Source organism: Phodopus roborovskii, unplaced genomic scaffold (genome assembly GCF_943737965.1).
Source record: "Phodopus roborovskii unplaced genomic scaffold, PHOROB, whole genome shotgun sequence".
Classification (NCBI taxonomy): Eukaryota; Metazoa; Chordata; class Mammalia; order Rodentia; family Cricetidae; genus Phodopus; species Phodopus roborovskii.
In genome coordinates, this window is record NW_026126755.1 from 1,475,069 (window position 1) to 1,547,157 (window position 72,089).

A 72,089-nucleotide genomic window follows, 5' to 3' on the forward strand; every position below is an offset into this window, starting at 1 on the left:
TCTCATACTGGTTAATGAATAAAGCACTGTTAGCCAATAGGAAAGGAAGATAGGAGGGACTAGGAGACAAGGAGGAAATAGGAAGTAGTAAGGAGAGCCAAGATGGAGAGTCTGGAGAGAGCAATACGTGGCAGCCGGCTCTGGGTAAGAAGACCACGTGGAAATACATAGATTAACACAAATGGGTTAATACTTAAGACAGAGCTAGCCGATAAGAAAGTAGTAACTGGACAACAGTATAATATCAAATACAGAGTCTCTGTGTGTTATTTGGGGCTGGCACAGCGATGGGACAAGACCAGTGGCAGCGGGCAGAAAAACCATACTCCTTACAAATGGCGCCCACGTGGCTAATAAGAACTTCCACTTAAAATTTAACAAAAGCTTAAAAAAGGGTTTTAAAAACAAAAGAACAGAGACAAGTAAGGTTTCTTGGTAGCAGCATTTTTCTTGGTTGGACTCTGCTTTGCGAGAGACAAGCAGATATTTGCGTCTCCTTTAAGGGAAGGTTCCTGACTCAGCATAAGCAGCATGGCTTTTAAGAAGCACTGCTAACAATTTATTGTTGTGTATGAGAGCTGGCAATGGCAGTGACCACATCATCAAGCCGGCAACCTGCTGCTTGCTGCCCGCAAACCAAGGCAGTGACCACAGCTCTCATTGCTGGCTGTAAAATAGCCGCGGCCATCTTTGGTAAACCAGGCAGGAACAACTATGACTTTCATTTCAGCAATGTTGTTCTTTACCAGATAAAACATTCGTGGCCAGAAAAAGATAAAGATTTACAGTAAAGACAGATTCATATTAAGAAAAACCTCTAAAGGTTTATAGTGTGTTTTAAAAAATATGTAGACTTGGGAGAGAAAAAAAATGGTTTTAAAAAGACAGAGAACAGCTGGGTGTGTTGGCACATGCCTTTAATCCCAGCACTTGACAGACAGAGGCAAGCAGATCTCTGTGATTGCAAGTAAACCTGGTATGCAGAGTGAATTCCAGGACAGATAAGAGTTACACAGTGAAACCCTGTCTCAAAAATGAAAAAATAGAAAAGAAACAGAATAATAAAAATCCACAGATGGAGAGAATCTGGATACTGTACAGAATTATATTGTGATTATATTGTTTGACGGCTAAGGAAACAACTGTTAAAACAAATGCTGCTGAATTAATTCAATTTATATATTTTAAAAATGCTTTGACTCAAAAATTTAAGTTCAAGGACAAGTTACTGGAGAAAAGGATTTCTATTTTTGTTTCCACAGAAAATAAAAAGCTGTGGATTCCTTCCAGACTAATGTGGTTTGATCAAGCCAGACCCCCTGAAACAGAGGACTAGGTGATCCTACATTCAAAACAGCTTGACCAAGACAGCCTTGCAGACTACAGCCAGGATTTCTTCATCCTCTTAGGATCCCCCCATGACAGAGCCCCTTACCAGCAGGAAGTAGTTTGGAAAGAACGATGTCCAAATTCCCAAATATTGTTTATAAATGTTTGTTTTCATTTAGATGGGGTTGGTTATAAATGGTTAATGACCACAACCAATCTTTTTAAAGGTAAAAAGGGGATTATGGTATAGAAATGAATACTTTGTTTTGGAATGGATTTTCATTTATTGATACAATTTAAGGTCAATTTTGTGATGTGTATATTCTCCTTTTGTTTAGGTATTGTGTTTATATAGCTCATTTAGAAATGTAATGTTTAATTTAGTACAGATTATAGATAATTACCTATGATAGTCAAAGCTTAGACTTAAGTTAGTTAGGTTTTTCAAGATACACAGAGATGTATTTGAGATAGATAGGCATTCTTCAAACCTTTCAAAAACCTACAGAATATGGCATTTAAAATGGTTTAGGGTTTTCTTTAAAATGAGACATAATTGTTCCTGGCAACACCTGTGTCAGAAAGGAAGATGGACATTGAAGAAACTCGTTATAGAGTTTGCTTCCAATATGGCAAGACTAGCCATTTGGACAAGGTACTGCTCTTGTCTGGACTGTTTGACTTTATGCTGTATAAAACTGGACATGCAGGACCCACAGAAAAGTGACTTCTGATTCAAAATGGACATTGCTACAGAGATCCTGCTTCATGGAAGAGTCTGCGAGACAGTATGCAGGACACAGATAAAAGTGACTGACAAACTGCCAATACAAGAAGACAGTTTAAAGTCTCCTGCTTTGCTGAAGAGTCTGCCAGACACATTATGGCCTATGGGCAGAAGATGGAAGATTACAAAAGAACTTAGGGCAGTGAGTTGTCTCTGTCATTTCTAGAGTTTATATATTAACCTTTTGTGGTCTTTGATAGAGTTGAAGACAAATAGTTATGGTTATAGTTTTCCTTAGTTAGGTTTAAAGATAAGTTACATATAGGAATTTAGATTCACAAATATAGGATATATGATAGAATAGTTTCTCTTAATCTTGCTAAATGTTGATGGACTAAATATTGTTAACTGTGATTCTTACTTCATAACTGTTGTGTGATATATTTTGCTATGTTAAGGTTAAAACCCTTCTTTTTATTTAGACAGAAAAGAGGAAATGATGGGAGATGTCATTCTGTAAATGTTTCTCATACTGGTTAATGAATAAAGCACTGTTGGCCAATAGGAAAGGAAGATAGGAGGGACTAGGAGACAAGGAGGAAATAGGAAGTAGTAAGGAGAGACAAGATGGAGAGTCTGGAGAGAGCAGTACGTGGCAGCGGGCTCCGGGTAAGAAGACCACGTGGAAATACATAGATTAACACAAATGGGTTAATACTTAAGACAGAGCTAGCCGATAAGAAAGTAGTAACTGGCCAACAGTATAATATCAAATACAGAGTCTCTGTGTGTTATTTGGGGCTGGCACGGCAGCGGGACAAGACCAGCGGCGGGAGGAAAAGCCTGTACTCCTTACAGCTCTTAATATTCTTTCTTTATTCTGTATGCTAGGTGTTTTGATCATATGTCGAGGGGTCTTTTTTCTTTGGTCCAGCCTATTTGGGGTTCGGTATGCTTCTTGTACTTTCATGGGCATGTCCTTCTTCAGATTTGGAATGTTTTCCTCGATGATTTAGTTGAATATGTTTTCAGCACCTTTGAGCTGGGCTTCCTCACCTTCCTCTATGCCTCTTATTCTTAGGTTTGGCCTTTTCATGGTGTCCCACATTTCCTGGATGTTTTGTGCTAGGAATTGTTGGATTTATGATTTTCTTTGGTCGATGAATCTATTTCTTCTAGTTTATCTTCCGCGCCTGAGATTCTCTCTTCCATCTCTTGAATTCTGTTGGTTATGCTTGTGTCTGTAGTTGCAGATTTTTTGCCCAGTTTTTCTATTTCCAGCATTCCTTCATTTTGTTTTGCCTTTACTTTCTCTATTTCAGTTTTCAAGTGTTGAACTGTTTCCTTCACCTGCTTAATTGTTTTTTTCTTGGCTTTCTGTATTTTCTGGTGGTGTCATGCTTGTCTTTCTGTTGTTAGGTGTTTTCTTGTATTGCTTTCTTCCCATAGCTTCTTCCAGTAGGTGTTGGTGGGGTCTCCTCCTCTCTCTATGGTACTTCCCCCGTGGGCTTATGTGGGTCTGAGATTCAATATCTGTAGCTCTGTGTGGTCCAAGCTCTCTAGGAGGTTTCTCCAAAGTCAGGGACCAGGGATGGGGTCAAGGATGAGGATCCAGTAGAAGATGCCAGCAGGTACTCACAGTGGTCCCGCAGAGATAGGCGGATCTCTGGGAGGGGCCTGGGACTCCAGCAGAGGATTGGATGTGGGGTCAGAGACCAAGCAGGTGGAAATTATGGGTGGTCCCGTGTGGATATTCAGGTCTCCTCTGTTCAGAGTTGCTTCGAGAAGTCTCCGAATTAGGGTGGACTGTTGGCTCAACCCTCTGTCGCAGTGCTCAACCAGAACAGCAGGACCGTGGGTAGGGCAGGGCACAAGGTAGGGGGGTAGGCTCACGGTGGGGATGCGTGGGGGTGTATCAGAGCTCCAAGGGTGCTCTTGATGGGGACAGGAGACAGGAGCAGCAGGATCAGGGGCTAACCCAGGGAGTTCAGGCAGGGGAAGGGGGAAGAGGTTTTAGGGGACAGGCAGCCCCGATTGGGCCCAGATTCACCTCTGGCCAATAGCTGGTGGAAGAGGACAAGGGCTAAGCTGGAACTTGGGAAGGTTTTGCAGGATAGTCGGATCTCACTGGAAACTGGAACTCTCCAGCTGAGGCCTCTTTCTTTAGCAGAGGCCGGGATTTAGGGGTCAAGGATCTTGCTCACAGGAACTCAGAGTCCCATTTTTATTTCCTTTCCTTTTCTTTTTCTTTTTTTTTTTTTTTCCTTTTTCTTTTTTTTTTTTTTTTTTTCTTTTACCCTCTTTCCTATCCATTCTCTTCCTCTCTTTTTGGGGGGCTGAGAGGCTGACCCTTTACTTTGATTCTTCCTTAGGACTTCCTTCAATTTAAGTCCCATTCTTGGCGAACTTGGAATGACACTCATTCCTCCAATGCCTTCCCTTTTTACTTCTTGGGCAAATGCCAAGAATCTTTTTAGGACTTCAACCCTGTCCATTATTACAGTCTTTTTTCATATGACCTGATTCTCCACAATTAAAATAAGTGGGGGCTGGATTCTTACCATAGCCTGTTTCACAAAAGCAGAGAATTTCTTCCCTTGCATAGCGACTGCTTAAGCCATCCCTTGCACAACAGCAGGTGAGGCATCTGCACATACTTTTATGTAATCCTGTATTGACCCTGTTTTCTTTATGGGCCTGATTAAATCTTTACACAATGTATTAGCATTTCCCCATGCTAATTATTTTAAGTAAAACTCTTTTGCGGTGGCATCAGACACTTTTAAAACTTTTTCTGCTAACATATGTTTCAATGATATGAACATTTTCTGTTCCTTTGAGCCCGAGCTTCCCATCTTAACTTCCCAGATTACTCACCCTTAACCAGCCTATCTTCATTGGCAGGACTGCAGTTCCCTTGGAGAGTGTCTATCCACTCCTTTAAAAGAAAGAGTTACCTGTCACACCTAGCACCCCTTCCAGACTGTCAGTTGGGCAATCACCGGCAGGGTCCTGCACCACTTTACCCCAGGAGGCGTATCCATGTGTGGTGCGAACCTCTGGACAGGTAGCCATTGAGATTTCTCTCAGCCATTGCTACACTGTCTCCACTGAGGCAGTGGTTTATGGCATACTTTAGAAATTCCATGTTTGCAAGTACATACTCTTGTATTAGCAATCCATTTGTTGTACCTTGTGCCCATCCTGCTGGCAACTGACACTTGTTTTCAAATGTTATTATTCCCATTTACTACAGACAATTGTGTTTATACCTTTGACTTACACATTCCAGTGTTCATAGATAACACGTGAGATATTGAATTTTCATTATTCCCACATTCTTATAAGGGATTTTATGTACACACACACACACACACACACACACACACACACCTACCTCAACTAATACATTCCAGTATCCATATATAACACACTGAACATAGACTTGTTTACATTTATGCACTCACACAAATGACTTTACTGAATGGTAGATGAGTGTATTTGTTTACCACCAACACAACATGGTTCTGCTCTTACTTTGTGACCTCACCAAAGCCAGGTATTAGCACACTTTCCACAGTATTTTGCCATGAAAGTGACATGGTGTCTCATTAAATCCTCCATTTTCCAATTAGCTAAGTGGTTGAGTACTTTTCTGAGTTAACATACTGTTCCTCATATGGAATATTCTGTTGATGAATTTCTACTATTCATTATAAAGCTTTTGTGACAATGTCTCACTTTGTAGCCCAGACTAGCGTGGAATTTCTGATCCCCTTTCTCCTGAATGCTGGGATCATAGGCATGCATTACCTTATCTGACTCACTGTGATGTACAAAATCTGGCCATTTGCTGGCCATGAGGTTAAGAAATTTATTCATGAGACAACATAAAGCAATTTGTATTTCATCATTTGAAATTCTATTTATCTCCATGCTCCACTTTTTAATTGAGTTGTTTCTTTTTTTTTTGAGTTCTGATGGGAGATGTAATTTTGTAAATATGATTCTCTTATTGATTAATGAAAAAACACTGTTGGCAAATAGGAAAGCAAGATAGGTGGGAATAGGAGACAAGGAGGATTTTGGGAGATGTAGTAGAGAGGAGTCAATATGTAGGCCATGGGAGAAGAGATCCAGACCCTTTCTCCAGTAAGGTAAGACAACATGGAAAAACTTAGATTGATAGAAATGGGCTAATATTTAAGACAGAACTAGCTGATAAGAAATGCTAGTAACAGGCCATCAGCTTTATAACTAATAGAGACTCTGTGTTATTTTAGGGCTGATGCAGTGGTGGGCCCAGGCCGGCCAAAAAGTGTTCGTAACGGAGTTCTTTGTATATTCTAGATACTAAACATCTGTCAAATGTGTCACCCATAGAGACTTTCTGATTCCTCCCTCAAATGATGTCTTTTGCTATATAAAAGCTTTTTAGTTTTAAGTCATTCCATTTGTCAATTGCTGGTCTTAATGCCTGTGCTGCCGGGGTCTGTTCAGAAAGTCCCTTCCTATAGCAATGAGTCCAAGCCTATTCCCTACCATGTCCTACTGTCTTTCAGAGTCAGAATAGCAGGTCTAATGTCAAGGTCCTGATCCACTTGGAGTAGACCTCTGTGCAAGACAAGAGAATGATCTACTTTGATTCTTCTACACACAGCTACCCAAGGTGGCCAGCATGAAGATGCTGTCTTTTCTCCTATGTATTTTCAGCTACTCTGTCAAAACCTCACATGGTTTACAGGTGTATGAAAAGTCTGTGTCCTCAATTCTACACTACTGAACAATATGTCTGTTTCTATTCCAGTACCCTGTTACCTTTATTATTATAGTTCTGTAGTATCACATAGTCAGGATTGTAGTATCTCTAGCAGTTCTTTTATTGCTCAGAATTGTTTTGGCTATCCTTAGTATTTTGGGTTTCCCCAAAATTTAAGATTAATTTTCAATTTTTGTAGTAACAAATCATATTTTAATAACTTTTGGTAGGACAGCCATTTTTACAATATTAATCCTACTAATTCATAAGCATGAGTCTTATCCTCAGACACCTTCTTCAGTTTCTTTCAATGTCTTCTTTTTAATTACTTTTATTTATTTTATTATTACTTTAACTTTTTATTATACATGTCTTTTGCTTGCTTAGTTAGATTTATCCCCACCACTCCCTTGTCCCACCAGTCCCCCCAACTATTAAGAATGGGATTGTTTCTCTGAGATAGACACAAAATCCTACCACTTGCGGAGCCACTAGCATTTGATAGTTGCTGGGAAAGAGAGCCATCTTTCTTAAATGACAGGATCTTGGAACACTGATCACACTCCAGGGCAGGGCTCACTCCAAGAGTAGTTGGGGTTTGTGCAATAAAGATGCAGGGATTAAAAGAGTACCACCACCAAATTCTCAACAGAAGAATCCCAACTGGCCAAGAGACACTTAACAGATTCAGCATCTTTAGCCATTGGGAAATAGAAATCAAATTGATCTCAGATTCCATCTTACACTTGTCAGAATGGCCAAGATAAAAAACAAGTCATGCAGGAGAGGATGTGGAACAAGGGAGAAATTCCTGCATTGCTGGTCAGAGAGCAAACTTGCACAGCTGCATTGGAAGTAAGTGTGGCAGTTACTCAGAAAACTGGAAATCAATCTTCCATAAGACCCAGCTATACCACTCCTGGGTATATACCCAAAGGATGCTCAATTATACCAGAAAGACACTTGCTAAACTATGTTCACAGGAGCATTATTCATAATAGCCAGAATCTGGAAATAAACAATTTAGATCCCTCAACCGAGGAATGGATGGATAAAGAATCTATCGTACATTTACACAATGGAGTATTACTTAGCTGTTGAAAACAAGGATCAGAAAATTAGAAGGCAATTTGATGGAGATATTTTTAAAAAATCATTTCATGAGTAGTTACCCAGATCAAGAAAGACAAATATGATATGTATTTACTTAAGAGTGGATATTAGCTGCAAAGTAAACAGACCCAGAGAGACTATGTAACATGGTAACTAGGTAGCTATGTTTATGGGGGATTCCCAGATCTCTCTGGGAAAGGGAAATAAGAGATTTGAGTAGACTGAGGGTGGGTGGGGATGGGTAACATGAGCATTCAGATTGGGATGTGGGCAGAGGGGATACTATTGAAAGAGACAACTAAAAAGGAGGGGCATTTCAGACTATGATAAAAATCTGGCACAAGGAAACCTCCCAGGAATCTATAAGGATGACCCCAGCTGATACTCCAAGCAAGGAGCCTGCATGATAGGCCCTCGGCATATATGTGACAGTTTTGTAGCTCGGTCTCCTTGTAAGACTCCTAACAATGGGAGCAGGATCTGTCTTTGGCTCTTTTACTGGCTGCTGCAACCCTATTTCTCTTACTGGATTGTCTGGTCCAGCTTTAATATAAGGGAATTTTCTTAGCCTTACTGCAACTTACTATGCCATGTTTTGTTGATATCAATGGGAGGCCTGCCCTTTTCTGAATAGAAATGAAAGATGAGTAGCTGGGGATGTGGTGGATAAGGGGAGGAAGATGCAAGAGGAGGGACGGAAAACTGGCCAGGATGTAAAATAAATAAGTAAATGATTAAATAAAATTATTCTTTAAAAAGAAGAAAATCCAAAGTTGTGTAGGTAAGTCTGGTGGTTATGGAAGGAAAATATAATGTATGAAATTCTTGAGAATTTATAAAAATATTATTTTAAATGGACAATGTCTTTCTATAAAGACCATCATCTTTGGTTAGATGCATTCCCAAGCAAATTAATTTTCTGGTTGCAACTGTAACAGATTTAATTTTCGTTCTCTTTAACATTCAATATGATAAACACAGTTTTTAAAAACAGAAAGTGTTAGGGATGTAGTTCAGTGATAGAACATGTGCCTAATATGCATAAGTTCCACGTTTCTGTCTGTTCTCAAGTACAATAACAGAAAAAAAAACTTAAAAATGAATACAATTCAGAAGCATTTACTTAAAAAAGAAGGTATTGGAAAGGTTGGGGGCATAACTAGTAGAGTGCTTGCCTACCATATATTAGGCCCTTGCTATGGTTCCCAGGAATATGATCACAAAAGACAACAAAAAATAAAAAGGTATCAGACAACCACTGACATAGCCAGGTTTCAAAACTTATTGTCTTGCACAAAAGTAAAAGTCCAGATCACGTCCATACTCACCTCTTCTCTTCCATCCTGCAGGTGTACTTATTTCAGTATGGCAAACCACACTGAGATGCAACAGGGACCTGGTGCTTGAGATACTGTTCCCTGGCAGGGGGAGATATCCTTCCCTATAAGAGTATGTGACTACCAAGAAAGCCAAGGTGAGAGGCTTGAGATCCCAATGAGGACAGGCCTGTAGAAAGGCCTGATGTATATGATGTCCCCAGAAGACACCTACAAGCTCCATCCTAGTACTTGTACTGCACTGGATGACAGGAAAGCAAAGAGAACATTTGGAAATTCTTGGGGCATTGGTAAAAGAAGACAGAGATTAAAAGATCGAGTGAATACTCCAAACTTCAGGTGTTGTTCCACAAGTGGAAAGACTGAGCCATGGGAATAAAGGGAAACTAAGGTAAACCACCTCTAATTAAAACAAAACTGAGCAACTACAGAGTCAAAGAACCTGCCTGGCAAATGAAAATCTTAAAAGATCACTTATGAAGTCACCTCTCCATGCTAATACCAAGAACAAGCCTGGCCACCTATGAAACTGTAACTGATAAATTATCCAGAGTTACAAATATAAAGAGATTTAAATTAGAATCGTAGAAAAGACAAGTTCTTCCTGGGAAAAAAAGAGGCCCAAGACTCTAGACTGAACCTGTGCAGGAGAAGTTCTCTGTGAGAAGGTGACGAGAACTAGCTAAACTGTCTATAGATTTTAAAGGTCAACTGGAGACTAGCCACAGAGTTTAGAATCCCAAGAGCCTCTACTTTCAATTCTACACTGACCAACTTCCTCCCATGGACCTTCCCTAAGTGCCTCTATCAAAAATAAGGGGGGAGCAGAGGCACAGGGTTAAAAGAGAGTCCCAAAGTCCCAGAGCATGTGACATCTCACAGTGAAGAACTAAGCCTCTGAAGCTTCACAGAGAGGAGCTACCATGAGAGTTAAAGGAAAAGGCTGAGTCCAATCCACTGCCCCTCTGTGCCCACAATGGTGGGGTAACTGTATATAACACACATGAAGCAGAGACAGTACAATTAACAGAGAGACCCTGAGCGGCTTGAACCCCAATGCACAGAAAGCCAGGACAGACTCAGTAAAAGAGACAAACACTGGCAAACCCTGGCAATGCACCAAGATGGCTGCAGTAGTGAAGCAGAGAACAGTGTCCCTGGGACTTAGATCCTCGTCCTGTTGAAGGGAAGGCCTGATCCCATCTCTGAAGAAGCAGCAGACATCAGTGTGAACTGATACTCAAATGCAGCAGAACTATCACATCACACCTGTGCTGAAAACCTTTTTATTAACTCTGCATTCTGTCCTTCATAAATACTACCTTCTGCTCTCCTTTCTGGACACAGGTCCTTATAACCTATGCAACTGTCTAAGTATAATACTAACAAAAAAGAAGTCCTACAAAAAGTATCAGTATAATTTAAAAACCATGGTAAAAGTCTGTACATAAATACTGAATATGAGCTTACTGAGCAAAACCTAATGAAAGAGGAAAGGAGAACAGAGTGAGGATGTGAAGTTATAACAGCAAATGAAAACATGCCCAGAGATAGGGAACAATCACAAAACAAAGGCTTTCAGAACAGACCACACAGCCACAACAAGCTGAGAAAGCAGATGAGCAGGATTTCTGCATTTGATTTTTTTCATATATCTACTTTAGTTGGGTTTTGTTACATGACAAAATTTCCCTTGTCATACTGTCAATCTCAAATGAATTAATTCATGTTTAAACACATAATCATCAGGACACAATGTATCTATTCTAAAGAAACTATGGCCACTGTGGTAAGATACCCACTTTTGTGGGTATCTTAATATCTGACATATAAACTAGGCACACCATAATTATCAAAATGACAATTTTTCAATATGAAAATTTCTGATATTTAAAAATGTATTTTAAAAATATTTTAAACATTAAAAAGAAATCTTTAGTCAAATACTCTACCACTTAGCTATACCCCCTAAAAGAAATGTATAGCCCAGGCTCACCTCAAACTCCTGATCTTCTTGCCTCTGCCTCCTTCAGCAAATCCTACAGTTGTGAGTGCAGGGATTGGGGGGGGGCGGTGAGTACATACATATTTTTTAAGGATCCATCAAAACATCTTAAAATAATAAAAAGCGAATGTAGACCTGAAGTCATCCAAAGTTTTTTGTATCATGTTCTTAAAGAAGGGGATTTGAAGAGAGGTCAAGGGTGCACTTGGCCAATTGTTCCCAATAGTACCAACTAATTTTTTTCGGAGAACTGATTACTCTAACACTGACAGAGGGAATTGAAGTTGAGGATCCATTGGATGAGGGTTCATGTATTAACTGAGCTTCAATTTCTTTTTTCTGGCTTTTCAAAATTTTCAAGATTTCTTGTTTGGCTAGATGATGGAGAGGGATTTAGAATTCCAGGTTTAGCACCAGAGGAGATCAACTTTGTAAATTTCATGTTTAAAAGAAACACTGACTTTAATATGTCATTATTTTTTCTTTTCTTTTTAAGCTTTTCCTTTTTTGTGGGGGAGGGAGGTTTGAGACAGAGCCTCTCTATATTGCTTTGGAGCCTGTCCTGGAACTAGCTGTGTAGACCAGGCTGGCCTCCATTTTTTTTTCTTTTCAAATTTTATTTGAAATTACTCTTCCCCACATGTATTTTAGGATTCTATACTATACAGTAACCCACAAAACCAATAACCCAATACCAAAATTTCTAACAGCAATTTATGCAGTTTTTCTAGGTAATAAATAAAGGTTGTCCTTCAGTGATTTAGGGAATACTTTAGTTTATGTAAATTTAAGACAAAAATCACACTTTATAAGGTTTAACATGTAACTTCCAATATAACATGTTTTATAGAAATCTATAAGCTTTTAATTCCTAAAAGGTGACTTAAATTTTTAGGTTCAAAGTTAGATTCTTCACACAGCTTCAAGCTTTCTACACTGAACTGTGACTGTTCCAGGCAAACTTGACATGACAGATCTAGAGTGTTATTTACCTTCCCCCAAAGAAGGTTAAAAAGCAGTGTATCTTAATTACAGGGTTCTAATAATAGGACATCTATTATGGTATACATCACAAAAGCTTTCAAAAGATCATTTCTTTCCTCCTAGTAGGGAGTTAATCCCCTGTAAAGGCAAAGAAGAACCACAAAGTGTAACAGTGCTCTCCTTCTTACTCAAATGTTGAATGACTTAAATGACAATTACACCTTTAAGAGTATAACAGGGTGGAAAACAGCAACACAACTGGCCACACTATAGATTAGATAAACCAGGGGTTTTTTGTTTTGTTTTGAAGACTAGGAAGCATTGGAAGCTCAAAAATTCAGAATTTCCCCCACAAAAATGGCAGGGGGTCCTTGATCATAACCACTTTATTACCAATAGTGTCGGGCTATAGGAGATCTTGACTGTGACCTGTAGCTACTGTAATAAGAAGGAAACCTACTTCTGTACTTGTAATCATAATCTTCATATCTATCATAGCCTTGCTCAAATCCCTATATCATTGTAAGAATCTCGTCATCACCAGGCAGTGTCACCACCATGGCCTTTAATCCCAGCACTTGGGAGGCAGAGGCAGATCTCTGAGTTTGAGATAAGTGTGGTCTACAAAAGCTAGTTCCAGGACAGCCTCCAAAGCCACTCAGAAATCCTCTCTTGAAAAAAGAAAATAAGCTCGTCATCTGCCACCACTGCTTTCTCCTCCATCACCATCATACATTGGTCTGCCCATGTAAGTCTCTGGTGTAGGCATGTGTGCTCTCTGGTGATATAACAATCCACATGAATTCTGCTTCCTTCCAGCTCCATCCCATTTGTCATTTCCATAACCTCCTTAGAGTCCTCTATCCTCTGAAAATACACAAAAGCAAATTCACATGTGTTGGGGACCATCACCATCCTCACAACCTCAGGTGTCTGCGATAGAAAATTACTGCCTCTTAAGAAATAAACAGAATGTTCAGCAGAACATTCCAAGGTACAAGCTTGAGGTTTTACAGCCAGCTAAAGAATAGCTCAGGGCTAATTCCCCTGCTGCAATTTACAGCCAATTATAGGTTAGCTAAACACCTTAGGGCATTCCTTCTACTGACCTTCTCTCTCACTCTGCCTATGTGCCAGTGCTCATGCCATGGCTATGTGCAAACCCTGCTCACATCCTGCGCACGGTCCTATATAAGCCTCCCCTGAGAAAATAAAATTTGTCAGCTTGATCAGAGGATATTGTCTTGCCATCCATTCTTTGTATCCCCTTGCTCCCCCATTACCTTCTAGGTGTTCCCAGGTTTATCATTGACTGTCCCACGGGTCAGGGCAAAATTGGTGCCCAACGTTGGCTGGCAGAGGATAGATGGGGGGGGGGGGGACACCACTCACAGAAAGAGGATTTTTCCACGGTGTCTACAGGGGATGGTGTTATTTTCTTTCTGGTGATCCATTGACAAGAAAGGACTATCACAGGCGGTAAGCATCGGTGCAGATCTTACAGTGAGGTAACTGATGGGACAAGCAATTTCTCAGAAACATCTGTTTCTTTTTGGGCTCAAGGAAGCTCTATGGATGTGAGGAATTCAGGTGTGACTGGACATAGAGGCCTGTAGCCTTAGGAACTGCTGCCATATAAAAAATTAATACATCCTGTCAGAAACTGCTTTAAGACCTTATTTTAAAAAGGGGGTCACATAGATGAATTTATTGGGGTTTGTTCAGATTTTGGATGCTCATAATTCAAGGGTTATCTACAGGAGCTGCATTACAAGATATTTCAAGTAAGGATATTTTATTTCAACAAACTAATTTGGCCTAGAGAAAAGGAGGGCTAAAAGATATATGTATATATGTATGTATCTATGTATGTATGTGTATATGAAATGGGGTTATGAATGTGTCAATCCTAAAGATACTATTGGAATTGCTCGGGATATAGTAAAAAGGGACACCATGTCAGTGTCTTAATTGAAAGGGTTGTCGTTCTGAGCTTCCCATGGCTGATCCCCCAGAACGTGTTGGCAGGAAATGTCTAAAGTCAACATGGCCTGAGAGCCATAAGAGCTTCTATGGATGGTTCAATAGAGTTTAACAGAGGAGAAAATACAGAAATTCTCTTTTTGTGGTTATTAAAAAAAGAAATTGAGAGAGGAGAGCTTAATATATGAGGCCTAGGAAGATGTCAGTGAAGATGCAAATGAGACCATGTCAGCTAACAAAAGCTTTGCAGGTCAGATTAGAAAAAGAATTTTCAAAAGTATTTGGGACATTATGTTACATCCTAAAGAAATTAGGCCTCAAAGATTAGAAATTTAAAAAGATAGCTTGTGATCATTACATGATTTCCAAAGATTATTGTGAAATATTTAATGGTTACATCAAGAAAGAAAAAAAAGCATCTACTGGCAATTTAAAACCTTTAAGCAATATTCTAAAAGGAGATAATGATCCCAATTCACCTAGACAGCTAACTAAAGAGGGTAGACAAGTTCATCCACAATTGGAGAATGCAATACAGCATCAACAGATATGCTATATTGAGTATGCAAAACCATGGGTGGCTTATGTGCTTCCCACACAACATAGTCCAACTTCCGTCTTATGGCAAGGGGACCATGGTTGTGGTTGCATTTACCTGTTTCCCCAGCTAAAGTGTTAAACCCTTATTTTAAAGCCATAACTTGTGTGGTACAAAAATACTGTATGGAGTCTAAGAGATATTTTGGCAGGGAACCAAAAGTAATACATGTTCCCTATACCAAATAGCAAGTTATTTCAAAACTTTTACAAACAGCAATTAGCGGGCAAAGGAATGTTTACTTAGATGGTGGGGGGTTACCTCCCTTTCTCTGAGAGTGGGCTCAGGTGCCAGCCATGGAATTCCTGGTTTAGTGAATTAATTTTCTTTTACAATTAGAAGTTCTCTTTCTCTGTATAGATTTAGGGCCCAAGTTTTTAAGCTTTTATTAATTATAACTTTTAGTTCATCAGCTTTTGCTCAGTTTTTGAGAAAAATTAATAATCACTTTCCAGCACATAGACTGTTACAATTTGTGCTAATGCATCCTTTTGTATTCCATAAAATTGTAAGAAGTAATCCTGTATAAAATGCTGTTAGTTTCTCCTGATAGTTCTTCTTTTTTTTTATTTAATTTTATATAACAAAGTCCAATTAAATGAAAACAAACATTTATACACAATATTTGGGAATTTGGGCATCGTTCTTTCCAAACTACTTCCTGCTGGTAACGGGAGAGCGCCAGTTTCCAGTGAGATTCCACTACCCTGCAAAACCTTCTCAAGTTCCAGCCCAGCCCTCGTGCTCTTCCACCGGCTATTGGCCAGAGGTGAGTCTGGGCACAATTGGGGCTGCCTGATAGTTCTTCTAATGGAAAAGCAACTTATGTTATTGATGGAAAAAGAATATGTAGTACAGACTTATCCAGCTTTAGCTCAGATAGTTGAGTTATGAGCTGTTGCAATAGTTTTTCAGCTTCTAATAAATGATTCATTTAACTTATATACTGATATTCATTATGTTTTCAGAGCTCTTCAAGTTTTAGAGACAGTTCTGTACATTGGAACTATTAGGTTAAAATACTGTTTGAGAAAATTCAGAGTGCCATTCATTATAAAGAAAGTCACCATGCTTTATGAGTCATATAAGAGCTCATTCAAACTTTCACAGCCCACCGGCTGAAGATAATGAGTCAGCTGATAGACTGACAAAAATGTTCACTTTATCTCAGGTAAAATTAGCTTAGCAATCATACAGTAATAGTCTAAGAAAACAGTTTGGTCTAACTACAGAGACTGATAGACAAATTGTTAAACAATGTGATGTGTGCCCACAATACTTACCTGTAACTAATGTAGGAGTAAACCCTTGAGTCCTGCTTCCTAATCATTTATGGCAAATGGATGTTACTCATATTGCAGAATTTGGCAGATTAAAATATGTGCACTTGGCATTTGATACGTATTCAGGCTTCTTAATGGCTACAGCACAAACTAGACAAGCCACTAAGCATGTGATAAGTCACTGTTTAAAATGTTTTGCTTACATGGGAGTTCCAAAAAATTATAAAGACAGACAATGGGTCTGGACATACTAGTAAAACATTTCAGCAATTTTGTGCCCCCCCAAAAATTAAACAAATAACAGGCATTCCTTATAACCCTCAAGGGCAAGGAATTGTGGAGCACGCTCATAGCTCCTTGAAAATACAATTTAAGGAGAGGGTAGTCATTCCCCTAGTATCCACATGATGCATTAAATCATACACTCTTTGTTTTAAATTTTTTAAATGTGGATGCCCATAAGCAATCTGTGCTAGACAAATTCTGGCATGATGGAATATGAACGACTTTTACTCAAGTCAAATGGAAAGATCCATTCACTAGACTATGAAAAGGGCTAATATGGGGTCCTAGTATGTAGTCAAGGGGGATGAGAGGTTGAGGGGAGTCGAGGGCATGTTTGTGTTTTCTTTCAGGAAGAAAATAAGCTGCCAGACCATTTGGTGAGATGCATGGAACAGATGAAAACCAGACCTCCTCTCTCTCACCCTCTCTCCAGAACAGGCAAGGCTTAGACCTGTTGTTTTTACAACAAGGAGGAATATATGCAGCACTCAAGGAGGAATGTTGCTTCTATACAGATCACAGGAATGACAAAAGACAGTATGGCCTAGGTCAGAGAAGGGTTGGGAAAAAGAAGAAAACAGCAAGAACAGAAACTAGGCTGGTTCCAAAAGTAGCTCTCAGCCTTTTAGGACCCCTTGCTTGCTTCTTAATTCCACTTCCCTTCCGCCCTTGGGCCATTAAGAGGTTAACTGCCTTTATCTGCCAACAGATGGATTCCCTAATACTCCCTAAGGGCAAAGCCTATCCAAGAACCCTATCACAGGCTTGACCTCAAGGAGTTGTGGTGATTCTTTAGAAGGTGACAACCCATGGCCAAGGGGGCCACTTCCCAGGGAAGCCTCCTTCTGCTATTGATAAAACTAAAACATCTCCCACGGAGGTGCACCTTGTATGAGTGCAATGAAGAGGCTGCCAAAAGTGCCTATCCTGGACCTCAAGAGAGTATACCTGGTTGCATGAAGTTTGATGCCAGAAAAACCCTTCCCTCCTCAAAAAGGCATTGAGGCAGGCCTCAGCAATCTCGCCTGTGAAGGCTGGGTTAGCTTGCTTCATGATATATGTCACATATCCATCTAGGGAGACCAGGATTCCTGCTCCCACTCATGGTGAGATAGTGTCAATAGCCCACCTTCTTACTTGGGGAAAAAAGAAAGGAATTGCATAAGCCTTAGAGATTGCTAGTTTATTCTTAGCTACTGTTAGTCCTGATCTACCTTCTCCCCCTCCACAACTTCCTGAGAATACAGTTAGGTTACTTAGTAACCCCTCCTTATACAGTTAACTCCTGAGAACTCTTCCCCTGCTAACAACATGCTTATTTCTACTTACATTTCCTCATGAATGAGAGGAAAGGCAACATTTGCCTTACACTCCAAGTTCCCATTTAACTTAAACAGGCACATTTCCTTCCCGGGTCAAAACAGTCTTCAAACCAAAACCCTTGAGCAACCCCATTGGGAAACCTAGAAAGGCCCACCTCCCATAAAAAATGAGGACCTCTCTCCACTAGTGGCTTGTCAAAGATGGGCACTGTTCTGATGTTCCACCCCCTCCCCAAGACAGGAACTTTGATGGCTGGCAAAGATATTCAAAGTCGGGGTACTGGTGAGAACCCCTTAGAATGTTCCTAAGACAGGCAGTCATCAGCCCTAAGGTCCTCTTGGAGAAACATCTTGGCTGCTCTTCTCTATTATTATACCAGAAAGGAGAAGATATTGGAAATATCACCATCCCCACAACCCCAGGTCTCTGAGATAGAAAATTACTGCCTCTTAAGAAATAAACAGAATGTTCAGCAGAACATTCCAAGGTACAAGCTTGAGGTTTCACAGCCAGCTAAAGAATAGCTCAGGGCTAATTCCCCTGCTGCAATTTACAGCCAATTATAGGTTAGCTAAACAATTTAGGGCATTCCTTCTAATGACCTTCTCACTCTGCCTATGTGCCAGTGCCCATGCCATGGCTTTGTGCAAACCCTGCTCACATCCTGCCCATGGTCCTATATAAGCCTCCCCTGAGAAAATAAAATTTGTCAGCTTGATCAGAGGATATTGTCTTGCTGTCCATTCTTCATGTCCCTTGCCTCCTTTTTTCTTCTAGATGTTCCCTGGTTCGTCATTGACTGCCCTTCATGTCAGGGCACATATGACCTCCCAGTTCGCTGATCATAAACCATATTCACACCATTCAACAGTCCATATCGAGAAAATACTTCACAAAGACCTGTCTCTGATGTGTACAAACTGAGGCCAAACACTTCCAGTCAAGTGTTGGAATCTGGATTTGCCCTGCTACCTGTATGTCTTCTGTGATTAGACATTGGAGAATGACTCGGACTTCTTTGTGGACGATATTCTGGTATATAGGATCAACTTTGAGATCATATCCTATGAAAGTGGGACCTGGACCAAATGTAGTGTCTATGATAATGCCTCCTTGACCTTGACCTGGATTTTGGTCTTGATCAAGAATGGGATTCAGAATGTTTGGAAACCCTTGATGGACTATGAGATCCTGACCTGCTCTCTGATTTTACTTGAACAGGAGTTCCCATTGGATATTTGACTGAGAGAGACTCGTTTACTTAACCAAGGACCCATTCATTCATCCATATACTTTTAATTCTACTTCACTCTTGCTTCTCTTCATTCTTCATTGCATTTTTTATACTTCGTGTATTCTTCTCCAATTCAAACAATTTAAAATAGCCTGAAAAAAATATTCAAGTGCTTCTAGCTAACCAATCTTCTGTTCAATTTTTTCTCTCATCCAATTCTAATTTTCTGATCTTTAATACTTTTCATTAGCCTTCCTTTATCTTGATTTATCTTCAACGTTCTTGGAAAAACAACTCTTCAATTTCCTCACGAGCATTAACCCTGAAGATAAAGTGAGTGTATCAGATGAGATAGCTTCTCAATAGGTTCTATATTTAAACACCAACTTATTTTCAGAAAATGGAGTCATAGAGCACTCACCTAGCATGCCTAAGCTCTGGGTTCCACTTCCAGCAAATCTGCCCTGAAAGTTGTTCTCTTCTACCTCACATTCATGGCAGCCAGGAATTCCTGAGAACTAAGTAAGAGACAAGTCTTGGCTGGAGGGTCAAAAGCCTAGTCACCCAGCTGTCTGACTGTGGGAGGAGGAAGGCTATGGCAACAGTGGCTGCTGTGCTCAATCAGGCAAAATGGCCTAATATGTCATCTGTATTTCTTCTCCTCCTCCTCCTCCTCCCCCTTCTTCTTCTTCTTTTCTTCTTCTTCTTCATCTTCTTCTGTTTTTGTTTTGTTTTCCAAGACAGGGTTTCTCTGTATTGCTTTGGAGCCTGTCCTTGAAGAAGCTCTGTAGACCAGGCTGGCCTCCAACTCACAGAGATCAGCCTGCTTCTGCCTCCAGAATGCTGGGATTAAAGGTGTGCAGCACCAACGTCTGGCTTTATTTCTTATTTAACACTATCTCCCACAAATTTTTTATCTAGTTCTCACCCCCCACCCTATCTCCAATAGGTAGGAGCCAGTAAGACAGCAGAACCAGGAAAAAAGAATTCTAGCTTCCTTGTACCCTTGTAAACAGCAACAGCACAAAGTTAGATTTACCATGTGTATTTTGTCAGGCTTCTTGCAAGTCAGTCTTGTTCTCTTGCTAGGTGCCAGGGGTGCACTGCCACAGAGCATCTCTCTCTGTCTCTAGTACTGAATGAAACAATAATATGCCAGTAAGACAGCAGAACTAGAACCCAGGTAAAGATCTTTTCAGGCTGAGGTAGAAGGAACTGTAGCAACCTTCAATAAACCCTGATCCCTGGAAGAGGCACAGAGCCACTAATTGCTTGCCTCTTTTTCTAATTTGTGTGCACTCTTTCCTGTTTGTATCTTTCTTTCACTAACTGATATAATTCCCTTTGTTCTGTAACATACTCCATGAATTTCTGCCCATTCACCACAAATGCAATTTGCTCTTGTTCCCACTTTTCAATCCATGCTTTCAATTCCTCTTCCATCTGAACCAGAAACAAAAGACATGTTATTTATCTCAAACCTTTGGTGTTAATCTCAATGAAATAATTATCTAAAGATAGACTCTTTCTATTGTCATCACCCTTCTGATAGCTGAACCCACATGAATACAGGTTGAGTGAATGGAAACCAACTGAGAGTTCATTTAGACACATACGCACTAAAAAGGAAAATAAGCAAGGACCTGGTCTGAAATTGGAGGTTGTGATGCCTGAAGTTGGAAGAAGCACTGGGAATATCAACATTATCTAGACAAGGTTTATCATGAACAGGACTATGGAAACAACCACACAAACTACCAGGGTTTAAATATGGAGTCAACCTCTTAACTAGCAGTAAAGGTGGATAAGTTAAACTTCTAAATATCTCAGTTCTCATCACTACACATGGAAATAGCATTAACCTATAGAGCTATTGGACAATGACATGAATAAATGAAATACCATTGCATACTACCAGATAGAAGCCAATAAAAGCTATTTAGTACTATTACTACATAGAAAACAATGAAGTACACAGGGCTTTTGTAAAAGTTTGCCTTATGCTACAGGTGTAAATGTCATCCTATACTTTACTGTGAAGTCTTAACCCTAGTACCCACACCTCATTGTTATTATCTGAAGACAGTCTTTAAGGTAAGTGGGATCACCAAAACCAGAAAGGCAAATATAGTATGTATTCACTCACAAGTGGATACCAGACATAGAGCAAAAGATACACAGCCTACAACCTATAAGCCCAGAGAAGCTTGAACCCTCTTCCAGAAACAGATGATAGGGGTAAACTAATAAAGGGACTGGACCCTCACTCAGCCACCTACTTTAGCAGCCATCACAGGCTACAAAAAAGATATGTAGGTCTCTGACTCAGCATATGACCCAAAGAAACTTCAGATCCCCTGGCCTGGAGCCTAGGGCTAAAACTAAACACAAAGAAACTCCAGAACTGCTCCACCACCACCACCAAACCTCCTATATTCTTGGTTCCTGGGAACTGTTTGGCCACAAAAGAAACTCCAGGGGAGACCAAAACCTCCCCTGTAGTCTCCAGAATACAATTCTGAAAATTATTGTTATCTATGAACAGGCCACCTGCAATAAAAAGACAAAACCATAGAAACCATAGAATGTTCCCTCTCAGCACTGACCAATGAGAATAATTGGTACACAGTTATTTCATGCCAAAATATGACTGAAAAATTCCCGATTGTTCCCCAAATATCTACCAATCAGAAACTAACCTGTATCTACTGATGTAATGTTGTAAATGTTTGCCTTTAAAAACCTGACAGAAGACAAGGAACTCTCTTCATCTGGTGGCTGCTGCATCAGCCGGCTAGATGAATTCGCTGTCATGGTTGGATGAACAATAAACCAGTGGGTCTGTCTTTCCCTGGTGATCTTTGGGTATCCTCATGACTTGGGCACAACACAGATGGAAGCAGATGCAGAATGTCACGTCTACCTCTGCCAGCAAGGAAACAAACCACGACTCTTCTTCAAGCAGTTTATTCAGGAACCTTGTACATCAGCTTCCGCCTGCCCCAGCCCCAGCAAGCCCTTAAATGTGTGCTCACAGCCCAATCAGATCATGCCACCTGGTGATCCCAAATAGGCCACAGAAGGAGGAAGCACACCAGATCCATCAAGCACTTCCAAATAAGGCTTGTTTACAGCTAAGTTCGGACTACCTGGCATCCAGCCAGGTGCCATCCTGGGGCTGTAGCTTCCCATAGCAGAAATCCTCAACTAACCAATAGGTCAAGTTCTTAGTGAGGGTGGAGTGATAATATGAAGAAAGGAGTCAAGATCATGTTAGGGAAACCCACAAAATCAACAGACTTGAGTTAATGAGAGATCACTGACTCAAGTCTGACAAATGGGGAATGTGCATAAGACCAAACTAGACTCCTTTAATATAGGTAATAATGGTGTGACTGGGACAATATATGAGGCCACTGATCATGAGTCCAAGTCTAACACTAGTGCACAAACTGACTTAGTGGAGCCCATTCTATATGGAGAGATACCTTGCTCAGTCTAGACACATGAGTGTGGGGGTGGAGAGGTGCCTTGGTCCTGCCTCATCAAGATGAAGGGACAGACTTAGTAAACTTCCTAGGGGCTGCCTTACCCTCTCCATGGAAGAGATAGGAGGATGGGGGAGTGGGGGGAGCCAGAAGAGAAGAGGGAGTGAGAACTAGGATTGGAATGTAAAATAATAAATTAACAAAAATTTTAAAAAGGGTAAGTGGGTTCAACTATTGTCATTAGGGCAGGTCTAAAATCAACAGGACTGATAGTAATTAGGACAGAGACACAGAGGAAAGATGATGTGAAGACAGAGGAACAATGGGTAGCATAGAAATCAGGAGAGACCCAACCCTATCCAAGACACCTTGAGCTCATACTTCTATCATCCAGAAGTATAAATAGATAAATTTCTCTTGTGTTAAGCAAAATAATCTCTGATAGTTGTGGCAGACGCACACAACTCATAGACTCTAATAATCAGTTGCTAAACTGTAGGCTCAATACATACAGTCCTTCCTATGTTTAGAAAGGACCAAGAATAAGTTATCTTACAACCAAAATTACCTTAGGGAGTGTTTTCTGGAGCTTTGTCCATTTTTTTTTTTCTTCTACTTCTTTTAGAAGATTCCCCCCTCAGTTTGTAAACCAACTTTTAGCTGAAGCTTTTCTCTGTGAAAAACACATTTATTAGAGTAAAACCTAGAAGGCTGGGGATATGAATCAGTAAAGTGCCCGCTGAATAAGCATGAGGACTGGAGGTCAGGTCCCCAACACCCCTGCCTGTAAATGCAGTACTCAGCAGGTTTTTCACTGAGTCTGACTTCTCTATTTGTAATGCCTTTTCCTTTCACTTTGAAGCCCAGGCTAGGGTAGAGCCCATGACAATCCTTTAGCCTCCAAGTGTCAGGATTACAGGTATGGGTTACATGGCATGCTGCCATGGTGGCTAATTTGACTATAAAGAAATACAGAGCAGGTTACCTCAAACTCCAGGAAGATTTTCCAGCTCCCTTCCCACTTCCAGACACATTCAAATAGTTCCTTATATACTTCATAATACTTTATTAACTGTATAATCTCTGCATCATGAAGATGAAGCAGGTTTTCTGTTTAGTACTCTGCAACATAAATGTTTAGTAGTGGGGTTTTTGGGTTTTGGGTATTGTTTTCTTTTTTCATATGAATTCCTTTAGTACCTGTGTGTCTAGACCTGTTGGGCTCATATATAAGATATCCTGCATATCCTATATTTATATAGGATACATAATAGCTGAATTACAGTTATGAAATAGCAACAAAATAATTTTATGGTTGGGGGTCACCATAACATGAGGAACTGTATTAAAGGGTCACAGCATTTGGAAGGTTGAGAACCATTGTTCTTGTGTTTGGTATTCTAAGTAATTAACCCTACATCGTGAAAAGTTTTTTATCCTATAATTTAAAATGACATAGGAACAGGACTATTTCCTACAGAGAAAACCTGTCTAAAAAAAATGACATAGGAATAAAGCAAAAATAATCCTTAAACAAGAGAAATGGAGAGAGGAATAAAAGCAAGCCACTTTAGTTGGAATGGAGTAAAATAGTAAAAATTGATAGACATTCTCCAAAATGTGTTGTCTTTTCTTTTTTCAAACCCTTCCTTTATGCTTTGAACTCACAGAGTTCCACCTGCCTCTGTCTCCTGAGTGCTGAGATTAAAGGGCACACAGCTTAGTGCCCTTTTCTTATAACATGAAAACTGAGTAAGGGAATATTTTTAAGGCTTGGCTCCATCTATTCAGAAATAGAAATACAGAACTTCCTGGTGAGTGTCTGAGCTTGTAAAAACCCTGTGAGAACAGCTACATGAAGATCACCATGTCTGTACTAAACAGAAATATAAGGGATAAAAGTACATCTCTGTTCCTGGGTATAAAACACTGGTCCCAGAACTGAGCCAGTTCTACTTGAACTGTTTCAATCACTTGCTTTATGTTTTGCATTTCTCAATTCTTCTAAGGCAAAGGTTATAGCCATACTTTCATATTCACTTCTTTACCTTTCCATGTTTGAATAAAATTACAACATGAAGCTGTAGAAGTAAATCAACATATCTTATAACATTATAAAAGACAGAAATCTAAGGTATGTACCCATAAAATGTGCCAAAATAGAACTTGTCTTTGCTGGCCCAAGACAGTAGGTAGTAGGACCTTGGACTGGACCCAGAAATGCTCAGAGAGCACTATTTACCCAGCGTCTATTGGTTTTCTTACCACATTTTGATCCAGTCATAAATGCAGCCACAGGTTCTCTCTCTTCTTCAGGTATTTGTAACCTATCCCAGAACTTTCATGTCTGAGGACAGAGCCCTTTGCACTCTGCTTCATGTTTTGATTTTTTAAATTTCCAGCTGTAGCAAGGAAAGGCAGTGGTTACACCAAAATCGTGAAAGCTAGCCTTCTATTCTCTCAAATGGGCCCATGGGAAGAGAAAGCGCTTTCATAAGATCCATATAAATATTTATATTTATATCTTCTCTGTGTGGCACAGGCTATTACTTAGCTTCCTGAGTGCTGGGATTATAGTTTAGGTGTGTGTTATCACATTTCTTCATTGAGAGCTGAGAGACATGTGTTCATGCCATCTAAACATACACTATAATGCTGTCATTGCCATAGGATATCAGACTTTAGAGAATACAAATTTTTACTTGCTTTGTTGTTTTGTTTTGTTTTTAAGAGTTATTTTTTATATGTAGTGTTCTGCCTGAATGTATGTTTGTACAAAAGAAGAGGGCACCAGATCTCATTATAGATGGTTGTGAGCTACCATGTGGTTGGTGGAAATTTAACTCAGAACCTCTGGAAGTACAGTCAGTGCTCTTAACCTTTTAGTCATCTCTCCAGTCCATTATTGTGTTTTAAGAAAGGGCCTCATTATGCAACCCTGACTGGCCTGGAATTCATTGAGATTCATGCTTTTGCCTCCTGAGTGCTGGGTTTAAAGACGTGTGCCACCATGTCCAGCTCAGGATTAAAATTTTATTTTTTTTATTATAATTAAACATTAGGGTAGCTAAAATGACTAATGCTATTTCATCTGAAATGTCAATTACTGTTCTAAGAATATTTATTACATTTCTTATTCACACAAATAGTTTAGATTTTTTTTCCTAAATTAAAAGAGGGTCTGGGCTATGATTAGGAATCATTGGCTAGGGCCTATGATTCCTGATACTACAAGATTTGAGTTCAGCCTCTATCACTAAAAAAGCAAAATAGAGGTTTAGTCAATAAAGTACTTGCCACTCAAGCAATAAGGACCTGAGATCAAGCACAATGCTGAGTCTAGAAGGGAATGCTGGAAATCTTAGTGTTGTGGGATGTTTGATCACTATGTGAAAATGTGTCTGCCTAAGGTACCTCATTGGTTTAATTAAAAAACTGAATGGCCAATTGCTCAAAAGGAAAGGTTAGGCAGGACTGTGGGCAGAGAAAAGAACTCAGAACCCACACAGTAGAAGAATAAATCCAACTCAAGCAACTTGTCACCTTACCTCTACACGCTGATGGCAGGTGAACAACCGCACACACACAATAAATTCAAATACAAAAAAGAAAATAAAATCACCACTAACAAATAAAGATCTCATGTTTTAAGAATTTTATAACTTTTTTTTAAAAAACTGAATAGTTTTATAAATTTAACATTATTACTGCTATTTGTGTATAGTAGGGGAACATGCACTTTGCTATGCCATGCCATGCATATGACAGTCATGGGACAGCATTATGAAGTTGATTCTTTCTACTCATTCTATTTTTTTTTTTTTAGACAGTTTCTCTATAGATTTGGAGGTTGTCCTGAAACTCACTCCATAGAACAGGCTGGCCTCGAACTCACAGAGATCCATATGGCTCTGTCTCCTGAGTGCTGGAATGAAGAGCATGCATCACCAATGCCTGACGTTTCTGCTCATTCGCATATGGGTTCTGGAGATTGAACTTAGTTCACCAGGCTTTTACACGATAAATGCTTTATCCACTGATAGCATCTTATAGCATCTTATTGGTCTGATCTCTTCTTTTATTTTTGACTTGAGGGAAAAACTAGGACATCATGCTGGCCAAGCTTCCACTACTGAATTGCATCCACAGTGGTTAGATTAGAGTTTTGTATCAATCCACAGGTTGGACATGATGATGCCCAAACTAGGCTGTGTTTTGTGCATATGTACAATAACCAAGTGTCAGCTACACTTTTCAGTAACTGAATTGGATCAACTGTACAATTCTCTCAAAGTTATGATGGGTTTTTTAGAATGTAATCTAAGTTAAGAAGCAATTGTAAATATAGCAGTGTAATCATCATGACCATTAACTCCAGAACTCATTTCATCTTGCAAAACTGAAATCATTAATTTGGCAAAATGTCCTCATTTTGTGCTCTCACCAATCCAATCTATTTTATTATAGCTGACTGTTTTAAGTGCCAGAACACTTTTGTAAAAGTTGTACAAAGACCAGAAAGCTTACTTTGGTTATCTAGAAGATGGTATATCTAGTTCTTATTAACTGAATACTTACACTAATAATCCTATGAACATCTCTTTACCAATAACAACCAATTTAGTAGATCCTGCTCTGTTCCTAGTGGATAGAGAAGGGAATAGAGTATTAATTATATGTTGTACAAACTTAGTTTCACTTAGCATTGTTAAAAATTTTCCATACATTCAAGGAAGACAGATGTACCAGTGTACTGCCAACTTCTCATGTACCTAATTTCACATTGAGTGTTTAAGAAAAAAGAGAAACTTTATGTATCAAATCTCCATCATTTATGTTAATTTAAGGAAACTGCTCTAATGTCACCATCTGCTTGAATGCTCTTCCCTGCCAGGGATAAATTATCCTTACCCTTCAAAGGAAGTCTAATTGCTAGACTTTCTCCATTTATAGACAAAGGTGGTAAGCTTTTCCTGTAACAGTAATTGGAACATGAGATCCAGTCATCATTATCTTTCAAAGCTCCCTATGTGTCCCAACTTTTCGGAACCATTCTGGATGGCTCGCAGTATGCAGCTTTTCATTATTAAAAGAGCCACAAAGGTTGATGTTTGTCTGGTACTTCCTCTTTGTATCATTAGGTATCCTTGCCTCTTGCGTACCCACTGTATTCTGTGGGGCTGGATGGTAGCACAGACATATATGTAAGAAAAAAAAATGGACAGAGGACACAGACCAACTTTTGGGTGATAATGTCTACCTTTTGTTGTTGTTGTTGTTGTTGTTGTTGTTCTAAAGACTAACTTACAAGAATATGAGTTTCTCTCCTGCATGTATTTAAGTGTGTTGCATGTGAACCTGGTGCCCACTTAAGCCCAGGACAGTTGTGAGCCACCACAGGTGCTGGTAACTGAAACCAGCTCCTATGCAAGAGCAGCAAATGCTCTCAACTGCTCAACATTTTCTCCCGCTGCTATCTTGTTTTTAGGTATTTTGAAGACAAGGTCTCTCATTGGTTTGATGCTTAAGCCTCCAATATTCACCTATCTCTGCCCAGCCAATGTTGAGGTTACAAGAATATGCCACCATTATGATTTTTTCCCTTGAGACAAGGTTTCACTGGCTGTCTTGAAACTCACTCTGTAGACCAGGCTGACTTCAGAGATCTGCTTGCCTCTGCCTCCCAAGTGCTAGGGTTAAAGGCATAAAGCATGGCCCAGCAATCAGGCTTATTTTGCAAAGATTATGAGGACTGAATTCAGGTTCCCATTCCCTTTAGGGGAGAACTTTACCAATTAACCCATTTCTGCAATGTCTCCCTACCCTCCTCTTTTAAACAAAGATCCATGCCACCCTTTTCCTTAAACTTAAAACAGTATTATGCTCTATTAAACTGAAATACATCAAGGAGTGTTTGATAGTTATTTCATGTCAACTACCTTTCACATTTTTCATATGTATCCTCCTCTTACAAGAACGCTTTCCATTTGCATTGCTAAGTTAAAAACATATTCCTCTATCTTATACCCCAATCAGTCCCCCAAGCACTCTGTACTGCCACATCTGAAATGGCTTCACTTGTAGCTCACTACATAGAGCACTCAGGTCCTCCTGACTGATGTTGTTCTTTTGCTGCAACTGTGGGCAATGAAACATGAACAAGAAGATATTATGGACTCAATTCTCGCTCTATACCTTATATTGATGGGTTCTGGTGATTGAACACAGGTCTTCAGGTTTATATCATGAAGTTGCATATGCCTTTACCTACTAAGTTACCTATCCAAGCCCCTAAATATCTCTCTCTCAAAGAAAGGTTAAACTTAAAAGATATCATTACAGGCTAGAGATATGGTTCAGCAATTAAGACCATTGGATGCCCTTCTGGAGGACATAGGTTCAATTCCCAGAACCCACATAGCAACTCACAAGTGTCATCTACCAGGTGCAAAGCTGTACATGGCATTATAATGTCATGAATGAATTGTCTATGTCTTGCTGTAGATTCTGGTACTGGACTGCATCTCAATAGTGGCTTCCTCCTCTAAGAGACCCATACCTTTTTGTCATGGCTGACACTCCAAACAGTCAAGAATCGAGACCTTCCATCTCCCACACACGGGAGCATTCTGGACACATGCAGATCGAAGTCCCTCTGGGCACGAGGAGCTGGGCAGATACAGACCAATCAGCCTTTTAGATCTCCAGCCTCAGTCTGATGTCTTCCTCCTTCTCTAAACCCAGAAGCCTCTAAAAACGAATCATTTACTACACTTATGCAGAGACAGTATCTTAGATCAAATAATCTTAGATCAAGATTAGTGTGTTGAAAACGTGATTGAAAGCCACCAGACTAAGCGAGGGTGGGTGGAAAAGCATTGTACAAGCGGGAGCCTCTACCCACTTCCCCCCAAACAGCTCTGGCATGCTGGGCTCTCCAGAACAACCACCCAGGCATTCTCGCTAGCAGGCAAAAGTAAAGGCTAGATTCTAGTTTTAATTCCTCCCCAGGGGATTGGTCCTACATGCCACACTGCCTGTGTTCTGCACCACTATGTTCCACACCACTATGTTCCCATCCCGGAGGATCATCTCAGAGAAGTATCTTATGGGAAATACATTATTATGTCGATTTCCTCACCCAGACTTGTTTAGAAAAACTAAACAAAACACAGGTTAGATTTTCCGGCAGTCAGTCCAAACCTGAATCCTCAGTATGCCACCAGAATATAGGTTACTCTAAATCTTGGGTCCCTCTAATTCTGCACTAAATTTAAAGTATGTTTCCTGATGGGAACTGGATGGAGGACGCTAATAAGAATATGTGCATAACCGGTGGATAGGAAAGCAGGGATGGTGTATGTTCAAAAGTTCTGTGTCTAAGGAGGAAAGTGGGCAATTAAAGAAAACACAAAGTTGCAGCCCTTACTCAGCCCCAGGCTCACTTCACCCTGAGAAAGCATGTCCACCTCTCCACTGCCCACCCCTCTGTCAGCCGCTGGGGGCAGGTCTGGGCAAAGTATCTCCTCTTCCTCTTCTGCACAAACAGGACAGGGGAATAAGATTTCATGTCCTTGTGTTTTACTGCACATATCCTAACTGAAGTAACAAAGCCTTGTTATAAGGCTTGAAAAAAAAAATACAGAACCCAAAATGCCTTTATATTACCTAAGTTCCTTTTGTTCTGATTTTATCTAAAAGGAAAAAATAGGAAATAAAAGTCATTTACAAGTAACTTCTTAAAAATTTATCTTCGTCTATAAATGAAGTGAGACTTTATAGGGAAATAACAGTAAAGCAAGCAAGCAAACAAAAAGCTCCTGCACTTTTCCATTCAGATAAAAATTTCTCCTACCCCCCTACTGAGAGGCGCAAGTGCACACTCTAGCAAGGGAATGCACAGCTGCACTGGCCACCTCCATCTGCGGAGAATTAAATAAAAGCAACGTTATTTCGTCCTTCTTGTATTCCTCCTTGATTCCAAATCTAGTCGAAAATCAAACCTACTCGCTGAGACGCCCCTTCATTGTCTTAAAGGGAAAGCTTTTCGAAAATGAAGCCCCGCTGATATGCATTTCAGGAGGAATAAGGCTTGGGAGCCCAGAAGCCATCTGCTTCCCTTCCAGGGTTCCTGGAAAAGAGATGTAAGCCAAGTCATTGTTTAGGTGTTGACTGGGGATCGAGAATTTAATACAAATCAGATGCACAATACAGATTCTAATCGAGAAGAAAAAAAGAAAAAGAAATCAAGTTGATTGGTCATCCACATTTTTCCCTCCTTTAACACTGAATTTAGAGTACGTTGTCTGGTGTAAAGATTTTAACATGTAGAGAAGGCAGGATTTTCCACAAGGAGTTGAGGCTCTCCCTGCAGGAAAAGGCTTTCCCCCCACACACCCCTTCCTCCCTGTGAGGTTCCACCTTCCGGAAAACACAACTTCTTTCCCACTTTTCCTGGAGGGACAGACCTCAGTCTTAGGAAGCATGGGTCCTAGAGTGACTAAGGTCACTGAGACCTCTTTGGACTGAGACTCACTTGTAGCATTGCAGTCCTACATGTTAGCTTTCCTTGGCCCTGTGGAGTGGGGAAGGGGCACCACAGATACCCACAGCCTCTGAACCTCTGGAGCTGGTATGTGATAAGTAACACCTAAAGGGCCATACATGTATTGGAAGAACCAGATGTTTCTGTGTAAACTGAAGTGAAAATATGCCAGAGCTGGCGGTTCCCAGCGAGAAGGTGAGCAGAAAGGAGTCAACATCCAGCGGGATCCTTTGAAGACAGTTTCCTTGAGAAAAGAGAGTCCTATGAGTTCCTAGCCCAGGTTCATAAACTGCTTGTCACTGCCTTATCTCCAGACCAGACATTTGAACATTTTTTTTTTCATAAAATGTTAGGTAGTAATCATTGCATCCCCTCCCAGAAGGCTCACTTAAGCTGAGGTGAGGAGACATTGAAGTCTAAGGTCTCAAAGCCATGTGATTCCTGCCTTTATTACATTTACTTTGCTGTTCTGGGCGGCGGTGGGATAGTGTGTCCAGGCATTTGGTGAATGGCACCAGATACCAATTTCTGTGCTCTACTGAGCATTGGCTCTTGCCAAGAATCAAATCAGATGCCTATGTGGTCTGGCAACAGATTTGAAGACTTGGTTCTCTGTAGTCTGCCCACTCTTAGGAAGAACCAGAAACAAAATGATTTCACTGGAAACACTCAAGAGGCAAACCCCACAGCAAGAGTAGAGCCTAACGGGAGGGGGGGAGAGGAAGGGGGCGGGAAAACTGTCACCTCTCTCCAGAGGCAAGACCTGGAGCTGGTTCCCAGACTGGGGGCCCCAGCAGGATTCAGGTAGCACATTGGTGGTTTCCTGTTTGTGTCGGGGGTGGTGTGGGGGAGTGGTGGGTAGAATTTCTGCCTGGATGCTGTGTATTCTCCTAGACCTGGCCTGAGAGCAGCTGCACAGGACTGAGAAGAGGGGCAAAAATGCAGAGGGTGTGAGCTGGTGGAATCTGTGGACCCACCAGCGCTAAGCTAGACTTTTCAGAGAGATTGCTTACATTTGTAGAAAACTGAAAGTGCAGCCCGTCCTTAGGACACTTAAGCTACGCCCCTGTGTGTCCTCTAAAACACACCGCCCCTGTTGGGTGAGGGGTTTTTTTGTTGTTGTTGTTGTTTTGTTTTGTTTTTTAAATGGAACAAATTTAATTCAGCTGGATATTTCCATTATTAAACCTGATTTTTCCACTGGTTAAACATAATCGTAGCTAAACAATGTTGACTTACTGAGCACAAAGTGGCAATTCACACCATAAAGAAACTAGTGTAAATCGCTTACCATTCTAATTGCTTCAAGTTTACCAAAGAGCTGCTGGTTCCCTTTAGTCTGAAGCATTTTCATTTATATTGTTGAAACAATTACCAGGCTTTTTTAAATCCCACTGTAATTTGCTCTTCACTTTTCGGACTATCCTATTCAAAAAGACCCCCCCCATATATGTATGTCTTGCTCTTTTAATTGGAGTTATTAAAGCAATCAAGTTTTTCTCCCCACCCCCACTCCCACCCCACCCCCGTCAGTTATCTTTTCTTCTCTCTCACTCCACTTCACACCCCCATCCCCAAGGCCTTGAACCCTCTTTAGCTGGGTGTTCCCCGGGATTGAAGTCTAGAAGAGGGGGAGCTGGCATGCCTGGGAAAGTGCCAGGTCCGAGCTCCCCGCCAAAGCCCCATAGTTATGGAGTCACACGCTGGTGGCAGAGGCTCCGGGAGGCTGCATGCTGGACCACCAGCTGAGCCCGGGCTCAGATGTTTAAAGCTGCACAGGCAGCCCTCTTGTGGGGGTCTTCAAGAGTGGGGGGGGGGAGGCTGAGACTTCCAGGCAAGCAGAACCTGGGCTCAAGTCAGAGAAGTGAGGGTGGCCGGCAGCCCTGGCGGCTCGGGCCAGGGACCCCAGGTCCTTGTGCGGGGGTGGGATAGGGGATTGCAGGTCTCCAGGGGTCTTGCTATTGTGCCTACCTATTTTCCTCAACCTCCAAGGAAGTGACTCCCGACTGCAAAAGCAAAAGTTTTTTATTGCTAAGAACCCAACCGAACCCGCTTGGACCTCACTCTATTGGAAGAGTTAGGTGCCCGATTACAATTGCAAAGCATTTTAAAGGGAAAAGGGAGGTTTGAGACTGCCAGTCTCAGCCCATAAGGTTTCAAAGGTTACAGAGATTTTATAGAGTACAAACTTTATACAAGGCGGGATTGTTTAGAGCGCCTGCAAGATTTGGGGGTTTTCTTTCTCTAGGACTGGCAGGCTTAGTGGCCTTGTCCTTAAGATAATGGGGGGGCAGGGAGCATGTCTGCACAGTTGGTGGTGAGCTCCTCCTTTGTTCTTTTGTTTCCCAAGAACAGCTCATGAGCTCTGCACTCTCCAGACTGGGAGTTATCTATATCTTTTTTGCAGAAACTCTTGTTCTTTCTAATTTTTCCTTCTGACCATGAGTTTTGTATCTTTTAGTTATTCATTTTCCCTTACATTGCATTCTGGGAACCCCAAGTACAGCCTGGGGAAAACTGAGAAGGGAGGACAGCCCCCCCTCCTCACTGCCATCTCGGGTTGGAGGGTTATGGAAGGGAGGAGGGGTCTTCAACCAGGACTTGGTCTGCTACTCCAGCAGGTGAATCCTGAGGGAGCCAGGGACAAGGTCTCCAGCTCCTCCTTGGCCTAGCTTTCCCCCTTCATCCTAGCCACAGTCCATGGCCTCGGACTCCATCTGCAAGTGTGTTTGCAGCAGCTGTGGCCAGGAGATCATGGACAAACACTTCCTAAAGGTGGGATGGGGATGGCACTCAAGCCCCAGAGCTGAGGCTGAGGCTCTGGGGACAGGCTGAGCCTGCGGCTGAGGCTCTGGGGATAAGTGCCCCACCCCAGGTCAACCAAGGTGCTGTAGACCCTCTCAGCAAAGTAGTCCACTCCAGAGCCCACATCGAGGAGGAGAAAGTGCAATAAGGAATCATTAGGATTTGGTGTTGTAAAACTGTGTGCAGACAAGGGTTCCCCAGGTGTGTGCTGAGGGCTTGGCGAGGTGCCACTGATCCATCCTGAAACAAGTGCCAGTTGCCACGGTTTTTGTTTACCAAGCCTAGACCTATACTTAAAATTTCTGTACTCTACAAACTGGTCCTTCCTCTCCAATATGTGCATGTTGTTGTCTTCTTAGAGTAGTCGAGGTAGGTATATTAACTGATTCACCTTCTCCTCCTCTCCCTTTATGACTAAAAACACTGTAAACTGAATTTAACTACCTTTTATTTGTGTTGTAATTATCGTCACAGTCTTGAATTTATTTACAGATATCTGCAACCTTCCCAAAGCAAAAGTTTATACAAGGTTTTAGAAGCCCTAGGATACCTCCCAGACCTTGCTGAGCACAATGCTGTATGCCATTGCTGGGGTTTGCAAATCCAAATACAAGTTAAGTTACACACACATATTAAGAGTCTCAGTCAAAGTGTTTCATGTGGTGGATTCAGAGTTGACTAATTCACTGTCTTAATTCAGTGTAACCTTTTCTTTTAAAATATTGTGCACAAAGGGTGAGGAGGGATTTGGAGTTCAAATTATGTCGGGCTGCAATTATCCGTACCATTGCTGGAAGGATCTTGGTCCCATGTGTCCTTATCTGAATACTTCCAATCACTAAGACCAGGAGGGGGGAAATTCCCTTTGCCTCTAATATCTTGCTGAGAATGCCTACAGATGTTTCTGGAAGTTTTAGACACTATTCCACTCTCCCGTGTCTGGCAGTCTGACCATTCACCATGGCTGGAATGCTTCTGTATTTTTCCTTCTTGCCCCTCAGAGTGAAGAGTATAGACTCTGTAGATTCTCTGATAATTTCTGTTTTGAATGTGTTAACATTTGTTATTCCCCGTAGTCATCTCAACTTGTTTCTTAGTTTGTTTCTGGTACTGGAGACTGAACCCAGTGTGTGTGCTAAGTACATACTCCACCCCAACCAGATCTGAGTCGGTTAGTGTTTTTATGTTGAGTTACTGTGGTTTTGCCCTTTGAGGTTTTCAACCTGGATTGTGTATGTGTGACTGTTCGTGTGTGTATATCTGGAATCTCTAGATAACCTATAAATGCCTTAATATGTGACATAAGAAAAGGGCAATTGAAATTCTGATTTCATTTATTTTCAAAGAAAACTTATCTCCCTTACCACTACCAATTGAGACTGTTTTGTTTCTAAAACAGGTGTCAATTGTGACCCTATCTCAACTGCTTCCCATATTGAGGGAAAAAATAATTCCTGTTTCACTTTCACACTACTTAAAAGCTTACATCATCCCAAAGAGAATGATGATGAGTCAATTTGAGGTCGCCTGATAAAACACTTCACCATGCTTCCTCCCTGTGTGTCCCAGACACTATGGGACATGCTGCTCCCACTGTGCGAGGGGGGAGGCACATCCACTCTACTGATTGGGTCCACAGGGCCAAAGGCAATGTGTATCACTGAGCCTGCTTTGTCTTCTTTTCTTGCAAGAGGCAATGTCAACTGGAGAGGCGTTTGCCCCAGCGGAAGAAAAAGTCCTGTGCAGAGTGCATTTCAACCACAAGCTAAATAGATTAAAAACAGAAGTAGAGAATGGTGACTAGGCTTAAGAAACCTTTGTGTGTTTCAGAACGGTGAATGATGAGATAAAAATCAATTCCACCCCAAGCTCATTCTAATGTATTATTTTAAACAAGAGGAAAAGTCATCAGTGCTTCCTGTTAAAGGACTCCATCTGTTGCTGTGCCAGCAAGGAGTGGCCTCTGTGAGTTCCACTCTGCACTCTGTGGCAGCAGCCTAAAGTTTGGGTTCAGCTTTATTTCTGCTTATTTGCCTTCCTAACACTGGCCTTACAGGTATACTTTTACCATATTTCAGGCAGAGTGCACCAGGCTATAAATATTATCCCTCATGGTCTATTTGCAACATGTTTTTAAAATGTTCCCTAAGGAGTTAGCTGTGACTTTGACAATTGTAGGCTTCAGAACTTGAATGTGAAAAGTCCCTAGTAAAGTTGTAACTGGACATTTGAATTCATGGCAGGTAGCTATGAAATCTACGGTAAGAGGATAATTACAGGGGAAAAAATTAGATGGAAAACCTTTTGGGAGGCTTGCCAGCCAAGTCCTATGCTGGGCATCCTATTCATACCATCAACTCCTCAGCCACTCCCATAGCTCTCAGTGTAGTCAGACTCAAGAGGCACAGGAACCACCCAGATTGTAACCGCCTGCTCTGAGAATGGCAGAGGAGAGACGCCCAGCCTGACTTGAACATCCTCTGTGCTTCCTGTGTGGTTTTGCTTTTTGGGAGACAGTGCTCTTCACCAGAACCCAGCAGTAAAGAAAGGAGAAATTCTGAGTCCTGCAGACAGGCTTTCAAATGCCCTTTGCAGTGTTCACAAACTGCTTAAACCACGCACTGCTATGTAAGAATGTGACCTGAACTATAAGCTAAACATGGGCTCCTTTATACAGCATTCAGTAGCACTGAACCTATATCCGAGGTGGTTAAAATAAATGAGATACAATCCTTAGTTGTAAAAGAACAAAAAAGTTGGAATACAGACAGATTTAAAGGGTGGGGCAAGCCATTTACTTTCATCAGATTATCTGATAAACCAAGTAATATATTCACCTTGTCAAATTGTCCCATTTTTTTAAAGAAAACTGAATGTATTCAAATATTGCCTTCAACAAAATAATAAAAAATAATAAAATAATAAACAGTAATCATAAAAGGATACCTATGGTGCTTCAGACAGAAGAGAATTTACACCAGGCAGCTAAATAAATTCCTAAAATTCCATTTCAGAGTTTCACCCTTCAGTCACCAACTCCAAAGTGTACACTGTGTGGCAGGCAGAGAGTGAAGCACCCCATACACACCCCCGGGTTAGGGGGTTAATGCAGAAGAATTAGTCCCCTGAGAGAGCCTTTTGTTCCAGTGATGGGGTTTTCCAAAGGAATTTGTTGGAATAACTTCAGACTGAGGGGGAGGGGGAAGAAAAGGAGGAGGCAGAGGGAGGAGAGAGGGAGAGAGGGAGAGAGAGAGAGAGAGAGAAGTGGTACAAGCAGACTAAGACTTCAATTCACCAGGCTGGGGGAAGGGCAACAGTTTAAGCAGTGGGGTGCTTACTTTCCAGGCCTGCAGACAGGCACAGCCTACTAAGTGCCCTTATTCTTTATTAATTATCTTTATACTCCCCTCAGATGATTGACTTTGGGTAACAAAATTCAAATATATTACTTCATTCTGATGATTCCCTCCTCCCAGAATCCAAAGTCTTTGACTTTGGCTTTCATTTTCCTCTTCCTTTAGCTTTGATTAGAGGTGATTTTTTAGCATTTCTAGATCTTTTTCTAGGAACTTAAGATCAGCCAGCCCCTCCCTCCTGCTGCCATATGTGAATGCATACATGTCATAGCAGTTGGCATAGTGTGATGTCAATCCAGATTGTAACAGCAGGACCTCTGGACTCTGCTAAGGTCTTTTTGCATGGACTAATAGATGGATCTCCTTTTAGGATCCCATAGGCTGCTTCATGTGGAGCAAATGCCCCTCCATACACCACAGTGGCGTCCCTGCAGTGCTGTGTGATCCTTGCCCACAGCAGAGCATCAAGAAAAACTGTCAGTGGCCCTGAGGCTGTTCAGACCCACAGTGGCCACAGACAAATGTGGAGTGATTTGTGTATTTTGAACTTCCAGTGCAGGGATACTTAACAAAATTAGAAGCCATGTGAAACAGGTCATGTTGTGTGTCTTTTATGTGTGAGTTCTGAGACCAGATGGAGAAAAGGTAATATCTCTAGTGGCAGCATCCCATCTTGCAGTGGGTTGACTTTTAAAGACCTCGGTAAGAGTTAGTTTGAATTTATAAAGTGAGTTTTTCTTTCATTTGCTCTCAGCTACATCGACTTTCAAGTACGATAGTACACATCACAGTTTTCATTTTATGTCTTATCTGTTCCTCCATAAAATGCAAGAGATCAAGCTGTAAACTGTTGATTCACTCCCAACATTTGTCATTAAAATCAACCACAGGTTATGCAAGCACAGGTTGCTCACGACAACAACCCACATCGACAGACCCTCCAGAAACTGGCCAAAAGGATGGGCTTAAGAAGATATGTCATGCCCCTCTCTGTCTTCTCTACCCTGGGAGCAGCTCTCCTGCCTTGGCCCCTCACCCCTGAAAATGTATGCCTGCTCCAAGTTCATCTCCACCCGCTCCTTGATCAGGAGCACCTCTCAGCTGCTGAGTCGTCCCCTGTCTGCAGTGGAGTTGAACCGACCACAGACTTGGACAGATGAGGGCTTCAGCAGCTTGGCAGCCCCTCGTCCTCTGACCTCACTCATCCCTAGCCGCAGCTTCCAAACCAGCGTCATTTCCAGGGACATTGACACAGCCGCCAAGTTCATTGGGGCTGGGGCTGCTACAGTTGGGGTGGCTGGCTCTGGGGCTGGCATTGGAACTGTTTTTGGGAGCCTCATCATTGGTTATGCCAGGAACCCTTCTCTGAAGCAGCAGCTCTTCTCCTACGCGATTCTGGGCTTTGCCCTCTCAGAAGCCATGGGGCTCTTCTGCCTGATGGTGGCCTTTCTCATTCTCTTCGCCATGTGAAGCAGCTGTCTCCACTTCCACCTCCCATAGTTCTTTCGTGTCCGGTCTGCCCTGTATGTTCCTTTTCCTGTACCTCCCCAGGAAGTCTGGGGAAAGTGTTTGGCTCAGGGTTTGACAGAGAGAAGACAAATAAATACTGTATTAATAAGAAAAAAAAAAAAAGAAGATATGTCATACAGGTGAGCATCATGTATCAGGAGATGCAAATCAGTCTGCCTCCCCGACTCTGGGTGTGTGTACTATTCTTTTGTGACAAAACCTCAGATGCCTTGGCCTACTTTAGCTATCTTCCACTCCAAGCCTGCTTTCTAAAAACTTGTGTGATAAAGCTTTTCCTGGGAAGATGCAACACATATGTCCACTCTCTATGCACAAAAGTATAGAAACCACCCAAGTTAGACTTGGTGAACCAGTGAGCTTTATTGACACTTACCAGGAATGTGGGTGAGGAGTCAATCACAGGAGCAAAAAATGACTCAAATACAGCTGCATCACCAAAGGCCACCTCAGCATGGGTGACAGACAGCTCACAAATGCTGGGAACCTGGACACACATCAGAGCCTGTAAACAGCACAACAGGGTTGGAAAGTGTCCTTTCCAGGGGCCTAGATTGGTCTAAACCTCTCCCAGCAGTTCAGCTTGCTTGTTCCTGCTTCTTCCAGGAAGAGAGACTGGTCTGGTGTTACGCTCAGCTTCTATTGTTTACTCTGACAGGGAGAGTCCTAGTGAATCCAGTTAGTTTCAGGGACTTCCTAAATAGATTTTGAGTTGTTTACCTTCCTCCTGAAAAAGCTTCCTGCAGGATGGAATGTTTTTATCTCAGAGGAAACTGTTATAAGACTGACTGACATTGGCTTCCCTGGAATAGCCTACCATTTGTCAGTGATTCTGATTGTCTTTGCTCAACAGAGCTCTGAAATCCATGTGCTGAGAAATACTACAGTTCCAAGCCAAATCTGGTTCTGAGCTCTCCTCTCCACTCTCTGCCCCTCCCCTCCCTGCCCTGCCCCAACCTCTTTCTGCCCAACCACCATAGGATGACAGTGGCCTTTACTAAAGACCCATGGAAAAGGACCAAAGCTAGAGAAGAATGATGTGCAGCCAAACACTATGTACTGCCTGCATTACAATCTGTTCCACTAATTGGGCAAAGGTCCAGAGATTTAAATAAGAGACAAGACAGCAGGTCATTTGTGCAAAAGGAATGCCACAATGCCATTTATTGAGGGGAAGGAGCCGGCTTATATACTGACTCACAGCACCGTGGAAGACTACCCAGGGTCAAGAGTGCAAGATTTCAGGCTTAGTTCTTCCCCAGAAGATGTGTGGTAGCAAAACAGGAAGAGGACCAATAACAACTCTGGGGCAAGATGTTCCACCCACAGCTTCAAGCTTGCTCAAGGTGCCTTGGGAGTCCATACAGGGCCCTACAGTACTGTACTGTAGAATTCATGGGTGGCAATTCAGTGAAAATGTTGGGATTTGCAGAAGGAAGCCATAATAGATGATTTGGGGAAGAAAGGACAAGGTGACAAAACATGGGAAGAAGTGGAGCCCGGAGTTTTGGTTCTGGTACCAGGCAACTTTTGAGGGAGGTTTTTGTTTTTGTGTTTGTTCTTATTTTTAAGGGACATGACTGCAGTGTGGCCTATAACTAAATTCCAGAAACATTTTTACTAATTGCATATTGAGGACAGATACTGCCTGCTGGCAAGTGAAGAAAGCAGCCTAGAGACTGCAGCAGAGAAGCAGCAGAAAGGTCATTGCTGAATTAGAAGCCGGGGTTCTCCTGGGAAGGGCGCCTGTGTTAGGAACCCAGGCGTCAAAAGAAAGCCCACTGGCTATTGGGAGACAGACACTGTCACCTTTACTTGTGTTAGCCATGCAGTGTTGGTGATGATTGGTTGTGTGAACAGCACCTGAAAAGAGGAGCAGGGGTCAAGCCACAGAGCTAGTGCCTTGAAAACAGGTCCATATTCTACAAGCCTTGAATGAGTATAAGGACCAAAGGAGGGGCCTGAGGGAGAGAGCAGTGTCAACAAGGCTGTCTGGATGGAAGGAACAAGTCAGCACCCTGGATGGAGGAAGAAGACTGGTGAAACAGCAGAGGGCCTGAAGATGGATAACACCAAAGAGATGACCACCTGAGCCGAGTTGGTATGGAGTGGCCAGGGACGTGAAACATCATTTAAAAGAGTTAAGTTTTTATAAAAACCAATGACATTTTTTTAAACTTATTTTATATAACAAAGTCCATTTAAATGAAAACAAATATTTATAGACAATATTTGTGAATTTGGATGTCGTTCTTTCCAAACTACTTCCTGCTAATAGGGGATACGAAGAAGATTCAGAAATCCTGGCTGTAGTCTATAAGGCTGCTTTGTCCAGCTGTTTTGAATGTAGGATCACCTTGTACTCTGTTTCAGGCGGTCTGGCTTGATCAAACCACATTAGTCTGGAAGGAATCCACATCTTTTCATTTTCTGTGGAAACAAAAATAGAAATCCTTTTCCCCAGGAACTTGTCCTTGAAATTAAATTTTTGAGTCAAAGCATTTTTTTTTAATTTATTATTTTATATGTCGATCCCAGGTCCCTCTCCCTCTCTACCTCCCTCCCTCCTTTACTCTCTCCCTCCTTCCCTCCCTTTTACCCTCTCTGCCCTCTCACATGCACTCTAACCACCCTCCCCTCCCATCCCCCACCCCAATTCCATATGTAGGGGAATGCCATCCAGTTGGGGTCATGTAGATCTGACAGGTCATGTGAAGTAGGGACTAGGGCTTCTCTCCTGTCTCTAGATTAAGGCAGTTATCCCTCCATGGAAGATGTGTTTGCAAAGTCCTTTTGTGCTCCAGGAATACATCCTGGCTCCACTGTCTGAGATCCCTTAGACTTCTCAGTCCTTCTGGCTGAGACCCATATTCAGGGGGGCTTGAGGCAGTCAAATGCTGGCTTCCTAGCTATCAGCCTGGTGGCCCGTTAGCTCCTCCTTGATCAGGTAAGCTGTCTCTATGTGTTTATGCTGCCTGGTCTTGTCCTCTCCCTCTGCATCTGAGTTCTACTTCGACTCAGTGTTTATGTATGGGTGTTTGCTTCTGTTTCCAACAGGCATTAGTTGAGGGCTCCATAGAGAAATTAGTTGTTGATCTCACTCTCCGGGAAGGGCATTTATGGTAGCCTTTCCACAGAAACTCAAATTGTTAGTTAGCAGCAGTCTTGTAGTTCTGTATACCTTTCTTTGTGGTCAATTTTATCTTCAAACCAATATTGGCTCCCTATTTTATGTTCTCTCTCTCTCTCTCTGTCCTGTCTTCTGTTCCTAACCAGGCTCAATCTTCCTGGTCACACATGTTTTCCTTTCCTCCCCCTCGTTTTCACCTACTTAAGTCTCCATTCGCTGTCCCCCCCCACTTCCAGTGAGCTCTGGGGGACTTGTCCATTACCAGTTCTGTGAGGGACTTTATATGAATCTCTTAGAATACACCTTGTATACTAGTTCCTCTGGTGGTATGAATTATAGGCTGGTGATCCTTTGATCTAGGTCTAAAATCCATATATGAGTGAGTACATACTGTGTTCCTCTTTTTGTGACTGGGTTACCTCATTCAGGATGGTTTCTTCAAGTGCCATCCACTTGCCTGCGAATTTCAAGATACCATTATTTTTTTCTGCAGAGTAGTATTCCATTGTGTAGATGTGCCACATCTTCATTAACCATTCTTCAATTGAGGGGCATATAGGTTGCTTCCAGGTTCTTGCTATTACAAATAGTGCTGCTATGAACATAGTTGAACAGATGTCTTTGTTGCATGGATGTGAATCCTTTGGGTATATGCCTAAGAGGGGGATTGCCGGGTCCTGTGGTAAACTAATTCCCATTTTCCTGAGGAACCGCCATACTGATCTCCAAAATGGCTGTATGAGTTTGCACTTCCACCAGCAGTGGAGGAGTGTTCCCCTTTCTCCACATCCTGTCCAACATGAGTCATCATTGGTGTTTCTAATTTTAGCCATTCTTGCAGGAGTAAGATGGTATCTCAAAGTTGTTTTGATTTGCATTTCCCTGATAGCTAAGGATGTGGAGCATTTTCTTAAGTGTCTTTCAGCCTTTTTGATATCCTCTATTGCCCCGACCAGCGGGGCCTAGTTATTTGTGGGTCAAGGTGGGCTAGAACGTGAAAATAATGGGAGAGAAAGAAGGAACGAGACCAAGCATTCTTTGTCAAGGTCTAACTTTATTAGGCACAAAGAGGGGTTTTTTAAAGCAAAGCAGGGAGAAAATGGGGAGGGGTAACTGTGCTGACTCTGGGGCTCTGGTATTTTCCCAAGCCAAAAATATCAGACCCTAGATGTCTGCCTATCTCAGTTCCTGGCTTCTTACTTCATCTCAGTTCTGGGTTGAATGGAACAGACTGCTTTTTCAGCAGTTTTCTGTTCTACCAAGATAAGGCTCAATTAGAGTTTTAAGGTATAAGTTATTTTGCAAATGGATGTGACTCAAGGCGGGCTCCCAACACTCTATTGACAATTCTTTCTTCAGTTCTGTACATCATTTTTTAATAGGGTTATTTGGTATTTTGTTGACTAGTTTCTGGAGTTCTTTGTATATTTTGGAGATCAGCCCTTTGTCGGATATAGGATTGGTGAAAATCTTTTCCCAGTCTGTGGGCTGCCGTTTCGTCTTGTCCACTGTGTCATTTGCCTTACAGAAGCTACTAAGTTTGAAGAGGTCCCATTTATTAATTGTTTCTCTTAGTGTCTGTGCCCCTGGAGTTATGTTCAGGAAGCAGTCTCCTATACCAATTTGTTCATGGCAACAGACATGGGTCTATCTGCAGTCTTCTACATACCCTCATCCAATTGTGCCAGCACCATTTGTTGAAGATGCTGTCTTCACCCCATTGTATAATTTTAGCTGTTTTGTCGAAAATCAGGTGTTCATAGGTGAGTGGGTTAATATCAGGATTTTCAATTTGATTCCATTGGTCTACCTGTCTATTTTTATGCCAATACCAGGCTGTTTTCAGAACTATAGCTCTGTAGTAGAGCTTAAAGTCAGGAATGCTGATGCTTCCTGAAGTTCTTTTATTGTATAGGGTTGTTTTAGCTATCCTGGGTCTTTTGTTTCTCCATATAAAGTTAACTATTATCCTTTCAATGTCAGTGAAGAACTGTGGTGGGATTTTAATGGGGATTGCATTGAATCTGTAGATTGCTTTTGGCAAGATTGTCATTTTTACTATGTTTATCCTCCCTATCCAAGAGCATGGGAGATCTTTCCATTTTCTGGTATCTTCTTTAATTTCTTTCTTTAGAGCCATAAAGTTCTTATTATATAGGTCTTTTACTTGTTTGGTAAGCATTACACCAAGATACTTTATATTGCTTGTGGCTATTGTAAAGGATGTGGCTATTGTAAAGGATGATGTTTCTCTGATTTCTTTCTCTGTCTCTTTGTCGTCTGAAAAAGTAGGGCTACTGATTTTTTTGAGTTTATCTTGTATCCTGCTAGTTCCCTGGTAGAGTTTATTGGGTTGCTTATGTAAATTAGCATATCTTCTGCAAATAGAGACAGTTTGACTTCTTCCTTTCCAATTTGGATCCCCTTGATCTCCTTTTGTTGTCTTATAGCATTAGCTAGAACTTCTAGTACGATATTGAAGAGATATGGAGAGAGAGGACAGCCTTGTCTTGTTCCTGATTTTAGAGGAATTGGCTTAAGTTTCTCTCCATTCAGTTTGATGTTGGCAGTTGCTTTGCTGTATATTGCTCTTATTATGTTTAGGTATGTTCCTGTTATCCCTGACCTCTCCAAGTCCTTTATCATGAAAGGGTGTTGAATTTTATCAAAGGCTTTTTCCGCATCTAGGGAGATAATCATATGGTTTTTCTTTTTCTGTTTGTTTATATGGTGATCACGTTGATAGATTTTCATATGTTAAACCATCCCTGCATTCCAGGTATGAAGCCTACTTGGTCATGGTGGATGATTTCTCTGATGTATTCTTGAATTCGGTTTGCCAGTATTTTATTGAGTATTTTTGCATCGATGTTCATCAGGGATATTGGTTTGTAGTTTTCTTTGTTAGTTGTGTCTTTGTGAGGCTTAGGTACCAAAGTTATTGTGGCCTTATAAAAAGAGTTTGGCAATGAACCTTCTGTTTCTATCTTGTGGAACAGTTTGAGGAATAGTGGTATTACTTCTTCCTTGAATGTCTGGTAGAATTCTGCAAAGAAGCCATCTGGCCCTGGACTTTTTTTGGTTGGAAGGCTTTCGATGACTGCTTCTATTTCATTGCGGGTTATAGGTCTATTTAAGTTGTTTGTCTGTTCTTGATTTAATTTTGGTAAGTGATAGTTACCGAAAAATTTGTCCATATCCTTTGAATTTTCAATTTTTGTGGAATACAGAATTTTCAAGGTATGACCTGAAAGTTGTCTGGATTTCCTCTGTGTCTGTTGTTATGTTCTGTTCCCCTTTTCGTTTCTGATTGTGTTAATTTGCATGTTCTGTCTCTGCTTTTTCATTAATTTGGATAAAGGTTTTTCTATCTTGTTGATTTTCTCAAAAAACCAACTCTTCGTTTGCATTGATTTTTTGTATTGTTTTCCTGGTTTCTATTTTGTTGATTTCAGCCCTCAAGTTGATTATTTCCTGGCGTCCACTCCTGCGGGGTGAATTCGCTTCTCTCTGTTCTAAGATTTTCAGTTGCGCTGTTAATTCTCTTATGTGACTATCCTCTATTTTCTTCATATGGGCACTTAGTGCAATGAACTTCCCTCATAGCACTGCTTTCAAGGAGTCCCATAAGTTTGGGTATGTTGTATCCTCATTCTCGTTGAATATTACAAAGTCCTTAATTTCTTTCTTTATTTCTTCTTTGACCCAGGAGTGGTGCAATTGCACATTGTTCAATTTCCATGAGTTTGCAGGTTTTCTACTATTTGTGTTGTTGTTGAATTCCAATTTTAAAGCATGATGGTCCGATAAGATACAGGGGACTATTCCTATTCTCTTGTATCTGTTGAGGTTTGTTATATCACGAAGTATGGGGTCGATTTTAGAGAAGGTTGCATGTGGAGCAGAGAAGAAGGTATATTCTTTTGTCTTTGGGTGGAATGTTCTATAGAAGTCTGTTAACCCCAGTTGAGACATAACTTCTGTTAATTCTTTTGTTTCTTTGTTGAGTTTCTGATTTGTGGTCCTGTCTAGTGTTGAGAGTGGTGTATTGAAGTCTCCCACTATAAGTGTGTGAGGTTTTATATGAGCTTTGAGTTTTAGTAGTGTTTCTTTTACGAATGTGGGTGACTTTGTATTAGGGGCATAGATGTTCAGAACTGAGACTTTGTGGTGATGGATTTCTCCTGAGATGAATATGAAATGACCGTCTTCATCTCTTTTTGACTAATTTTGGTTTGAAGTCTAACTTGTTAGATATTAGGATAGCTACGCCTGCTTGCTTCTTATTTCCATTTGATTGGAAAATCTTTTCCCAACCCTTTACCCTGAGGTAATGTCTATCTTTGAAGCTTAGAAGTGTTTCTTGCATGCAGCAGAAGGATGGATTCTGTCTTCGTATCCATTCTGTTAGCCTGTGTCTTTTTATAGGTGAGTTAAGACCATTAATGTTGAGGGTGAGTAAGGACCATTGATTGTTGATGCTTGTTTGATTTAGGTTTGTTGTTGGAGGTGGTATTGTGAATATATTAGTTCTGCTTCACCTTTGGTTTCTGGTGTAGTTGGATTATCTGTTGCCTACATTTTGTGGGCTTAGTTACCTTCCTTGGGTTGGAGTTTTCCTTCCAATACTTTCTGTAGGGCTGGATTTGTAGATACATATTGGGAAAATCTGGTTTTGTCATTAAATATCTTGTTCTCTCCATCTATAGTGATTGAGAGTTTTGCTGTGTACAGTAGCCTGGCTGGCATCTGTGTTCTCTTAGTACTTTTAGAACATCTATCCAGGACCTTCTGGCCTTTAGGGTTTCCATGGAGAAGTCAGGTGTAATTTTGATAGGTCTGCCTTTATATGATACCTGTCCTTTTTCCTTCGTTGCTCTTAATATTCTTTCTTTATTCTGTATGCTAGGTGTTTTGATTATTCTATGTCGAGGGGTCTTTTTTCTTAGGTCCAGCCTATTTGGGGTTCGGTATGCTTCTTGTACTTTCATGGGCATGTCCTTCTTCAGATTTGGAATGTTTTCCTCGATTTTGTTGAATATGTTTTCAGCACCTTTGAGCTGGGCTTCCTCACCTTCCTCTATGCCTATTATTCTTAGGTTTGGACTTTTCATGGTGTCCCCCATTTCCTGGATGTTTTGTGCTAAGGAATTTTTGGATTTATGATATTCTTTGGTCGATGAATCTATTTCTTCTAGTTTATCTTCTGCGCCTGAGATTCTCTCTTCTATCTCTTGAATTCTGTTGGTTATGCTTGTGTCCATAGTTGCCGATTTTTTGGCCAGTTTTTCTATTTCCAGCATTCCTTCAGTTTGTGTTGCCTTTATTTTCTCTACTTCAGTTTTCAAATCTTGAACTGTTTCCTTCACCTGCTTAATTGTTTTTTCTTGGCTTTCTGTATTTTCCTTAAGGAATTTGTTCATTTCTTCCACTTTTTTTTCTTTGTTATTCCCTCCATTTCTTTAAGGGATTTTCTCACATCTTCTTTGAGGGCCTCTATCATTTTTATGATGGTAATTTTTAAGTCATACCCTTCTGCTTCCTCTGCTTTGTTGTTGTGTTCCATTCTAGTTGGTGTAGATTCCCTAGCTTCTGGTGGTGTCATGCTTGTCTTTGTGTTGTTAGGTGTTCTCTTGTATTGCCTTCTTCCCATAGCTTCTTCCAGTAGGTGTTGGTGAGGTCTCCCCCTCTCTCTATGGTACTTCCCGGTGGGCTTATGTGGGTCTGACATTCAATATCTGTGTCTCTGTGTGGTCCAAGCTCTCTAGGAGGTTTCTCCACAGACAGGGACCCAGGGATTGGGTCAAGGATGAGGATCCAGAACAAGATGCCAGCAGGTACTCACAGTGGTCCTCTGGCCAATAGCTGGCAGAAGAGGGCAAGGGCTGAGCTGGAACTTGAGAAGGTTTTGCAGGATAGTTGGATCTCACTGGAAACTGGTGCTCTCCAGCTGAGATCTCTTTCTTTGGCAGAGGCCAGGATTTGGGGGTCAAGGATCTTGCCCGCAGGAATTCAGAGTGGACCTGCAGAGATATGCGGATCTCTGGGAGGGACCAGGGACTCCAGCAGAGGACTGGAGGCGGGATCAGAGACCAAGCAGGTGGACATTACAGGTGGTCCCGCGTGGATAGTCAGGTCTCCTTTGTTCAGAGTTGCTCCGAGAAGTCTCCAAAGTAGGGTGGACTGTTGGCTCCACCCTCTGTCCCAGTGCTCAACCAGAGCAGCAGGACTGTGGGTGGGGTAGGGCACAGGGTGGGGGGGTAGGCTGGCGGTGGGGATGGGTGGGGGTGTATCAGAGCTCCAAGGGTGCTCTCGATGGGGACCGGAGACAGGACTTGTTTTTAGCTTTTAAACTCAGTTGTGAGAGTCTCGGTGTGAACATTCTAAATGACTATATAATGTCACAGAATCAAAAGTTTGAAGACCCCCCTTCCAGGCCATGGTGATGATCTGAATTGTTGGCCATTTTCTCCCTCTTTCCTTATTTTGTTAAAAATGTAGGTTCTAGGTCTCAGAAGGTGTTTGCTGCTGTCTGAAGACCTGAGTTTGATACCTGGAATATGCAAAGTAGAAGGCAAGAACTGACTTGTGCGGACTTTGCTAAGACCTCCACACATGTGCTATGATGCAGGGATGCCCGCATATACACATACAAAATCAATAAATGTAAATATAGGCATCTTGTCTGTTGACCTGAAAAGGAGGCCACACCCCTTTGACTGTGGTTTCAGGCAGAGGGAAACTGAGAGGAGCTTGAGGCCTTGCTTTTCTTTGCATGCTCTGGTCAGCTGTTTCAGTAGGAAGAGGGGGGAAACTCTCTGGCAGTTCTTGGCATTTTTCTGTGTAATTTTCCCCAATAAACACCATTGGGTCTAGTGATATAATTACATCATCACCTTCATGTAAATACTCTAAAAAGACACTGAGGTCTTGGTAAAGCATTCCCTTGATCTAAACCTTTGTCATGCATATAGGGATATCTGGTGTCAACAGTTTAGCAAAGAGAGAAGCCAGGAGAAGGAAGGGACATCCTTGGCAATGCTTCACAGAGCTTTTCTGGCCATGAGCCATTACTAGGTTTCTATAACAAGATATGAGAAAGCCTTGATGCCACCATCCGTCCACACACCCACATACTCACACACACACTCACACACTTACATGCATATAGTCCCACTCACACATATACACATTTTCCCTCTTTCCAGAAGCCCAGCCCTTCTCCACACCAAAGCAGCTCCTCAACTTACATTATTCTCCCTTGGTCCACTATGTCTACCAACTAAAAGAAATGACCATCCATCTCCCCAAGTGGCCCCTCGCGAACCCTGCTACCTGAATTGAGAAGATGGGAAGGGACCCTCCAACATTTTCCCTGTGAATCTGCAAATTTCACCCCAATCTCCAGTAACTAACTCAGTCCCTATAATCCATCAGATGCAAGCAAATCTTGTAACAATTTCTCAACCACTGTGGTCTACTCCACTATTCTTGGCAACAGCCATGAATGAGACAAGCTCTGTAACAGCCTTTGTTTTCCCAGTAGAGGACTTCTACAACAACACACAACATCTTGTTGAGTAGGGAGCTCATGCAAACTACTGTGGACAAGGTTGCCATTGTGTGTATTGGGGAATATGGGTAGGAATAAAAAGAAGTCTCCGGTGGTGCTGAGGCCCTTCTTCCACCTTTGCACTAACTGTGACAGCTTTGCTTCTTTCTGTTTTCTAGTGAGTTTTAAAAAGATAACACTTTATGTTATATGTAGCAATACGGTTTAACTGTTAAATAACACTGTAAGATGATGGGACTATATGATTTGGGGGCTTTTGGGTTTTTGTTTTGTTTTTGTTTTTTCAAGACAAGGTTTCTCTGTGTAGCTCTGGCTGTCCTGGAACATACTCTGTAGACAAGGCTGGCTTCAAACTCAGAGATCCACCTGTCTTCTGAGTACTGGGATCAACGGGGTGTGAACCAACATGCCAGGTCTGATTAGAGTCTTGAACATAAGGGAATGGGAACAATTTAAGTGTGACAAATATATTCGGTGACTTGTCACATCTAATTTCCAGTGTATTAATGGTCAATGGGACTTTTATAAGCAAAAAAACATTACAAGCAAACAAAAGCCCCTAACTTTCACATTTATGCCTCAAAGGAAGAACAGATGTTGAATTCTTTTTGAGGTAAAAGTGGTTCTTGCTACTTAAACACTCAGAAAATTTAACCTGCCACAAGGCAAAACAAAACAACTATGATATAGTAGAACCTAGGAAAAAATAGTTTTATATCCTTTTCTGTGACTGCTGACTTTTGCCCCTACCCTAATTATTGAGGAATGAGCCTGTGAAAATTAATTCTATGTATTAACTGATGTGGGGTATTGACTAGAGGAGAACGCTCAGACATGTGTTTAAGCCAATAGAAAGTCTTTATTACCTGGTTGGCAACTACACTGGGTGTTCAGGATCCTGGTGTAGCACTGAGCCTTTTAGGGGTGAGTTTTAAGTATAAAAACCATGTCCTGGGTTGACATACTTCAGTTAAGAAGAACAGTTAGCCAGTAGTAGAACTGCAAAAGCCAAAAAGCAAGGTTCTTATATAGAGAGACTTTCCCAATACTATGAACTTTGATGGGTGTGATCTTTGTTTTCATTTGGGTTGGTTGTGCTGTCTACACACTGAATTTTGCAGCATGAATGACACTTCCGTCATAGAATCAGTTGGGCTAAGGATTGGGAGGCTGTTACATCAACGTGTTAATGCTGTCCTCCTTTGAAACAGTGGCTAAACTTATTTGATGCTTCCTTTTAGGGAAGAAGGATTCCTTATGCAGTAAGTTTGCAGTGTCAAAGGCCTATTACTAACCCTAACCCCAATTTTATACCTAACCCTCTAACCATAACCCTATCCCTCTAACTGTAACCCCAACACCTAAACCTAAGCATAGCCACTAACCCTAAACCATAGCCATAATCCTAATCCTTTAATGATAAAGGGGCTCTAACCAGAGCCCCTAACCCAAACACTAGGCCCTAACTCTAATGCTAGCCGCAAACCCTAACCCCAACCCTTTAACCCTAACCCTGAGTCCTTACCCTAACCATAACCCTCTAACACTAACCCCTAATACTTGCATAACCCTAACCATAACCCTCTAACTCTGTAAACTAACCCTAACCCCTAACCCTATCTATTAAGGCCTATGTAACATAACAACCACTTATAGCTGGATACTGCTCTTTACTTTGAGGGGCCTGGGAGGCTTTTGTTTGTTTTTCGTAAAACTGCTATTTCTTTTCACAGAGAGTAGCTGTGCTCTCTAATTTCTTGCCATGCCTACTTACACTTTCCACAGATTCTTGTGTGGACACACACACACACACACACACACACACACACACACACACACATTCTTTTTCACAAGCAATCTAAAACCACTACTTTTCCTACTCCCAGAACAGACTAATCACTAATACTAGCAAGGGTAGCAAGGATGACAATCAAAACTACATGCTGTCTTAGTTGACAAACATCTGTCCCACCATTTCAAAAGAAAGCTCCTACAGAGCAGGTCCCAGTGTCAGTCAGAAAAGATACTCTACAACCGGTTAGCTACCTGCAGGCTGTGCTGTGTGTTCCAGGTCCCTAGCTTTAGTGAAGTGTCATCTATGGCATGATGGGCTTTGGTGATTCATCTGTCTTTGAGTCATATCCACTCCTATAAGTTACTCCTGGACCACATTCCTAAAAGTAATGCCAATAAAACTCATTGGTTCACCAAATTGGTCTTTGGCATTAACCATTATTCTTTGGTCTGTTGTGGGTTCCCTATATAGAGTGAGGTGACTTGTGTGTTGCATTTCAGAAACAGTCTTGTCACAAAATACAAGTTAACAACTAAAGCTAACAAAGGCAGAAGCCTTCCCCAAATATCAAAATGTTGGCCATGTATACTTGATTGTCTAGGCTAAGCATCTCCCAGCATCTTGGCTATGATCTGCTATGGCAGTTCTATGCTCTTGAAGCATTCTTTGCCCTCTTTCCAGAGTGCCATTGCGGAACTTTGCATGTGGATACTGATTATTGATTGTCTGGGTTTCAGAAGTTTGAGTGTCAAGTTGCACATGAATATTTCTAAGAAAATGATCTTTCTTGAAGGAAATCCTGCAGTTCTGTGATAGGGCTTGTAGCATGATACTATATTTTCAGCTATGCTGACCACAGACTAGAGAAAACATAAAGCACATGGTTGAGTAATATGCCAACAGAACAGAGGCAAGGACTTAGTGTTCTTATAACTGGAATTGTTCACTCAGCCCAGGGCAATAAGAATAGGTGAGTAATGCTTCCCTTGTGCATAGTGAAAGAATTTGAAGTTGGATGGTTTTTCTTCTTCCCTCTTCGGGAGTAATATTTGTATAGCCTTGAAATATGTTCAAGGCATTGAGCATGTATTTGGTGGGTGCATGCCTACACTGTTGCAATCCAAGCAAACCTGTCCCAGCCTCTGACCCATCTGAACATGGCAGGTGTATGTACCCTGGCCCTTTAAAAGAAAGACTCCACCCACTCCCTTTCTCTCTTTCCCACTGTTGCTCTGAAGGGGCAGACAGGTCTTTTCCTATCTTCTTCTCTTCTATTCTCTCTCTGTCTCTGTGTCTCTTTACTTCACTTCTCTTTCCTCCCCCCTCAATAAAACTTTCAATAAGAGTCATATCTACAGGTATCTGTTTCCCATCACTTTCCTGTGGAACCTGCATGTCCAGTTTATACAGCATACAGTCAAACAGTCCAGGCAAGAGCAGGTTCTTGCCCAAATGGCTAGTCTTGCCCCATTAAAAGCAAACCCCATATTGAGTTACTTCAATTCCCATCTTCCTGTCTGATGTAATTAGTCTTGCCAGGAGCAGTTGTGTCTTATTGTCATGAAAAACACTAAAAAAAAAAAATTAAATGACACATTTGCAGGTTTTTGAAGCGTAGCTTTGTATTTCTAGAAAACTTGACTATTATAGATTACCTTCTATAATCTGTATTTAACTGTATATTACACTTTTAAATGAGCTGTATAAATACAATTCCTAAATAAGAATAGAAATGTACATATAAAAATGACCTCAAATTTGTATCAATAAACCAAAATCTATATAAATACCAAACATTAATATCTATAAGTTCCTCACTCTTAGCTCTATTATCAAATCATTTCTTTAAAGATATGATATGGATTACCATTCTAATAGCAAATATGGCAAAGATTGTATTCATCCCAGGTATGTCATATATATTTTTTAAAATTCCATTCATAGTAGAAGCAAAAACATTTTAAATTCCTGAATGGCAATATTATCCACCACTGTTGTAGCAGTAGTTAACAAATAATTTAAAAAATTCTTTTAATTTATTTACTAGCTTAAAATGCAACAGTATCCAGTAATTTACCTAAAGTTAAATCCTCAGAAAATCATCTCTGCCTCTTATGTTCTTAACTTTAAGTTGCAATGACAATATTTGGCCAGCAGTTTGGCATGGAGGTGTACCGCCAAACCGAGTTCAAGGGCTTCCTTGCCTGTTTCAACTTCTGTACAAACATACCCAGCTGAGTTAGACAGATGGGGAACTGACCTTGAATATACACAGTGACCTCCCCTGAGTGAGCTAATGATAAAGGTACAAATAGTGAATTCATTTTTTCATGTTCATTTTTCAGTGATGGAAGCTAGTTCTAAAACATGAAAATAAGTATTTTTACACAAATGATACATAATATATTTTTTTCAACCAAAGAACTAAATACTCTCAAATAGTTTTACTATAGCCATATAGTAAATATATAAATATACAGAATAGTTGAAGACTTCAAACACATCTCCTTTGGCCAAGTTATGAAAGGCTTTCCTTGTTCTACTAACACATTGGTGAGGAGAAGAAGATATCAGTAATGACATCTCACTCAGGATAGCTTCACCTGTTGGAAGTCATTAGTAAGAGTCATGATGACACAAATATAGCACTGGGATGAACCCTGAACTATTGGAACAGAGACCAGTGAAATGTCCTTTTCTTCTACTGCCAAAAAGTCATGCACAACAGTATCTTCCAGTATAGACACCATTATTGTATTCCCCAATATTTGTTCAATAGGCTGCTGTTGAGTGACTATCATTGCTGTACACCCATCTTTCTTCTTTCCAACATATTTAATTACATTATTTATATGCTGTTCTTTGCACCAATAAATTACTTAATATGATGGAAATAAAGTACAAATTTCATGCCCTTTTAACTGCTGAGCTATTTCTCAGGCCCCAAAATCTTTAGTCAGGCTATTCACAAATAAAACTAATGGAGCATGTGAAAATAAAGAATTGAACATATTGAAAGATATTTCACTAATTACTGTCATTGTGACGCCTTTTAAATTAAGTACAATACAGTGACAGACAAAGCAGCAGCATGGATGGTATGGCATGCAGCACAATTTTCAAGCTGTCCTGAAAGGCAAAACACCGAGAATGATCATATGTGATATATTTGAAGCGAGTCTCACAATGCTCCAGTTAAAAACAAAAGATAAAAGTTCCATTAAACAATATTCACAAAAAGATGACAAAAGAGAAAACTATCTGAAAATGGCTGACCAAATGGAATCCATGTGAAATAAAAGAAACCCCCATCCCCAAGGACTAGCAAACACAAAAATAAACATTTTTATAACTCAGAAAACTACTCTTAAAATAGTTACATGTGAACTACTTTTAAGCTAATTGCGGAGATATTTCAACATGCAATGACTTATAAAATGTTACCATTTACACGTTTCTTCCCATACTCTTCTCTCATATACTTTTGTGCTTGAAGAAATAATCTTGATAAATACAATAAACATTGATAGTTGACTGACAATTTTTCTTTGGGTTGTTGTCCACACACAATTTCTCTCAGAAGATTCTGAATCTAAAATCCTTTTGTTTTAGGTGTCACAGGCAAGTTCAGAAACAAGGTTCCAGTACCTTGTCCCCCATATTAAGAACCTAGAATCTCTCAAACCCCAGAGGCAGCCCCTGCTTCAGAACACATCCCCAATTGGCATAGACCTTTAATCTCAATACTAGGTAGGCCAAGGCAGGTAGATCTTTGTGAGTTCAAGAGCAGCCTGGTATACAGAGTGAGTTCCAGGACAGCCAGTGCTTTCACACAGAGGAAAGCTTTCTCGAAAACCAAACAATCCAATACCAAAACCAAAACACATCCTCTGCAAACAATGAATTTATGCCAAAATTAGGTGATCCCATGGTATATTAACTGGAATCAGAACTCAGGCCAGAGAATTTGCTTCTCTTCACAAGCATCCAGTATGTGTGAGCCAGTTAATATCCCCTTTGGAAGGTAAGAATGAAAGCAATACAGAGCACATTCTATTGGAAATACTATTAAAGAGATAACAGAAGGACTCTAAATCTTGACCAAATCTCAAGAAACTGTCCAAGTAAGAAAATGGACTTCTTGTAGTAGGATATCAATTCTCATGAATCCCTCAGTGGGTGCTTTCACACTTATGGCCAAGCAGAAAGTCACATTAGAGTTACTACTAGTTGTAAGCAGTAAGGTTTTTCCGCCCGCCGCCCGGTCTTGTCCCGCTGCCGTGCCAGCCCCAATTAACACACTGAGACTCTTCATTTTGATGTGATTCTGTTGTCCAGGTGCTAGTTTCTTATCGGCTAGCTCTGTCTTAATTATTAACCCATTTCTACGTATTTCCACATGGTCTTACCGAGAGCGGTTCTGTTGTCTCCAGACTCCCCATCCTGACTCCTCCTTACTACTTCCTCTTTCCTCCTTGTCTCCTAGTCCCTCCTATCTTGCTTTCTTATTGGCCAAAAGTGCTTTATTCATTAACCAGTATGAGAAACATATATACATAATGGCATCTCCCATCAACTAGTAACCACAAGACAGAGTCTATATAGGCTATGTTGCCTCAATGTCCCCCTGGACTACTCAGTGTTACCCCTCTACTTCTACCAAGTGCCCCCATACACCACCCACACTGGTGCTTCAGTGAACCCCAGCCTGCCTTGGTCTTCCTCCAGGTACCTCAGTGTCCCACAGACTACCTCAGAGTACCACAGGCAGCCTCAGTGTCCCCCTCCAGGCTGTCTCCATGCCCACCCCATCCTCCCCACCCCACATGCCCTCACACACACACACACACACACACACACACACACAAACACAGTAGATTTCCCCAGTGATTTCCATCTCTGTGGTCCCCCCACCCAGAATGCCTCAAGGTCACCCAGGCTGCCTCATCCCACAAGCCCCTGGCAGGCCCAGTATCCCCACCCAAAATTGCCTTAGACTCATGCTGGCTCCCTGGAAGTTTACCAGTCTGTCTTACTGTCTCCCCAAATACCTGGTTTTCCCTGGATGCCTCAGTCTCCTGCCATGCTGTTTCAGTGTCTCCCTGGTTACTTTGTTATCGTATCCCTAACCCCACCCTTGGCTGCCTTGGAGATTGGCCCTAAAGTCTTAGTGTCCCACCTATCTCCATAGCCCCTGCTCAACCCCCCCCCCAGGTGTCTTAGTGTTCCACACCACAGGATTGTCATAATTTCACCAAGGCTGCTTCAATGTCCCCAACCAGTCTGCCTCTGTGTCACCATGGCAGCCTCTGTGGACCCCCAGCATTATTCCTCAGACCCTCAGTACCCCACTGGCTACTTCAGTGTTCCCCAGTCTGCCTCAGTGTGGCCCTTCTGATTCTTTTCATGTCTCCCCCATTTGGCTTCCTAGCTTTCTCCAGGCTGTGTCACCACTAGCAGCACCACCACGTGTGCCCACAGACTCAGTGTCTGCCTGCAGTCTCAGTGTTCCCCAGACACCCTCAAGGCCCCCTGGGAAATACCCAGCATACCTTAGAGTCGCAACCCTCTGAGATGTCTTGGTGACCGCGATGATGACTCCTTGTTCTACCACCTGCTACAGTCACCGCACCCAAGCTACCCGAAAGTTCCCACCCTGCTTCATTTTCCCACCACAAGCCTGGGTGTGTCACTAACGTCATTGTCCCGTACCCCACGCCACTCTTCCACGATATGATTATTCAGTGTCCCCCACATGCTGCTTTGCTGTACCCCAGTTGCCTCAATATATAACCCATAACTTCCTCAATATGCCACTGACTACCTGGGTATCCCACTGGCTGCCTGTGTGTCTTCACCAGGTCTGTTGAGGGTGTCCCTCCATACTTCCTCAGTGTCTCCTCATGCTACTTTGGTGTCCCATGGAGGGCTCAGGGTGCCAAGGTCTGCCAGATGTCCCCCCTTGTCTGCCTCAGTGTTCCCTCCCCCAAGCTTCCACAGTTTCCCCCAGGCTGCCTCTGCGTCCCCTACTACAGACTGTGTCTGCCTGGCTATGTCAGTTGACCCAAGGATGCCCTTGTGTCTCCTATGAGTGCCTCAGAGTATCCTCAGGTGCCGAAATGTTCACACGTCCTACGCTCACCCACACCCCATTTGCCTTGTGGTCCCACGTGCCTGTCTGAGCTTCCACCCAGCTGTGTCAGGGTCCCCCATACTGCTTTGCTGTATCCCCTTCTGCCTCTGTGTCCCCTAGGCTGCCTCATTTGCTCCCTGCAACTGGTTGTTTGGGGTCACCCAGGCAGCGAAGTGCCCCCCCCACTGTCTCAGTATCCAATTGGCTGACATGGTGTCTCCACCAACTGCCTGAGTATCACCCAGGGGGTCCTGGTGTCCCTCCATGCTTCTGAATCACAGTCTGGCCACAATTACTTTAGTGTACCCATCTGCCTCTGTGTGCCCCTTCCACTGCCATCGTGTACCTTTGGCTGCCACAGAGCATGCTCAGCTGCTTCAGTGCCCTGAGTTGGTTGAAGAAAGATGTCACTCCAAAATGAAGTCTTTAGGCCTGGGTGGCAGCAGGAAAGTTCATCTTCTGAAGGGCTACACCTGGAGAAGCAATACAAAGGCATATTTATTGAATGTTACTGTTGTGCCTACAGGTTTCCTCAACCTCCAAGGAAGTGACTCCCAACTGCAATAGCAAAGGGTTTTTATTGCTAAGAACCGAACCATCTGGGACCTCACTCTATCAGAAGAGTAAGGCGCCTGCTTACACTTGTGAAGCATTTTTAAAGGGAAAGGGAGGCTTGAGATTGCTAGTCTCAGCCCATAAGGTTTCCAAGGTTACAGAGATTTCATAAAGTACAAACTTTTACAAGGTGGGGTTGTTTAGTGCACCTGCAAGGTTAGGGGGTTTTATTTCTCTAGGACCTGAGAGCTCAGTGGCCATTTCTTTAAAATACTGGGGGGCAGGGTGCATGTCTGCACAGTTGGTGGTGAGCTCCTCCTTTGTTCTTTTGTCCTCCCCCCCCCCAGAACAGCACATGAGCTCTGCACTCTCTAGTCATTGGCAGAAAATCTTGTTTTTTCTAGTTTTCCCTTCTTGCCATGAGTTCCATATCTTTTAGTTATTAATTTCCCCTCACAGTTACACAGTTTTGTTTTTTTTTTTTTTGGGGGGGGGGTAAACAAGTTCTTCATGAAAAAGCCCCTAATCTAATATGCCCGATTTTATAAAGCATCATGGCCCTGTGACTTGAGTCCTTAGTATACCATTGGCAGTACCCAATAATCCAACAGCTTCAGGTGTGCAAGAACCATCTATGACCAAAGGCAGTGCAAAGGCTGTAAAGATGCTCCAGAAAAACAACTCTATAAATCACAAAAAACAACCACTGATTCCCAACAATCACTGATTTCCATTAACATCTGTTAAAAAACAACTGTTCTGTTCTAAAGTTTTTCCTTGATACAGTGACTCTTTTAGACTCCTACAATTCTTTCTGACCCAGGGCTACCTCAATGTCCTTCAGGCTGCCTCAGTTTGCTATCCTTAGTGCCTCAGTGCCTCCTATCCCCACCATTGCTGCAGCAACTACCATCTGCATAAGTTTCCTCTGGGCTGCATGGGTGTCCCCTCCCCCTATTGTAGAACTGTTCCCCCACACATACTGTCCCCTCCCCAACTCAATGTTGCACACCCGAGTGCCTTGCTGCTTTGGTGTGTCTCCCTCGGTGTCCCCCAGACTGAATTAGTGCCCCTCAGCTGCCTTTGGATCTCCAAACCTGCCTCATCACCCCCGACTCCCTTGTGTCTCTCCCAGTTGCCTCAGTTTCTCCACAGCTGATTCAGTGCCCATCAGCTACCCTGGCGATCCCCTGGCTGCCTCAGTGTCTCCCAGGTTGTCTTGGTATTTCATAGTGTCTCCCCCAAATGCCTTGGTGTCTTCCCTAATTGCCACATTTGCCCTCAAGCTGCCTCAATGTGTCCCAATCCTCACATTAATGGACCCCAGGCTTCCTTGTCATTCCTCTCAAGTCCCTCAGAGTTCCTGAGGCCACTTCAGTGTGACAGGGAATGTTCTCTCTCTGCCAGCTACCTCAGTATGTCTCAGGCAGCCTGGGTGTTCCCCTGGCTGCCTTGGTGTCCAGGTGTCCCCCATACGATGCTTTGGCTTTGGCTGCATCAATGTCCCACCTTCTACCTTCTCATTGTCTCCAGGCTGCCTCACTGTAACTCAATGGTGCATGCAGGAGAAGAGCTGGCCAACACTGATGCGAACTGAGGGACCACGAGCTGCTTAGTGTCCCACCACTAGCTGCCTGGGTATATCCCACCTGCCTCAGTGTCTCCCTTGTCCCCTGCTGCTGCAAAATACACCCCTTTCTTATTAGGTGTCCCACTACCGGCCTTATGCCACTCACTGATTCGTCGTTCCTCCCGGCTACTTAATTCCTCCCCTCTTTATGTTCCAAAAGCTTTAATGTCTCCTTGGAGTTCTCTAGGGCCCTGCATAGACCCCCAAGGCACCTTGAGCAAGCCTCAAGCTGTTGGCTGGAACATCTTGCCCCACCCCCCCAGTTGTTATTGGTTCTCTTCCTGTTTTGCTAACACACATCTGCTGGGGAGGAGCTAAGCCTGGAAACTCACACTCTTGACCCTCTTGTTTTCCACTGTGCTGTGAATCAGTATATAAGCCTGATCTTTCCCCTCAATGAAGGGCATTCAGCATCAAAATTCCTCTTTTTTTCACTCTCTAAGCCTTCACTTGATTAGTGGAACAGATTGTAGTGCGGGCTCTACAGAGTTCCTCAGTATCCCACATGCTACTTTAATATCACCCCCAGCTACATCAAAGTCACACCCCCGTCTTTTGTCAGTGCCACCCTTTCACCTCAAGGCCTCCAGGATGTCTCAGTGTCACCAAGGCTGCCTTGTTGCCCACCCCCCTGCCTCATGCTCACCAGCTGCCTCGTGGTCCCTGTGTCTATAGTTCATTCCACAGGACAAACCATGACAACGTGCAGCACACTTTTCTGACTCTTCAGGCACAATGGATGAGATTCTGCCCATGTTTATGTTAATAGAGAGACAAAGTAAAATAACTTTATGAAGTTACGTGAATGAAGGGAAACAGATCTACAGTAGACCCAAGGAAGACTTTCCTGAGGAACAGATGGCTATATTTAGAAATCTATGAGCAACAGGTTGCAGGCAGAAGGTGAAGAACAGTCTACCCAATCTACAGCATTTGCTGAGACTCCATTGTAGTCTGCTTTCATCCAAGATGGAGCAAGAGCTATCACCTTATATTTTTACCTGACACCACTAATGCCAAAAGAGATGAGAATCTTTTGTTCACAATATATAAGATAAGGGATTATCAGCAATAATGGTCATGATCACAAACCTTGCAAAGGTAAGGGACTGAAGTGGAACCAGGGAGATTGTCTGGGCAACCTACTGAGACCCTCTCAAAAACTAAACACTAGAGGTGTAACTCAGTGGTAGAGTATTTACTTAGCATGGATAAGGCCGATGGTTTAATCCCTAGAACTTAAAGAAATAACATATTTTCAGGATATCAACAAAACTAGCCTCTGTGAAAATTTCCATCTAGAACAAACTAATGGTGGTTAGGAGATCTCACAGGAAAATAAAAAGGAATGACTGGAAAACTTACAGCAAGACAGGAGGAATCACTTCTAATATCCCATATCACATAGAACAATAAGATTACAAGAGCTGACTGAAGACTTTAAAATAGCACAGTAGATTTATGATGCTACAACAACAGGAAAATGGTAAATATATGAGGTGAGAGACATGACAACCATTCACATTTGATCATCCATGTTGATCATATTCATGGAGATGTCATTGGAACATAAGATACAACCATACATCATTTAAATACACAAATGTATAAACAGAATTTAAAATTATACTTTATGACAATATAATTAATAAAGATAAATGTGCTGAGCAGATAAAGATTCATATACTAAAAACTACTGATATTACTGAGAAATCAGGATAAATCATTTGTACGTAGTTATATGTTTTTTTTTCTAAGATCAAAAGGTTAATTATTTAAAGGTTAGTCCTCAGCATTCTAATTCTCTGAAGGCTGTAAGACATTTATTTTATATTTCATGTTTAAAAGTATTCATTTAATGCATGTGTTTACAAATGTATAGGTGCATGTATGTCATGGAGCACAATTTGTGAGACTTGGTTATCTTCTTCCCCCTTGGAGTTTTAGGAATCAAACTTAGGACTTAAAGCTGGGTGGTAATTGCCTTTGCTTGCTGCCTTAGTTTCTTTTCTGTTGCTGTGGTAAGACACTGGCAACAATGTAACTTATAAACTATTTAATTCTGAGCTCATGGTTCCATGACCATCATGGTGGTGAGAATGGCAGTAGATAGGCATGTGGGGGAGCAGTACCTGAGAGCTTGTATCACCTTGGTTCACAGCAGGAGGCAGAGAGAAGTAACTGAGAATGACATGGGCATTTGAAACCTCAAAGCCTACTCCCAAGGACACTTCTTCCCCAAGGTCATGTGGGGAATACCAGAGCAAAGTTAGCATCTTAACAGCCATCTTTCCTACTACTCTTTTAGATACTAACATAATGGTAACTTTCTATCCCCCTATGACTGTTATCCTGTTAACCATATGAAGCAGCCTGACCCTGAAAGAGACCTGCTGCAGACTTATTGTATAGCAACTTATCTTATAGCAGAACACTTGCATCCTGCTTGGAAGGACATTATGTCTCCCCCATATCCTCCCTTTGGCCCATTCCCTCATTTCTCCACTACTTGAACCCTGTGGTTATATTCAATAAATGAGACTTGATCAGAATACTGTCTTGTCTCCATCTCTTGGGTCTCTTTTTCCCTCATATTCACTCCCCCACCCAGGGTCCCTGGTGGGGTCAGGGCAAGGTCACACTTTCCCAAACACTTGCACAATGAGGGACCAAGCATTGAAATATATGAGCCAATGTGTCCCTTTCTCAAATCACCAAACTTGCAGAACAAAAGACTCCAGATTCTTTCATTGAAAATAAGTTTATAAAATTCCTGTGGAAGCCTGGGAATATATCCTTGTGGGAGAGCACTTATATAACAATCACAAACCCCTGGTTTAACCCCCAGCAGTGCAAAAACAAGTCAGAGAAATACACATTAGCCAAAACCTCTACCCCACTGCTTTAGCTGCTGAGTGTTACTCATCTAAGAACATACTGAGTCACAACCTCCACATATTTACACTCTGACTCACCTGCAGTTTCAGAAATCAGATGTATTACAGGCACAGCTTAACAAGAAATAAACAGTCAATGGGAAGAAATATGTCTGTAATATGCTCTGAAATTTGCCATGGCAAGACAATTTTAGTATCCACTTTTGTGTCCCCTCTCCCACCCAGACCTGCAAAGGCACACTCTTCACCAAAGCACATGACCTGTGTTGTTGACTAAATACACAGCAACTTTTCTGCCACTTCCTCAACCCCATTGTGAAGAAATTCATTTTCCTGTTTAAAAAAAAAATGTCTTGCCTCTCCTAAGAGGGTTTTTCTCAATTTGGCCTTTGCCAAGCCTGGTGCAATCTGCATCATTGTCTTGCTTTGGGCTACCATGAGTACTGTGAGTAGATTAAAAAAAAATTCACTATACAAGGAAGGATACAGGACTGTATACAGAGCAATGCTTCATTAAATCTAAAAACTACTTGCAGACATGAGTACTCTAATAGAACTCACTGCAACAGCAGATTTCACAGACTTTTCACTGAGTCTTTTTAGTTTCAAGAGAACCCATTCTGTTAAGACAAAACTTGAAAGATTTTTTCCTGACAAAGGGAGTCCTACCTCTTCCTCTCCAAACCTGAGAAGCATTTTACACATTTTGCTGCTCAGGGAACTGATTCCTTGTGCATTTTCCCTCCTCCTGCCCCTCTCTGGCACTAACCTTGCTCCTCTGACCAACACTATCATCTTTTAACTTCACAGAGGACAGCACACCCTCTTAACAATGTCACTTAGGATGGAAATGACCAGGCTGGAGGAGGCAGGCATTACTCCAAATGCCTGGTTGTCTACAATTGCTTGTCTATAATCAGGAACAGCAGCTTCTCATTTGATGGTATTTGTTCACCAAGATTTAGACAATAGCCAAAACTGTATTTATATCTAAAACATTGTGATGATCACTAGTTCTTCTGGCCTCAGGTATCTTAAAAATCTGACTGAATCAGGAGGGGCTCACAGAGAATAACCACAAAGCAAGCAGGAAAAGCATCAATCATTGGGGCTATTTAGGCATGGAGTAATGACATTAAGGGGATGAAATGTCAACTGAACTAATGTTCAATATTGCTAGCTCGAGTAACACAGTCTCTTTCATGAAACGGGTTTAAATAAGAAAGACCATAGATTCCATTGTGAGTATATTTTGTTTTTTAATTTAGAGACTTTCTAAAAATCCAAACACTGATCAAGGCAGCAAACCTCCCCACTGGACACAAAACACAAATCACAAGCATTCAAGAGCACAAGGAACACTGTTCCTCCAAAGACAAACAAGGGAGGAACTACCTGGTGCCCTTGGAAGCATTAATAATCTCTTTGATCAGAGGCACATGCTTGGAGGCTTGCCTAGGGGAAAGTCTTTGGTGTTATCTGGGTGCCTGGCCAGCCCATGCATTGTACCCATAATGCACCCACTTCAGAGTCTGGCTCCCTCTGTGCCCTAGAAGAAAAGCCACAGAAAGGGATATGATACACCAAAGAAAAGGCCAGCAAAGGTACTGGGGAACACACTTCTGGTTTCCGCCTCTTAACAGAAGATTTTGTTCAGTATAGGATGGAAACAGAAGGGAGCAAAGCAGTGATTGTGCTAGAGGAAGAGTCTGTCACAGGCTAGGGGAAAGTGCCAATAGGCATGTGGGATGGTCAAAGGAGCTGGTGGCTCACACTGGGAGCTCTGGCTGAAAGTAACAGGTGCCATTTGGCTTAGTGTGACTAAATTCTGTGTGGTCAGTCTGTGAGGAGCCAGTGACACTTACTCATAATTCCTCTAGCCCAGATTACAACTGTGTCTCCACACTTCGAATAAATTAGCTAAGAAATCTCTTGAGCACATTCCCCATGGAGGGATACTCTCTTAGCCTAGAGGCTGGAGGTAAGGCCAAGTCCCTACTTTAAATGACTTGACAGACTTTGATGATACCTCCTAGGAGGCATCACCCTCCATGTGGAGTGGGGGGAATAGAATGGGTGGGGAGCCGAGGGGCATGGGAGGGAGACAGAACTGGGATCTATATGTAAAATAAGAAAAATTGCATATGTATATATACATATATTAAAAAAAAAGAAGAAATCTCTCACAGCTGTGTCATTTTGTTTTAACTATTTCTTGATGTAGTCTAGTTGACAACCAAGGATAGCCATCAGAAGATGCATCAGTAAGATGCATGTGCTAAGGTCTAGAGCAGGGACCTAGCACTCTAGCCACAGTTCCTGATTCTAGAAAGCCTAGATCCATCTCCAAAGCCAGCACCTATTTGAGTCCATTTTTTGAAACTTGTAAGAAGGACCTTCTTTTGGTGGTTGACTGGAAAAGTCAGTTGACACAAACAGGGGCCACAGCAAGTGTCCTAGAGAGCAGAGCTATGGGTGCTCTGTTCCTGTCATCATGGGTTCATCACCGACATGACTTTCCATGTTTGGTTGAGTTCAGCCACCTCTTCCGAGGAAACATAATGGACACCCCTCATCCCAAGCCTTATTCCCTGTGTCCCCAATTCTGCTCTAGTTATAGTCCATGCTACCTCTTACTATGAGGACTTGCCTGATGGGAGTGTCACTATTTCCATGTAAAGGGACAGTAGCTGTCCCTCTGAGGTACAAGGATATCTCAGTTCTGTTCTGAGGAGTCAGCCAAGCTCGTAACACAACAGGCTCTTGCTGGATTAGACTGTGGGCCCACCTAGCACATGCCACTTCAGAGAGATAAAGGAAGGGGAGACACAAGTTCATGGTCTTTTGTCAGAAGGGGAGTCAAGCCAGGAGTCCTGAGCTCCCACCTCACAGGTGGGAGGGTTTTACCCAACTGGGGGGTTAAAGCCAGAACTCTGCACTTCCTTGAAGCAGCATACTGGATACCTGTCTTCAGTGTGGCTGCAAGGTGGACACTTACCCAGCATGCATGCACAGTGCTCTAATTTCTATCCCCAGAACTGCAGGCAGGAGACAGAAAAGACAGGGTTAGGTAAAACCAAAGGAGGAAAGTGGAAACGATCCTCCAGAGGCTGCACCTCATCATATCCTGAGTTGCTGGAGGTCTTTTCTCCTCTTTTCTCCTCGGTCCTCTTAGCAGCTCTTCTTGTGTGGCTTTCCAGGCCCAGCTTTTGCAAGTTTCACTCCCAATACAGAGTTGCCATAGACTGTGCCCTGTTCTGTGAGTGCCTATCAGGGCTCTCCTACACCCCCGGGCTCAGATGCATATAGGTACCCCTTACCCTGGTCTGAGTCCTGGGCTCTGCCTCCCTTGCCTCTCCCACTTTCCTGAGAACCCCTCGGTTGCCACCATAGCCATGGCCTTGCCCCAGCTACCTTCAAGCCAGGCAATTCCATCAGCCTCGCCCAAATCGGTGTCCCAGCATCCCTTAGGCATACTTTCCCTCTCGCACCCAGGAACCTCAGAACCAACCTCGTACCCATCCCTCACTGGCTTGGGTCTCTGGACATGACCACCATGAGAACTCACGTGGACTTGGGCCTACAGTCCGCAGCACTCCTTGGAAAGCTCCACATCCGAACACCCATTGGCCTGCTCACTGCTCCCTGCCGCTCCTCCCACAATCGCCTCTTCGGAAACACCCCCCATTGCTCTCTGACTTTGGGGTTCTTGAGATGCTGATTGGGCGGGATGCTAGTTCAACAGAAAGGTGGGGCACCTTAAAGGCATTCGCCATATGAAGTCCCAGTAAGGCAACCCTGCACTTGGTTCATTCCCTTCTGGGAGATCCATAAAGCTATTAGGTGAGGGGTGCTACGGTACCCTCTTCCCAGCTTGCTACTCAAACACATAGCTTGCTTAGAGAGGAGCATAGAGCCACTCACAACTCCCTTTGCTGAGAGTTATGTGCTTGCCTGCCTGATGCCTGCAGAGAAAATCCTCACCAGTTTTTGTTCTAAGTGGCACTCCCTTCCTCTTGGAAGGCACCGTCCTGAGAATCTTGCCTTTGAATGAGGAAGGACAGGCCATTTGAAAGTCCAGGTCTGGAGGCCAGACCTGCGTTCCTTTCCCACTGTGGATGGATGCAGTGGCACAGCGCTACACATTCAAGTTCCGGTGGAAAACCCGGGTAGACTCCCACTTTGTATGAGTGGAAACAAACTCCTGTACCCTGGAAGGGCAAATAGTGGTCTTCAGACCCAATCTTTTCTTTTGCTTTGTTTTGCAGACAAGGTTTCTGTGGAGTTCAGGGTCTCCTGGAACTGGCCTGTAGAGCAGTGTGGCCTGTAACTCCTAGAGATCCACCTGCCTCCACCTCCCAGGTGCTAGGTTTAAAGTTGTGAACCAGCAACTGCCCTGCTTCTTCATATCTCAGGTATACTGTGGTGTGTGTGTGTGTGTGTGTGTGTGTGTGTGTTTGTGTGTGTGTGTATGTGTGTGTCTGTGTGTGTACAGGGTAGGATCACATGGGGGTGAATGACAACTTGGGGGAGATGTTTCTTTCCTTTCACGAAGGGGACCTGAGAATTGCACTCAGTCCCTCAATGTTGACAGTGATCCCTGGACCTGGTGGGACTTTGTGGGTATTTGGGTTTAGTCATGTGGATGGAGCACAGATCCTCACATATGTTAGGAAATCACCCAAGTACTGGGCTATATCCCCAGCATATGTTTGTTTAGTGCAATGGCAGGGGTGGAACTTGAGCCCTCACAGTGCCAAGTGAGTACCCAACCATTGAATGGCCACAGACTGGCACTCTGGTTTGTAACCTCTGACATCTTTGCATGCTGCCTGGTTTTGTTAACAAAGCCATATCCTCAAGGTGACAGTGTCTTCATGGAGTCCCTCACTGTCGGACATAATTAAAGATGACTGGCACTCTGAATGTTGATGTCCCCACTATTTGAAGTAGGGAGGAACTCAGATCCCTGTTTTAGATTCCACCTGTTTTCTAACCAGCTTGGTAGCACACACCTGCCATCCAGGCACGTGGGTAGGGAGAGCATCTCCTGAAGGGTCTGAGGCCAGCCAGGGCCACACAGTCAGGTGCTACCTCCATGTCGAACAGCAGCCACAAGCCAAGCATGGAGACATCCCCACTCAGTGCTGGGAGGAAAGCCAAATGGCACACCCATGTGAGCCAGGGTGCTCCGATGTGGCAACCGTGGCTGAAGAGGCAGGGCAAGGAAGGCAGCAGCAGGTGCTTGTTTTTAATGAAGAGCAGCACCAGAGGTTCTCAGAGGCAATGCAGCCTAAGGGCTGAAGGACCGAACAGCAGGCCAGTCTATCTCAGCCTGGAGCAACCATTCAAGGAGGAAGGAGCCCTGAGTCCTGGGCCCAGAGATGCTGAGGACCCCAAGACCTGGGCTGCTGGTGGCTGTTGGGTTCAGGAGCAGCGCCATGGTGGGGTCCTGCTGTGATCAGAGGGTGCAGCAGAGCATCACAAGGGCAGACAAGGACCAAAGGAGAACAGGAAATGAGTGCATAGATCTTGTGTGCTTCTATGAATTAGGGCTGGGACGTGGGATGCAGGTGAAGAGGAGCAGCAGGCAGTGTCTGCAGAGCTGAGTCAGGGCAAGGGGAGAGGTCACAGAGCCCAGGAATCATCCAGGAGTTAAGCATATTCGGACACAATGTGTGTAACCCCAGAGAAATGTTAGCCATCTTTTCTAATACTCTCTTAGATATTAACATACTGGTAATTTCCCCCATGACTGTTTTCCTGTTAAGCATATATGATGCAGCCTCACCCTGGAAGAGCACCAGCTGCAGGCTTATTGTATAACAACTTATGTTATAGCAGAACACCTGCATTCTGCTTGGAAGAGCATTCCGCCTCCCTCACATCTTCCCTTCAGCCCATTCCCTCATCTCTCCACTACTTAAACCCTGTGGTACATACATGCATACATACATACATACATACATACATACATACATATATACATACACACATGCATATATACATACACACATGCATGCATGCATACATACATGCATGCATACATACACACACATACATACATACGACACATACATACATACATTCATGCATACATACATACACACACATACACACATACATACATGCATACACATACATACATGCATACATACACACATACATACATGCATGCATACATACATTTGATCAGATCACTGTCTTGTTTCTACTCTCACATCTCTTGTCTACTCATTCTCACTCCCACCCTCAGGGTCACTGTCAAAAGAAGAGAAAGAGGAAGCTGCAGATGGGAGCCTGCAGTCTCCAGACCTTGGTACGTGAGCCATGTAAATGAGATAAGAAAGAAGCAACATGAGTTGGCACTCAGACTAGAGAGGATAGGCTTCAAATGCAAGATCTCCTCAAATGTTTTTATTTTTGTTAAAGAGGTTTTCCATGGTTTCCCACTGAGGCAACAATAGATGAGAAATGATGGGAAAGAGTAGGAGACACCTTAAATGATTATTATAGGACTTCTGGACCTGAAAAAAATCCCCATAACAGCATTTTCATATTGGAACTTAATTGAAGAAATAATTTCTCACAAACAAATTGACCCTCTTGTTGCCAATATTATAGAAGAGGGAGAAAAATGTCTTAAATCATGTGGCTTTGACCTTGGAAAAATTTTTAACCTCAGAAAAAAGATTCAGAGGAACATCCCAATAAGGAAAAGCACCTCATGTCATTTGAGAGTGATACTGAAGATATAAAAAGACTAACCCACAGACCCAAGACAAAAGTGTAAAAAAGACCCACTCTAAAAAGGATTTGGGAGCTAATCCCAAGACTAGAGATTTAGGATATATATATATATATATATATATATATATATATATATATATATATATATATATATCCATCCATCACTAAAAGTGTCACTAGGGACAGACCATGCACAGTTTATGACCTTAGTGATGAGGATTGGGAGGACTTGGAGGACAAAGCAGCAGTATATCATGTGTCAGACTGGCCTTCATTAAAACAATGGCCTCTGCCCCATACACTTCCTCCCACGGTTCCTCTAGCTTGCCCAGTCTTAAACCCCCAGAAAGAATTACAGGATAAAATTCAATACCTTAAGGAACAAATTTGCTTAGAAAAAGAACACCAAGAATTAATTGCCCAATTAGAAACTTTAAAGACTGACAAATCCTCTGAGACTTCTCAAAGGAATACCACACCACCAAGGCACCCCTTAAAGAGGCTGCCCCCAGGATTTCTCTTACCTATCAGGAACAGACAGAGCCAGAGAATATAACTGCCTTTCCTGTCTCTGAAACAACAGATACACAAGGAGGTGCATGGTGACATCATACAGGTTTCCACTTTATAGGAGTTTCCACTTTAATGTCATCAAAGAGGTTAAAAGTACAGTTTCCCAGTAAGAGGCCACAGAGCTCCTTATACCGCTGCCATCATAGAATCTGTGGCTAATATACTTGGCTTACTCCTTCAGACTGGTATACCTTAACCAGAGCAACTCTGGCAGCAGGAGATAACCTCTTATGGAAATCAGAATTTTCAGAGGCTTGTAAAGAAACTACAAAATGAAATGCACAAGGCGGCAATGGCTGGAATGCTGATATGCTGATGAGAGAGGGAAATTTTGAGGTAGAAGATGTTTCAAATGCAATATGATCCTGGGCTGTATGCCCAAATTCAAATAGCTGCCACCAGAGCACGGAAGAAGCTACCCACTAAAGGGGATATGAGCTCTTCCCTTACCAATACTAAGTAAGGGCCTGATGAACCCTCTTCCGACTTTGTTCACCATTCACTAACAGCAGGAACTGAATTCATTGAACAATTAGCGTTCGAGAACGCAAATGCTGCCTGTCAGGGTGCAAGTAGGCCATATCAGAAACAAAACAAAACACATCTTTCTGGCTACATTGCTTCTGTGCTGAGATAGGAGCAGTCTACCAACAGTGGCTCTCCATGGCAGCCTCTATGCAAGAAACCACTGTTAAACAATTCCTATGGAATCAGGGGAGAAATAAGTGTTTCATTTGTAGAGAGACAGCCTGCCACTCCAGTTTGTAACCTCTGACATCTTTGCATGCTGCCTGGTTTTGTTAACACAGGTATGGCCTCAGGGTGAGAGTGAACTCATGGAGTCCTTCACTGTTCAACATAGTACAAGATGACTGGACATTCAGAATGTTGGTGTCCCCACTGTTGGAAGTAGTGAGGACCTCAGATCCCTATCTTTGATTGAACTTATTTTCTAACCTGCTTGGTAGTACACACCTGTCATCCAGGCATTGGAGGAGGGGGAATCTCTGAAAGAGTGTGAGGCCAGCTGGGTAACACAGTCAGGGGTTACCTCCATGTCCAGCTGCAGCCATAAGCCAAGTAAGCATACACCCCCAGTCAGTGCTGGGAGGAAGCCAGATGGCACATCCATGTGAGCACAGGCTGCTCCAATATGGTAGCTATGGATGGAGAGGCAGGGAAAGGAAGGCAGAAGCTAAGGGTTTGCAATGACAGGCAGGGCCAGGGATGCTTAGAGGTACTGAGGCATAAGTACTAAAGGACCCAGCAGAAGTCCAGCCAGTCTCAGCCTGGAGTAATCATTAAGAAGGAAGGAGCCCTGAGTCCTGGGACCAAAGCTGCTGAGGGTCTCATGACCTGGGCTGCTGGGTTCAGGAGCAGGGCCATGGTGGGGGTCCTGCTGTGCTCAGAGGGTGCAGCAGAGCATCAGAAGGGCAGATAAGGACCAAAGGAGAACAGGAAACAAATACAGAGATCTTTTATGCTTCTGTGAATCAGAGCTGGGAAGTAGGGTGCAGGTGAAGGGGAGCAGCAAGGCAGTGTCTGTAGAGCTGTGTCAGGACAAGGGGAGAGATCGCAGAGCCCAAGAACCACCCAGAGGTTAAGGATATTGGGGCCAGCGACTCTGACAGGGAATGGGGTCCTGATCTTCCCAGGACAGTCTCCATTAGAGGCTGAAGGGCTCGGCCTAGGAGGTGAAGGGAAGTAAGGCTGAGGGAGGGACTGTAGAGCAGTGGGAAAAGAATGTGACCATGAGTGAAGCAAGAGCATCGGGAAGCCATTGGTGTGGCTGTGCCACAGTTGGATCTTGCTGACGTATTCTATTCCATGTCAGAGGGTAATGGGAATGAATGTTTATTCTCTGCTGTGTTGAAGAACAATAAATCAGAAGAAACAAAATCTCAGCAGTCAGTCGGTGAAGCAATACTACAGGTATGCTGGCTGGTTTTGAGTCAACTTCACACAAGCTAGTACGCAGCACACCTCTATGTCATCTGTCTCAGCTTCTGCTTCCAGGTTCCTACTCTGTTTGAGTTCCTGTCCTGATTTCCTTTGATGATGAACAGTGATATAGACATGTAAGCCAAATAAACCCATTTCTCCTCAGATTGCTTATTGCTAATGGTATTTTATCACAGCAATAGTAACCCTAAGACCCTAAGACAAGGGGTGAAGCAAAAACCAGAGATCAACTTGCCCAAGTGCGCCCCTCTCTTCTCTCTCTCCCCTCTTCTGCCCTTTCTCTCCCCCTTCCATTCTCTTTGTGAGTGCTGAGTCCCATGTTTGTGTTTAATAGGTGCTAATGTAACAAAAGAACAACAGAGGAGCCAAGACAGTGTGGAGTTTTTTACTTTTGGGTTTTTTGTTTGTTT

General features: G+C 42.3%; 1 protein-coding gene and 1 pseudogene across 1 annotated transcript; one reads left to right on the plus strand and one right to left on the minus strand.

Annotated features, from left to right (window-relative positions):
- Nucleotides 1-12,643: 12,643 nt before the first annotated feature.
- On the minus strand, nucleotides 12,644-21,774 carry LOC127214560 (transformer-2 protein homolog alpha-like; annotated as a pseudogene).
- Nucleotides 21,775-38,135: 16,361 nt separating this feature from the next.
- LOC127214556 (ATP synthase F(0) complex subunit C2, mitochondrial) lies at nucleotides 38,136-38,785 on the plus strand. The gene has a single exon (XM_051174935.1). It carries the CDS (start codon nucleotides 38,199-38,201, stop codon nucleotides 38,622-38,624), a length of 426 nt encoding a protein of 141 aa, XP_051030892.1. The 5' UTR covers nucleotides 38,136-38,198; the 3' UTR covers nucleotides 38,625-38,785.
- Nucleotides 38,786-72,089: the final 33,304 nt, after the last annotated feature.

Bases quoted from the DNA above. Each gene is read 5' to 3' on its own strand.
- LOC127214556 (XM_051174935.1), top strand. From the start codon at position 38,199: ATGTATGCCTGCTCCAAGTTCATCTCCACCCGCTCCTTGATCAGGAGC.